Here is a 72,089-nt window from a genome sequence, read left to right on the forward strand (position 1 = left end):
TTTTGGATTAACTGAAAAAAAGTTTATGTGTGATTCCATTTTATCGTTACTATTTGCTTTCCATGTGAACTCTTTGTTTCTTTATTGATTGCTCTATGGATTACATCATACACATTTAATTTATTATGGTCTACCATTAAATATCATACTACTCCATATATATTGAAAGACTCTTAAAACAATATAGTTCCAATTACTTCCTCCCATCCTTTCTATTTTTGTCATATATTTCACATTTTTGAGCAAAAAAATCAAGTATATAATAAAGACCATGATTTAAAGTTCTTTTTTTCTTTTTAATTCATTCTCTCTTAAGACCTATAAGAGAGCAATCTATCATTGCACAATCTGTACTTCTTTATTGAAGTTTAATTATCACACAGTGTTATATTAGTGTCAGGTGTATAATGATTCAACGATTCTATACATTACTTGGTGCTCATCAAGATAAATATACTCTTGATCCTCTTTACCTATTTCATCTCTTCCCATACCCACCTCCTCCTCTGATATCCACAAGTTTGTTCTCTGTATTTAAGAGTTTGGTATTTTGTTTGTCTCCTTTTTTCTTGGTTTACTCATTTGTTTCTTAAATTTCACATGAGTGAAATCATATGGTGTTTGTCCTCTCTGTCTGATTTATTTCACTTAACAACATACCCTCTAGGTCCATCCTTGTTATTGAAAATATCAAGATCTCACCTGTGTTTTTGGGCTGAGTAAATTCCATTGTAAATACATACCACATCTTCTTTATCCATTCATCTATCAGTCGACACTCAGATAGCTTCCATATCTTGGGTACTGTAAATAATGCTTCAATAAACACAGGAGTGCATATATCTTTTTGAATAAGTGTTCTCGTTTTCTTTGGGTAAATACCCAATAGTGGAATTCGATTATGTGGTAATTCACTTGTACATGTTATAATTTTTAAATATTTTATTTATTTATTTATATAAAAATATAATTTTAAAATATTTATTTAAATATTTTATTTTTATAAAAAAATATTTATTTAAATATTATTTAAAAATTTTTTCTTTTAGTTGTCAGTAATATATCAAGGATTTTTTAAATATGTATTTCCAGTGATCTTTAGTCCTATACAAAGATATAAATTTTAACCTGCTATAATATTTTGCCTGACAAATTACCTGTAAGTTTTCTTATAGCACAGGTCTGCTGACAATGAGTTCTCTCTGGTTTGTCTGGAACAGTCTTTATTTTTCTTTAATTTTTGGAAGGTATTTTGCTGCATATAATTCTAGAATAGAAATTTTTTGTTTGTTTGTTTTTTCTTTCAGTTAAGATGTTACTCTAGTGTCTCCTCACCTGCAAAGTTCATGACAAAAATTCTGCTGTCATATTTATACTTGTTCCATGTGTGTACTGTCTTTTTTCCTCTGCCTACCTGTAAACTGTCTCTTCATTACTTCTTTATCAGATATTTGGATATGATACGATTGTGTGGTTTTCTCCATATATCTTCTTGGAGTTCACTGAGTATTTGGATCTATGGTTTTACAGTTTTCAACAAATTTGGAAGATTTTTTACCATTATTTCTTTTATTATCATTTTTATTCTGCTACCTCTTCCTCCTGAATCTTCAATAACACGTTAGAATACTTAATGTTGTCCCACAGTTCAATTTTCCACTACTTTTTTACAGATTTTTTTTCTCTTTGGACTTTGGTTTGTATGTTTTTCATTGCTGTATGTTCAAACTGAAAGAACTTTTCTGCAATGTTGAACCTGGTATTCATTAAGGCATTTGGTTGTATTTTTCATTTCAAATGTTACGTTTTTCATCTCTAGAAATTCATCTGAGTCTTTTCTATATATGTTTCTTATTAATATTCATTTTTCTTTACCTTCTTGAACATATAATAGCTGTTTTTCCATCTTTTTCTGCAAATTCTGTCATCTGTGTCATTTCTGGGTCTTTTCCTACTGATTGACTCCTAGTTCTCATGGGCCAAATTTCCCAGCTTATCTGCATGCCTAGTAATTTTTAACATGATTCCAGGCAGTATGAATTCTATTTGTTGTATTACTTTAAATATTTTTTGAGAGAGAGAGAGAGACAGAGAGAGACAGAGTGTGACCAGGGGAGGAGAAGACAGAGACAGGGAGACACAGAATCAGAAGCAGACTCTGAGCTGTCAGCACAGAGCCCAACACAGGCTCGAACCCACAAACCATGAGATCACGACCTGAGACAAAGTTGGACACTTAACCAACTGAGCCACCCAGGTGCACCAAATATTGTTTGATTTTAACTTAGGGATGCAGCTAATTTCAACGGAATCATTTTATACTTTGAGACCTGCTTTTTATCTTTTAAGAACAATTTCAGAAAAGCGTCTAATTGAGTATAATTTTGTTTTGCCACTAGGGCAATACACTTCTGAGGATTCCACCCAATGCCCTATATATTAGAAAATATTTCCACTTTGGCTGGTGGCAATGTAGATTATTTCCAGCCTCATGTGAGCTCCAGAGATTGCCTTGTCTACTCCTTCCTGTTGGTTACTTAGTTTCGTGTATTTTCCTCACATGTATGTGCACTGCAGGGCTCAGCTAAAACCTCAAAAGGATACCATGCAGATATTTGGAATTCTGTGTATGTGTTGCTCCCTCATATTGCTATTTTGCTCCACAAATTCTAGGTGACCTGGTCTCTCCAAACTCTCTCTCACCAACTTCACAAGGCTTCTAAGTATTGTTTAGATTTCTCTTAACTACACCACCTCCTGGAAACTTAAGGCCATGAGTTGAGGCAGTTATGAGATTCACATACTTTGTTCTCCTTCTCTTAAGGATCAATATTCTGTGCTACCTTTTGGCCACTTCCTGAAAATGAAATGTTCCAGTTATTTTGTTCGGATTTACAGTTGTTTAATGTGAGAGAGTAAATTTGATCCCACTATTCCATCAGAGTGAAAAAAGGAAGTCTATACTGTTTCTTTTTCTGTGTAAGTTATTGAATGTTTTAAACAAGAGAACCTTCTAATAAAAGGAATAAAAGGTACAGCATAGGGAATATAGACAATGGTACTGTAATAATTTTGTATGGTGACAGGTGGTAGCTACACTTGTGAGCATAAATAGTATAACATATAAACTTGTTGAATCACTGAGTTGCACACCTAAAATTAATGTAACATTGTGTGCCAACTATATTTCAATATTTTTAAAGTATAACATTAAATTTTAATTCTTTTATTTCTATTCTAAGTTCTTCTCAATATACAATAAATTTTCAAATAAGATATGCTAGAAAATAAGTGCATTATGAAGCTTATTGTCATTGTATATTTAAATCATGTCTGAATATGTTATCAAATTGCTACATAAGATTGGTTTTCTTGGGGCGCCTGGGTGGCGCAGTCGGTTAAGCGTCTGACTTCAGCCAGGTCACGATCTCGCGGTCCCTGAGTTCGAGCCCCGCGTCAGGCTCGACGGGCTGATGGCTCGGAGCCTGGAGCCTGTTTCCGATTCTGTGCCTCCCTCTCTCTCTGCCCCTCCCCCGTTCATGCTCTGTCTCTCTCTGTCCCAAAAATAAAAAAAATTAAAAACGTTGAAAAAAAAAATTAAAAAAAAAAAAAAAAGATTGGTTTTCTTTTAGAGTCAAAAGTGTTAAGTTCAATTGTATTTTCCATTTCCAGTAAATATTGGGTTGCTAATTTCTAAAGACATTTTCAATGATTTCCTTTTCCTAAAAAGCAATCAGAATCAGAAATAATGCCAACTTTTAAAAAAGAGCTTCTCCTTGTAGAATTACATTTCAAAAATTCTGTATTTACTGTGGACTCTTCAAAGTTTTCATCTTTGCTTTTTCATTAATTATAGGACTAAAAGTAGAAGAGCCATAGTGTTGGGTCTCTCTATTGTTGGTTCTTCATAAGTAAGGGATAAAAGAATTTTTCATTCATCTCGGGGCTTAGAAGGAAAGAAGTTAAATGTTATCAAACATCATAGCTGAAAAGGAGATGTCTTTGTGAAGATAGGTTTATTGCCAATAAAACTATGTATCTGCTTGGGCTTCTCAGTCAATCTCCACTGAAAATACGGAGACAGCAATAGAATTTCCAGTTTCTCTCAACTGAATATAAAACAGAAGCTACTTGTGGTATCCTATTCAAAAGAGGATCATCTAATCATCCTTGCTTATTTCACCATGTTTGTTTGTTTTCATTTTTGAGGCTTTTTTTAAAGCAAGAATGAAAGATTGTCTTTGTCCAGAAAACTGGAATGAATCCACTGAGTCATCCAAAAAACTGAAAAAAGGAATTGAACTGAGGTAGACCCAAAATGATTGATCCCTGGATTTTAAATCCCCACAGCTCAATCTAGGTCAGCTAAGCCTTAATCTTTCATTTACAGAGTAAGTGCTTTTGAAACACATGTACTAAGAAAAGATTGTTTGGCAAAGAGTGCCGTGTTCAGTGGTTGGGTAATATGCTATAATGACATTTTGATTGTGTACTACACAAAACTGTTATGTCGTTATGAAAACACTAGGCAACATTTGTCAAATCTAAGAGAAGGAGAAATGTCAAAGTTGCACCTAAAATTAGTGCAGTGTGAAATTTAAAATACTTTCATTTTTACTCCCAGACCAGATCTTGAAAGTGGTTAGAGTGACTCTTCCAAGATTTTGGATTAGAGGGCACAAACAATTTTTTTTCTTCCTCTTTAAATTTTTTTTCAACGTTTTTTATTTTTATTTTTGGGACAGAGAGAGACAGAGCATGAACGGGGGAGGGACAGAGAGAGAGGGAGACACAGAATCGGAAACATGCTCCAGGCTCCGAGCCATCAGCCCAGAGCCCGACGCGGGGCTCAAACTCACAGACCGCGAGATCGTGACCTGGCTGAAGTCGGACGCTTAACCGACTGCGCCACCCAGGCGCCCCTTTTTCTTCCTCTTTAAATGACAGGAAAGGGAAACAACTTCTCAATTAGGACAGACCTTAGACATTGCCTATGGAGAATGGTCACAAAATTGTTAGCTGCTACTCCCAGTTATTGTCAAGTCCTCTGATATGAGTCTTAACTAAAATTATAAGAGACCCATGGCATTTAAGCAATTGACATCTCCAATTTAAAATATTGTAAAAAAAAAAAAAAAGCAAAAGAAAATAAAAGAAAACATGAAAAATACAATTTCAAAAAATTTCAAAATGCTATGAAATTAAAGTATATTTTTCTGAGTTACAATTTGAATCAAGTGGACTTAGAGGCTGGTGTAGTAGTGAGCCTTGGTGTCCACCCAAAGTATCTATACCTCACTTCAATGTTCTGATTTCATGGTTTCATTTATCTCCCTTCCCCAATGTTTTTAATAAGTCTCATGAAATGAATAAAGCATTGTCTCTATAGAAAATCCCCCAAAACATCAAGAGCTAGCCTTGTTGATAGAAACAAAAAGAAAATGGAGTGGTCTAAAAAAGTAAGAGTTCCTTAGCCAGTAAACAGAAGTTATAGATAAATTAGAATAAACAATTCAAATGTGATGGTTGTATGAATAAGTTCACCACACACTATGTGCATTAACTACAAAAAAGAAAAAAAAAAGAAAATATAACTAAGGAAACTACTTTAGCAATTACTTCTTACAGTACAAGAAATGATCATTAAATGAGATAAAACTTTAAAAGAAAACTTGTGGTGTGAGGTTACACATAGGCCACACATAATTCTAAATGGAAATGTAATTGAGGAAAAAGCCAGAAGCCTATATAAGTACCCCATAAAGTAACAGGTGGCATAAGGCTTGTTTGTTTTAGAGATGTAAAGAATTAGAGGCTGTTCCTTAAAGTCAAGATTAGCTGATATAGAAATAAAATGTTTTTGCTCACATGAATCTCTCCAGTGCTTAACCCATGAACTATCAACACCATCCAGAGTTACTATTTTAATTATGCATATTCAGGTAAGTCCATGGTTCATGTTTCCTTAGAAATGGTGTAGTGTGGAGTGTATTTTATTGGCATTTATTGTAAAAGCATTTATAAATGACTTCAGTGGTTTATTTATACTATCATTACACATCTGGGGAGGTTCCTTATATTTTTCAGTTTTATGTTGCTGATTTTTTATGGAGGTAATTATAAGGTAGAGTGATATTTTCAGATTTTTATTTACTAAAGATGATGGGATAAATTTTGTAGAAATAGCTAGGTTTTATGGCACACTTAAGGTGTAAAAACAATTGTTAAATAAAATTGGTGATTAAGATTTGAATATTTGTAGCTATGTTACACATTATGTATTCAAGTGCTAGACTTCATATGTAGAATTTTAAAAATGTGTATCAAGATTTCATTTCTACAATTAAATTCACAGTTTTGAAGGAATATAATAACAACCAAAATAAAGACCATTCCATTCAAATATGATGTTTTACATAAAGTTGGCGGAAAAACTGCTCAGTCTCAATATCTAAGATGGATTAACACCTAGACAGCCATCCAGCGTGATGTTAAAGAATAGCTTGTTGATGAACATCAGTTGTAGAACACATGTAGCCCAGATGTCAACTGGCGTCTGCTTATGTCTTAAGATCTCAACTAGATTATTTGACTGCTCGTTCATTCCATGTCCTTTAGATGAGTAATACCTTCCCAAACCTCTGGTCTTTCTGAGCAGCTGCTTCCACTGAATGAACTCAGTTTTGGATTATCTGAATATTCAGAGTGCTCTGTACCTGCCTACAATGCTTCAACCCAGATGGAGAATCCAGAACATTCTGTAATTTCTAACAAGTCAAAACAAAAGCCACTCATTCAAAATATGGGTCTGTCCTGTAAACTTTCCTGAAGATAATGAAGCAGTTTGCCTCAAGGGAGGGAAGATTTTCTATTACAACCATGTAGATGACTTCAAAGAGAAAATTAGACACAAACTTTTTTTGAAGGCTCCATCTGCCTATTTCTCAGAAATCACCCCATTAAATGCATGTCTCTTTTCCCAACCATAGGAAATTGGGAGATTTGGGAAGAGTTCAGCAGAGTGATTCTGACTTGGGCTGTGGTTTCAAGTAGACAGTAACGAGGGCTGCAACAGGTGGGGACTGGCTACATTTCTCTCTTCATGTAGTTTCATGGTTTCCCCATGTGACCTCTCCACACAGGCCAGTTTGTACTTCCTCACAGCATGGCAGCCTCTGAGAAACTGAACTGCTTACATAGTAGCTCAGGCTTTCACAGCGAACATTCAAGACATCAAGGCAGAACCTGAACTGCCTTTTAAGACCAGTCTCAGAAGTCACAGAGGGTCACTTCCATGCAGTCACAAGTCCATCTAAGTTCAAGATCAAGTAAAAGACTCCCTTCTCAAAATCACATATAAAATCAAAGCATGGGATAGGACATACTGTGGCCATGTTTAGAAAACACAAATCTGCCACATACGTTTAATTATTTATCCTCAATTCTTACCCAGTTCTTTTTAACATACAGTACGAAAAGTAACAGTTACATATAAATGCATTAATCTAACGTTTTCTTACTATTATGAGTACTGTTCTTTCAGTCACTAATGGAATGTTTAAAGATCTGTAAAACAAACAAAAATGCATGTATTTTACAAAATTAATAGTAGCTAATTAATTAGATACTAAGACTAATTCAGCTGCTACAGCTTTAATTAAAAGCATGTCAATGCCACTAAGTGTATAGAATCTAGAATTAGATTCTATTATAAGAGGATAATGGTCTAAATCCCCCTGTAAACTCTGTGCCCTGAGGAAGGTGTTTAAACTTTCTGGCCCTTTTGGTTTGAGCCTCAATAAAATGTTTTTTTTTAAATAAATTTATAATGTTTTCTCTTTCCTTGACTGCATATAGGTATCATTATATCTTTTATAGATGATCCAATAAAGCTCTAAGACATAAAGTATCTGTCCAAAATTGAAAATCACTGTCAAAGTTAAGACCAAAACTGAGTTCTAAGTTCACTACTCTCAACCATGCAACCTACTTGATCAATACAACAAAATACCAACAGGTGAATGCATTATTATATCTAGAATAAAATTAGAGTGGCTACAAAATTGAATGCAATTTTCCATCTGCTTTATTGATAAAGTCACTAATTACTACATTTCAACCATACTGAAAATACAGTCAACTCAGGCCAATTTTTCTCATCTGAATTTGCCAAGATTTGTGTCTAAAGAATGCCAGCAGACACATCTGTCTTTGTATATGCCAAACTAGACTGACACAATCCACCCTATTGTATTTTGGGCATACTCCAATGGCTGCTCTACCAGTACATTTAATCTGTTCATACCCATAGTCTGAGAGTAAATGCACATTTGTTTACAGAGTGTACTAATTGCAGTTATTATGTTAACATATTTAGATGATGTACTAATACACAATGTAAAAATATGCTCAAATGCCAAAAAGGTAACAAGTTTGCATGCATCTGGCAACTTCTGATACATTGGCTTTCTTAAATCAAGAATGAGAAGGGAAATCCTTTGGATATGATTTAACAATTGCATTGCACACTATTTCTTTCCTTCTTATTTAAAAAAAAAAAAGTTTGTTTATTGGTTTTTTAGTGCCAGGTGTTTATTTTCCCCACACAGTGAGATTGCTCACATATACAACACACACAGGCGCTGGCACCATGGGAGAGAAGAGCACCCCTGGCCTCTGTGGGGAGAACAGGACTTTCTCTCAGCTCTTTGTCTCATGGCACAAGATGGGGGAGGAGAATGGCTTCTCTCTCCTACCCTCACTGGGGACTGAGGAGACCCATGAACAAATTCAACACCTTCCACCTCTCAGCCAAGGAGGAGCCACCTTGGTGACATGTTTAGTTCCAAACATGACAGTAGGTGGAAAAGGGACTGGCCTGGTCCCAACCATTATAGGGTAAGATGTAAATGATAAGGAAGGGGTATAGTTTGGCCACGAAGGGGACAGGTGACACCATCAGAAGCATGTGCGGGGTGGAGATGTGTGGGAGGTAGGAGCACAGTCACTGGGCTTCTGAGCTACCTACTCCCTGGCTTATCAGGAAAAGGAGGGGAGATGGATGGGCTTATTGTTTGGCATTGATGATATCCACAAACTTGGGCTTGAGGAAAGCCCCATCCACGAGGAAGCCATCCACATCAGGCTGGCTTGCTAGCTCCTTGCAGGTTGCCCCAGTCACAGAACCTCCATAGATGCTACGGGTACTCTGAGCCACGGCGTCAGAGACATTAGACGTCAGCCATCCCTGGAGCTTTTCTTGTACTTCCTGAGCTTGTTGGGGCGTTGCAGTCTTGCCAATACCAATGACACATACAGGCTCATAGGCTCCAGTCAGTCCTTCACATTATCTGTGATGATCTTGGTTTGCTCAAAAACGACCTTCTCAGTGATGCCAGCTTCCCTCTCATCTAGTTTCTCCCCCATGCACGGGTTTACTCCAAGTCCCTCTGCCAGGGCATGGGCCACTTTCTGTCCAATCAACTCCTCTGACTTCCCAAAGACACGCCTTCTTTCCCAGTGCCCCGGGACTACCCACGTGGCTCCACAGTCTTTGATCATGGCAGGGCTGATCTCCCCAGTAAAGGCTGCGTTAGGCACTTTGTAGCAGTCCTGCACAGCCACAGCAATCTTGGGATCTAGCTTCTGTCGGACAAAGTCGATTAGGCAGTTGTGGGGGCGGGGGGGGAGGGGGTGCACAAACCACTTCGATGTCATGTCAGCCAGCACCATGGTCGTGTTCAGAGTGGTGATGAGTTCCTCCAGGTTCTTCTTCCGCCCATACATCTTCCTGTCCCCCTCCACATGCCCCCCTCCCCACGAAGAACTTCCTCGAGGGGGCCGTGGCGCTGGAATTGACACATGGAAGGTGTAAAACCCTAAAAAATAACTTTTGAGATCTGTCACCTATGCACTTCACTCCAAGGGCACAGCTATGTACATTAAAGCTCTTTCTTGAAACAAAATTTGCATGGACTATTCCATGTAATTATGAAATTCTTAATTATACTGAGAATTTTCTAGGAAGAAAAAAAGTAGCTATCAACACTAACCTGGAGAAAAACAGAAAACTTGAATAGACCATCAACCATGGAGAAATTTGCAAAAAGTATTGACTAATCATTTTTACAAAAGACTTCAAAGACAGATAGTTTTACTAGTGACCTCTTCAGAAATGCAAGAAACCTTTCATGTTTTGTCATAAAATTCTCTTAGGCTTTCTCAGTATATAAGCATACCTTCAAATATTAAATTGGATTTTCCTTTTTAAAAAAGGTAGTCTAGATAATCATTAAAAATAGGGTTACTGGAGTCAGATAGACCTGTTTTTGCATGCCAGCTCTACCGTGTATAAGATGTGTAACTTTGGTCAATTTAATTGACCTCTCCAAGTCACAGTCTCTTCATCAGCAAAATTAGAATAATAGCAATAATGGATTTCTAATAGCACCTGACATATGGTAAATGTCATTAGATATCAAATAATATTATTGCTCATAACAATACTCATAAACATAATTATTGCTTTATTGGATATTCTGAACAATTCTAAAAGACACAGAATGGAAATAAAAGGTATAAGTAGAAAAGATTAAGTGACTATTATTATTAACCAGTGCACAATTTACATAACTGGAATTCCAAGAGAACTGCAAATTTCTTAGAATTATCATAGATTAGAAAAGTAGCCAGGTATAAGACAAATAAATAAAAACAATACCTTTCCTTAATAAGTCAGAATAATTATTATAAAAGTATTTCATTTGTGGGGTACCTGGGTGGCTCAGTTGGTTAAGACTCTGAATCTTGATTTCAGCTCAGGTCATGATCTCATTGTTTGTGAGTATGAGCCCCCCATGGGACTCTGCACAGAGCCTGCTTGGGATTCTCTCTCTCTCTCTCTCTCTCTCTCTCTCTCTCTCTCTCTCTCCCTCTATCTACCTCTCTCTCCCTCTCTTTTTCCCTCCCTCTCTGCCCTGCCTCTGCTCATGCACTCTCTCTCTCTCTCAAAAAATAAACAAACATTAAAAAATATATTTTACTTGTATATGCAACAAAATTTTCCTGGAAGAATAAATGGAAGAATATATATACAACAAATTTGGAAAGAAGAAGAAAGGGAAATTGATAAAGTTGTCATGAGAACTGACAGAAACCAATATGTCACAAAATCTTTGTCTTGAAATACACACACTCAAACACACTTATGAGTTTAATATATGACAAAGAAAACATTGTAAATCAATAGTGAAAGGATAGAACACCAATACTTGTTAGGAAAGCTATTTGGGAAATAATCAAGTTAGGTCTTCATCTATGTAATGACCACATGCCTACTGGTTGTGTCTGCAGCTCAAAATATTACCCCTTCCCCGGTAACTACCCTTCCCCTGATTCTTTGATAATGAATTTGATCCAGAGAATGGACTCTTAAAAGCCAGGGTTCATCCAATGTGACCTCATTTCAGGGCAACATTAAGCACCATATCCAAACTAGCAACACAGGGCCGTTTTAGTGGAATTTGGACTGGAAGTGAAGATTTAGTCTTTCTCTGTATTGTTGGATGGTTCCCACTGGGACAAGGAAGTAGAGAAAACAAATGGGAAGGATGAGGAAATGGAATGAGGGCATAGGCCAGAGATGAAAAAGAATGGAATCCCAACAGCATACCCATCCTGGTTCCCTGTCTCTCCCCAAAGTGTGACTGCATCCCAAACATGGTTCCGTGAAATATCCCTGTATTCATTAGAAGTCACCTAACCTTTGAAAGCTTCACAATTCTTGTGACTTGCATCCAAACTATTCCTAAATAAAATTACTTTATCTACCAAAATAAATCCCAAATGAAATATACACTAAATTTTAAAATGAAGCATAAGGCAACTATAAAAGTATTCATCTTTAGAAGGTAAAGAACATTCTAAACATAAAAGCTCCATAACAAAAAAACCTACATACTTAGTATTTCATACATATGTAGCATTAGTATGATTACAATCAAATAACGAAAACGTCTGCAACATATATGGCACAAATATACAAATGATTTATTAATATTTTCATGTAAAAAGCACTTTAAAATATGAAGAAATATACTAACACCCTAAATAAAAAGCAGGCAAATCAGAGAACACACAAATCACAGGAGAAATATAAAAGATCATTAAACACGTGAAAAATATTCTAGAAGTGAAAAGGAATGTTTTCACACTTAAAATGCGTATTACTTGTGTCAATATTGATACACAGAAATAAGTACTCCATGGCTCACAGTGCTGTCAGAAAGTAAATCGCAAGATGTATTAAAGACCTTCACATATGAAGCCAGTGTACTAAATCATAAATCAGCACGTCTGCTTACAAGGGCAAAAACCCAACTCAAAATGCTGTCATGAGAAAACGGATGGATTGGCTCACATAGGTAAAAATCCCAGCAGTGCTCATATGGAATCCCCCTGCTCAAACATGCATTATGAATCTCTTTCCATGTCCAGTCTGCTTTCAACTGTTATGGCTTTTCTTTTTTTTTTTTTCCTGAGGCAGGCCTTCCCTCAAGGTGAAAGATGGCAACCTGCCCTTGAGACTCCATGTTGTGCTGCCTCACTGAGCCAGCAGAAAGAGGACCTGAACTTCCCAATAGTTTACTGTAAAATCCCAAGATTACACCTCACTATATTTTACTGGCATGACTTGGGCCACATGCTCCCCCTGTGAAACAATCACTTTGATGAGGAAACAAGTTCAACTTCTTGGGACAAGGGCTGGGTATGGGATTCACCCTGTGTGAATCAGGGCTTGACTGGCAGGGATAGAGATTAGGAAAGGTAGTTTACAAAGGAAAATCCAGATGCTATTTCTAAGAGAAGCAAGATGGATGTTGTAGACACATGATAACAGATGTCAATACATACAATTTTAACTTCTACTAATCTAGTCTAAAAACATAATGAGAAAGAAAGAGAAGATTGTGTTAAGCATTTTTAAATAACAGCTGTATTTCTTATAGTAGAAAAATGAAAACTATAGTAGAAAAATGACTACATAAATTACAGTATAAGTATGTTATCATACAAAAGAGATAAAGTTACATATAGCTATCACATCCAATAGGGAGGGAAGGAAGGAACGCCGAGGGTTTTGAGACATTTGGGCTTAAGATAGATATTTTGGAGCAATTCGTATATAAACCCAAGACATGAAGACAAGACAATACAATAGATGTATTATTTAAATATATAACTCTATCTAGTTTTATAAAAAATACATTTTTTTATTTTATTTACTTTATGTACTTTATGTATTTATTTACTTTATGTATGTATTGATTTTATGTAAAGTATAATGTAGACAGTGCAACCATGGGGCAAACACAGTAGTATAAAAAAGTAGAATAAAAATCTATATACAGAATATAATACCAGTTTTGTACATATTTGTATTTTCCCAGGGGAAGAAAAACTGAAAGGAAACAGACCATAATGACAATCTAGTGTGGTAGACTTTGGGGAATTTTCTATAGACACATATACTAGCTTTTATCAGTTAAAAACTCTGTTAAACAGTTACAAAATGCCAAAACTTGTTAGCTAATTATTTAGGTGCTCAGTACCTACTGTGCCTAGGCAGCCTGAAGTCATTAAATGCCTACATGCTAGTTAACCTCTGTACTACCTAAACCTGAGCATTGCTTGAAGACTTTGAACTTTAGTATCTACATCAGCAAAAGTGGGAATAAATTACATCTGCTTCGCAAACTTCACATATTATTATGAAAAGCAAACAGCATAAGTCAAAGCACTTTTTAAATTATAAAGTGCTAAAAATACTGATAGCTACTAGTGCCTGATACATACAAGGCACTTAAATGTAAATTCTCTGCCCACTTTTCTTCTTATACCCTACCTATTCCCTCATTTGTAAAATGTGCATGGCATAACTATTCAGAGTAGAGAGGAGAGTCGAATCCCTCCTTCCTTCCAGTTTTCATTTTTCCATGAAAGCCAAATCTCTTTCATAGAGCAAGGCAGTAGATTATGCAGTACAAAGAGCCAAACCAGTAGCTTCACAGATCCAGTGCTTACTACCTGGGGCAAGCTGGGCAGGTGTGACAGCACACAGTACTGCTCCACCTGTGGCTCAGAAGGTAGTTAGGCATACATAAAGGACCAGTGGGACTTTAGAGCCTCCAACATACCTCTTTCCAACTGGCTCCCCTAAGAAAATTGGGAAACTTAAACACAATGGATTTCATATGGAGTCATAGTGAGCGTATACACTACCTGCACACATTGCCAAATATTCAAGTTTAACTCAGTAAGAAGTGGGCCAAGGAATGATAAAAGAAACTACTTGAGAAAGCCATAGGACCTTCTAAATTTAAAAACTGTGACATTCCCTCTTTTGTCCTGAAATTCAGCCTATCCCTATGACTCTGCCCCACTCCCGACCACCTAAATTCGGCCCCTCCCTTTTTCTGCAGCCTCTAGGGAAGTATATGCAGAATGCAAGTTCACCAGCGCCCACACTTCCCTTGCTCTGGCCTTGACCCTGTGGCAATTCTTCAAGACTTAAGACAAGAGCCTGTTTCTTTACCCAAATTACTACAGCCTGCTTAAAATGTTGGGCAGCTGAGAATGTAGCCTGTCCCCACAGGGTAGGAATGTATTAACCACCCTATAAAAGTTATTTTTAAAGTTTTATTTAAGGAACAGCAGCTGGAGAATAAAGAAAAGAAAGGCAAAACACAATTCCTTTATACCCAGGCTGCAATCCCTCCTACACCAATCTCCCATGGTTCTCTGTGGGAATTGCATCCATGAAAATGCTTTAAGCCTGACCTCCAAAACTGGAAATCAGAGAATCTAAAAATAAAACAAACAGGAAATGCAAAACAACCCTGTTTGATCAGACCCTTGTGGGTGCCTTGCTTAATTATATTAGGTAAGTTTGACAACAGGCTTGGAATTCTTTCATTGGATTTGGAGGGAATTACCAAAAAACTAAAAAGATATTAAAATACTATCATATATAATGAGCTCACTGCCATTTGGAAATTGTTTCTAATCAACAAGCTGTAGATGTTAACAATGAATATTTTCCAGGAGTTCATATCCTATCGATGAGAGAATAATCATTTGAGTAAAAGGGAAAAGAAATTTAGCAAACTACAAAGCCATGAAATAAATAAATACTAATGCAGTCTATATTTCATTAATCTCTAAATTGTGATAAAAATAATTCTGCCTCTCATTGCCTTTTTACTAATACTGCATTTGCAATATATGGTTGCTGTATTTGTTTGTTTAAAAAAAAATGCACTGCCAGTTTGCAATTCACCTCAATACAATAAGATTTATTGAAAGCACCTACTGTGCGTAAAAGACAGTTTCTACCTTAAGGAACTTACACAATCACAGAAGGAAAATATATATGTGCACACAGGAAAATAAATACACAAGATGGAAAGTGCTATGAGCTGAGAATGGGAAAAAAATCACATCCAATCAAGGGTTCCAGAAAAGGTCCACTGGAGATCACCATGAAGAATGGGTAGAATTCTGACAGAATAGGAGAGAATAGTATAAGCAAGGGCAACAGTAGGAAAGGAGTGTGCATGTCTAGAAAACAATAAGTAATCTCTCAGCAGCATGAGACAGTGAACAAAGATTTCAGAGGAAAATGGGCTCCCAGCCTAATTCTACACTTGCTAGCTGTTTGACCGCTGGCAAGTTGCATAACTTCTCTAAGTCTCTGTTTCCTCCTATTTAAAACTGAGCTACCAGTATGTGTGCCTTGTGAGGAAGACCATGCATGTGAAACACTTATCATTTGAACATATAGCGAATACTCAAAAAATGTTTAAAACAAATAAGGAAAGAGATGGAAGGAGGGAGAGTGGGAAGAAAGGAAGAAGAGTAGGAAAGAGATAAAAAGGAAGGAGGGAAAGAAGGAACCCAGAGGGTTTTGAGACATTTGGGCTTAAGATACAGACTTTGGAGCAATTCGTATATAAACCCAAGACATGAAGACAAATGTCACAAACTAAACAAGGCAGAGGACAGAAGTACAGGGATACTTACCTTTTGTGGGTGGAAAGACAAAATGACATATGAGGTCACCATGCAATGGAATAAGGATAGAACAAAGGTCCAGATTTTGGTTCTACCAAAGTCTGTGTAACTTTGAAAAAATTGCTAGAACTTTTTGAGTGGAAAAATATCTTCCCCACAGAATTGTCCTGAAGAATGAAAGAGACAGGATGTATATAAAAATCACATAACACCATGCCTTGTACATAGCTAACCATCTATAACTATTAGACCCCTCCTCACTTTCTTACTTGCCTCTCTTACAGAAAGGAAAAAGAACAACAAATTTAAAGAAAAAAAAAACTGAAATAAGGGCATGACAGTGGCTCTAATGGAATAGAAGAGGAGAGAGAATAAGAAATGCTGTGAGGGTTATTGCATAGGCTTACCATTTATCCGAAGATTTCAGTTTCAGTAGAGGGTTTAGGTGGGAAAAATAGATTATAAATTGAAAATATTAAATCGGTGGTAAGGTCCATTTAGTGTGTTCCTACCTCATGTCAGGGTATTAAAGCAAAGATTTAAAAATAGTTTAACATGCATGGGAGTTAAGGTTAAGTGAATCCTATTAAATTTATTTAGGTATTTATTTTTATGGAATGGATAAAATGAAACCAAAAAGAAAATAGAAAGAAGAGGTACAGGATGAAGGCAAAATAAAAGGCATGTTTCATGGTGGTAAATTGAATCTAGTACATTGTTAGTCTTCAGAAGGAGATACATCTCCTCTTGAGTCACAGGTGTTGTGTTTGGTGGAGACACAAATTTCTTTTTTTGTTGTTGTTAATGTTTGTTTATTTCAAGGAAGAGAGAATGACAGGGGATGAGCAATGGAGGGGCAGAGAGAGAGGGAGACACAGAATCCAAAGCAGGCTCCAGGCTCTGAGCTGTCAGCACAGAGCCCAATGCAGGCTTCGAATCCACGCGCTGTGAGATCATGACCTGAGCCGAAGTTGGACACTCAACCAACTGAGCCACCCAGGCACCCTGAGACACACAAATTTCTTGAGAGGGAGAGGATGACAGCCAAGAAAGGTCATACTAAAAGTGTCCACCTTCTGAGTAGGATTCCAGGAGTGACTCTTATGAATGCTTGATATCCTGGAAGTAGGATGTTATCAATAGCTAAGAGTCCCCAAGTACTAGTGAAAGGTCTGTGAAAATGACAGATTATGGGGTGTCAACAAAACACATGGAGACAGAACAAAGGTGATAGACCAAAAGGATTCTGAGTTGGTGGAATGACGTCTTAAAATATCCATGGGAAAAGATGATTTAGAGTTCAAAGACTGGATCTAAGAGTTTTCAATTTTGGTTGGGCCCTCCCTTGCTGGAGGGGTCAGAGCATTAACACAATTGGAAGATCTACAGTTGATGGTGACATTCTTCTCAGCTGAGGCCTCAGGGAGATGCTAACATCAAGTGATTGGAGAGAAGACCAACTAACAAACTGGATATAGGGTGAAAGAGATGGCCCAAACTGAGGATACCAAAAGCAAATAGTGAATGCAAAGGAATGAGCCAGCATTCAGCGAGCCAGTGAAGTAAAACCCTAATGGGTAAGAAGCATTCCTGGGGACACGCTTGGAGGAAGAGTCAGTTGCACCACAGCAGGAAGGGAGGCCTACCAAAGAGACAAAGTAGACTCAACAAAAACTTTTCCATGCTCTAAAGGGGCTGAAGTGGAATGAAGGAAAAGGGTTCAGGTAGGCAAAAAACTGTAAGATCAGAATGCTAGAAAGCTCACTGATAGACTTTATGAAGTCTCCAAAGATGGTAACTGATGCACAGTGGAGAAATTGTTTAACAGACTTAACAAAAAATATATGTAAAAGAGCTAGCTTCCTGTGCACCTGGCTGCCTCAGTCAGAGGAGCATGTGACTCTTGATTTCTAGGTCATGAGTTTGAGTCCCAAGTTGTGTGTGACGCCTACTTAGAAAACAAACAAAATTAAAATTAAAAAATAAAAGTAGTGCTTCAATAAACATTCCGATGTAAAAAAAAAAAAAAAAAAGAGCTAGCTTCCAGAATTTGAAAAAAGAAAAAAAATGATCACAGAATAAAAATTATGTACGTATCTTTAATTATAATAGCATATTATGTAATTATATACTATACAATATGAAAGGGCGGGCCTATGCCAGCCGACTCCATCTTGTTCTGTGTCCTCCACCTTGACCACGCCTCCTCCCCTTGAGTAACCTCCTGCTCACCTGTTCAAACTTCCCGATCAAAACACACACAGCGACCTGCATAACAGGACTCCGACCCTTCCCCAGCCAATCGGCTAAGGCCACAGCCATTACCTCACCAACTGCCCCTAGACCCCAATAAAACCTTTGTGCTTTTGAAACTCGCTCTCTCTCCGATATCTCACCGCTGCATCGGTGCAGGTAGAAGATTGAGCTCGAGCTAGCTTGAATAAAGGCTCTTTGCTTTTGCATCAGATTCGGCTCCCTGGTGGTCTTTGGGGGATCACGAATTCTGGGCATAACATAATATAGTTTATATAATAGTGTTTCCCTATAGTTACTACTATATATCTATAAAATAATTAAGAAATAATGTTACTCTAAATTGCATAAATGAATGTAGTCCTGTTTGAAGATGCTAATAGAAAATTAAATCTGGGACACCTGATGGCTCAGTTGGTTGAGCGTCTGACCCGACTTTGGCTCAGGTCATAATCTCATGGTTTATGAGTTCGAGCCCCGCATTAGGCTCTGTGCTGACAGCTCGGGCCAGCTAGAGCCTGGATCGGATTCTCTGTCTCCCTGTCTCTTTGCCTCTCCCCCACTCACATTCTGTCTCTCTCTCTCTCTCTCTCTCTCTCTCTCAAAAATAAATAAACATTAATTTTTTTTAAAAAAAAGAAAGAAAATTAAATGCTATAATTCCAAGGAAAACATTAATTTCAAATTTTTTTAAAACTCTGAGTGAATTATTTTGATTAAAATTTATAAAGCAATTATTTAGATTTTCTAGAAACTAAAGAATGATTGCATCTATTTATTTATTTAAAGAAAGTAATTTGTTTTCCTAAATATGTAATGTCCACATGATATAGGCTGGAATTATTTTTAAAAATTGGACAGTCTTACATTTGATAGGTTGTACCAGGCAAAATGTGGACTATATAAATTATATAGCACACATACATTCAAAAATTAAGCTAGAACAATCAAAATGTTGTAAGATAATAACACTTGGAACACTGGCACATGATAAACTCATCTTATTTCCAATGTAGTTAATATTGAAGTGCTTACATTATTTTGTACATGTTTCTCTTCATCAACAAAGCAGCCACAGAACTGCAAATGACATGTTATAGGCATGTTGCACTATCATCCAAAACTTAATAAATTCTTATAATTACTGAATCAAACACATACTTCTACATATTTACTCTTCACATCTAAGTGCTACTATTTATATACTAGAAACAACTTGCACGTTTCTATTAAGAATAGGCTCAATTTATTTTTTTAATTATTTTAAATTCTGCTGTTTAGATATTATCAATGGAAAAGAAATGTTACAAAACATCATAACAGAATATGTGCATTGGAATTAGCAGGAAAGAACTAACGAGGGTAAAAACATTTGTTCAGTTTAAAAAGTAGAGTTGGGAAATAATACACATACTGATAGGCTCCAATAATTATCAAACACCAAATCTACACAGGAGAGGTAGACTGATAATTCAATGGGTCCAGAAGGTAAGAGATTCCATAAGAATACTACTAAAAAAAAGAAAGTCAATGATTTCTAATCCAGTGACAGGAAATAATTCCTTCTTGATCTGTTTTATCTTACTCTAACAAGGTGGTGAAAGAGCCACAAAGATACCAGAATACATAAGCAAAACCTGTCTCAGCTTTGGACATATTTCCACATGATATGAAGATCTTCACTGGAACCAAAAGAATTCTAACATACAATTATTAGGAGGCCTTTTTTCATGCCTCTTTCAACTTGACATTTGATATTAGCAATCACTCCCTAATTATGCAAACACTCTTTACTTCAGGGCACCATTTTTTTCTGTATTTATTTTTTTTTAATAACTTGTTTGTTTTTTTTTTTAAACTTACACCCAAATTAGTTAGCATATAGTGCAACAGTGATTTCAGTAGATTCCTTACTGCCCCTTACCCATTTAGTCCATCCCCCCTCCCACAACCCCTCCAGTAACCCTCAGTTTGTTCTCCATATTTGTGAGTCTCCTGTTTTGTCCCCCTCCCTGTTTTTATATTATTTTTGTTTCCCTTCCCTTAGGTTCATCTTTTTTGTCTCTTACAGTCCTCATATGAGTGAAGTCATATGATTTTTGTTTTCCTCTGGCTGACTAATTTCACTTAGCATAATACCCTCCAGTTCCATCCACGTAGTTACAAATGGCAAGATTTCATTCTTTTTGATTGCCCAGTAATGCATCTCTGGAGGCAAGGGAAACAAAAGCAAAAATGAACTACTGGGACCTCATCAAAATAAAAAGCTTCTGCACAGCGAAGGAAACAATCAGCAAAACTGAAAGGCAACTGACAGAATGGGAGAAGATATTTGCTAATGACATGTCAGATAAAGGGTTAGTATCCAAAATCTATAAAGAACTTATCAAACTCAACACCCAAAAAACAAATAATCCAGTGAAGAAATGGGCAGAAGACATGAATAGACACTTGTGTATTTCTTCACACAAGTCTGACCCAATTTCCAAATTCTCTTTCCCTAGTTTTTCTTTTGACTCCAATTATATAACTCCTATATCTTGTCCAGTTTCCCCTTTTATTCATTCAACATACTGTATATTTATTCAGCTCCACTGTATGCCAGAAATTGCTCAAGGCACTAATATAAACAAAACATATTTAATCCTTGTTCTCATGGTCTTGACATTCTAATGGGAGGGGGAGTGAAAATGAGCACAAACAAATAAACTAATATTAAGTCAAGGTAGTGAGTTGATATGTAGTGAGTTGATTGGCACCACCACTGCCAATAAAAAATATGTCCAAGTCTTAATCCCCAATACGTATGAGTATGACCTTATTGGAAAAAGGACCTTTGCAGATATAATTAAAAATCTCAAGATCAGGTCATGATAGATTGCGGGGGGGGGGGGGGGGGCTCAATCATATGACAGGTGTCTTTATAGGAAGAGTTTATATAATGAATTAAGTATGCACTGACCTGTTTTAACAGTGACATGATGGAAACAGAAACTTTCTGCAACACAATAAACATAATTATAAGATAAATAAAAGAAAGTTTTTTGTTCAGCAAATAGCAGTATGCGAGGTCCATTACTGTAAGATGTGACAGAGTCTGATGATGCTCAGACTTAGCTCACTAGATTGTTTAGAGGAAAAGAAAGTTAAAACATGACATTTCATGGCATGGCTATTAAAAATGTGGATACCTGAATACTTACCACTCTTTCAGGTTATTTTAGTACTTTTGCCACAAAGATAAGATCTGTGAAGGAGACATATTAAGAAAATCTCATGCTCTCTCTTTTGAAAAGAGAAAAAAAGGATGAAATTCTCCAAATACCTTGTTTCCCCCCATATTTACTAAATGAATGGGCCACAGCCTACAAAGGCAGGGCAATCAAGATCACTACAGAATCATGTGAAAGTAATTACTGCCACCTTGAGAAAAGAATGAATGACTTACAATCTGTGCCATGGTCTAGTTGGGAACACATCTAGATGTGGAAATAATAAGTCATTATTTCCACAAGCAACAATCTTTAAAACTGCACCACAGGTTCTGGTAAATTTATGGTATAGATTTGTGGTCCCCATTTATTTGTAATTGGTCAAAAACAGCAAGAGATTTTAATTATAAAAATCATCTCAAAGTGAAATGAAAATTACATTAATGATATGGATAATTTGGCCACAACTTAGACTCTCTATTGGTGTTTTGTTTTGTTTTGTTTTGTTTTGTTTTTAGTGAATGGGAGAAAATAAATGTTTGAAAAAGAGATAGCTATCACTACACAATCTTACCATTGGCTCTAAAGCCACCAGGACAGAGACAGAAAATTTGGGACTTCATCTTTTATTTCAAGGGCTCTATCTTATATCTTAGGATTCCAGGAATTCAATTTAGTTTTACTCACAATCTCATATGTTATTTTAAAAATTGCTGAAATTAAAAATAGTGGAAAGCTGATGGAAAATCTTTGTGGATGAAACATGTATTTTTATGAAGCTACTTTATTCCTGGCAACTATTTTCGTGGTATGGTGGTGATAGCATTCTTTAAATGCCAACATTCTGCTGGTACTCAACATTGGCACTTTTCACAAATAACTGAGAACTCTGAGGGCTAATCCATGTGAATTTCCCACCTCATGCTTGGTAGACTCCATCTCAGGGTAGACTGAACAGAAAGACAGAACCTTATAATGAATATTCAGATTTAGAGGTAGATTATCACTGTATATTCCCACTCATGCCTAATAAAATTTTAGGGGGGAAATGTGTTTAAACATTCAATGGTTTCTTCCTGTCTTCTGGTTTAGTTAGCTGGCTCACTAGTTATTTAGTCTCTTTCATGTGAACATCCTAGTCTTTCTAATTTCTCTCCTTTCCTACCTTTCTTCCTGATGCAACTGGGAATCAAGGGACTGTATGTGACCCTCTAGTGTCAGCCTCCTCAATGGTTCCTTTTTTTCCCCCACAAGCAACCAGAACTTTGTGGATCTTCCACATGGCATGAACAGGCTATGACCAGGAGTATAGTTTTTGGTTCATCTGTCTAATTAACCTATTCTAACTGTGGCCAAGGCTTGCGCAGAAAGCTATGTTTCTGCTGGAGTCTCAAGCTTCTCTGGACTATGCCTAAATGAGCAGACTTCTAATGCCAATGCATAATCTCCAAACAATGTACATGTTTGCCCATGCCCTTTAAGGTTTCACCCTAGTACAAGAACTTTTGCATCTGACCGTCTCCCAACTGTTCTGTTCTATGATATTTAGCAACCTGGATGTGTTGATAAAATTTTAAGGGATTTTGAAAACTCTTCAACTCTCTTAATAGTATTTTCCACTATAGACTCAAAAAAAAAAAAAGCATCAGTACTTTCCCTCACCATCTCTTCAGTCAAGGTAACATCTGCTTTATTTCTGAACAGAAGAAAACCACTCAATGAGAAGGAAGTCAAAAGAAAACAGGATTTAATAACATTAAAATGCATCTGAAAAAATATCTAATTGCACCCCAGGAAACAAAGCAATAGTTTGTACTATCTACTTTCTCAGTACTGATAAACTTCCCAAATTCAAAGATAAGAATAGCCTTAAAAATGGTCTTCCAGAGATGATCTTTCTATCACTTCTGGGGGTACAAATGGGATAAGTGGCTCCAGAATGTCACAGCACATCTCTTAAAGCTGTTTGAAGGAAAACCCTACATATTTAATGCTAAGTGTTGACAGCATAGTTAATGATGGTACAAAGCATGAAAGAGAATGTGCACAGTCCCTACAGATCTTCTCAAGAATCACTTTCATTAGTAACATATGCGGAGCCTGTTACTAAGACTGATTCCATAGCCACAGTCCAGATCTACTGAATCAGAATATTTTAGAATGGAAGCTGATATTATCTATTTTAACAAGTTGCAGGGATAATTGTGATATACATCTTTTGGTATCCCATGAAGGGCTACAGACATTCTCCCTTCTCTAGAAAATCTGTGAAGCCTGTACTCCCTCCACTGGATCTATGCTGATCCAACCTTTGGTAGTTGGCTTAGCAGAGATTAGAGAAAAGGGATACATGTATTGGATTCTAAATAATAATACAAATAACATTACAATGCAAAACTTACTATATGATGTCCAAAAATCCCCAATTCATTATCTCCTGGCATGTAGCAAACCTCAGTCATCACTAATGATTCATCACCTATTGAATTATATTTCATTAATCATGAAGACTCTTCTTGAAGCTACTGATAATTTAAGGTTTTATGAACACACAATTTATCAAATTCATATACTGATTGGCAAACGTATCTGCTTTCATGTTAACGGGCAACAGAAGGCCTCAGCAACTTTACCTTATTTTTAAGGTATTTTAAATTATTGTTTTTTAATTATTTTTTAACGTTTATTTATTTTTGAGAGAGAAACAGAGGGAGAGAAAGAGAGAGAGAGGGACACAAAGAATCTGAAGCAGGCTCCAGGCTCTGAGCTGTCAGCAGAGCCTGACATGGGGCTCGAACTCACAAACTGTGAGAGCATGACCTGAGCCAAAGTCAGACACTTAATCGACTGAACCATCCAGGTGCCCCAGTTGTTCAAATTATTTTTTAATTGAGGTATAGTGGACAATGTTATATTACTTTTACGTATACAACATAGTGTTTGACAATTCTACACATTATGCAAAGCTCACCATGATGAATATAGTTATCATCTGTCACCTGACAACATTATCACAATATTATTGACTGTATTCTCTATGCTGTACTTTTCTAAAAGTTTCTTAATTTTTGATGCATCTGCCCACACTCCACACACAACTTACCTTATACATTTCTTGTCCTTATTTTCCATATTCCTCCAACATCATTTTTAAGTTTAATTAGCTTTAGTTATTTATTTTTGTGAATTTACTTTTTGTTTTAATTATTTTATTTATTTTACTTTTGAAAAGCCACACATCAGCATATCTCCCCAGAATTTAGTTTTAAGTTATGTACCATTAGAAAGAAATATTTATTCCTCACTATTCAAATTTCCCTAAAGTGAGATTTCTGCTGAACACTTCTAGTCTCTCCCCATCCTCTGGGAGAGAAGGACAGGATGGAGAGCTGTACCTGACTAACAAGATGTGCAACAAGAAATTGACCCTCAGTCCCCTCACTTTTCTTCCTTTTGAAAACCTTCCTGTCTACATTGAGAATCCATTCTGGTTTGCTCTTCCAAGGCATACATTTTACAAGACAAGAACGCCCATGTAGGGAAGTCTGTGGCTGGTTAAGTCTGTCTGTAACTTGGTGGGTAAACCTAATTCTGAGGATCAACATGTCATCATTGCCACATCCTGCGATGTATCACTCATCTGCGTTAAGCTCATATTTTGATAGCCATCTGTCTAAATGGTTTGTGTCTATCTCCAAATTGGTATTAAACACAGAAGGAAAACAAAAGTAACATTTATTGTATGCCTTCAAACCCCAAACCTATTATATAATTTAAGTAAATATATGTCTAATTTGTAACATACGGCCACTCTTCTTGGGATTTCCTATTCCTCTTTGTCAACCTTCCAAGTAGACTCCATATTTACATTTAAGAAAAGCTATGTGGGAGTCTGCAAATAGTAGCCAATATATTCCAGAATAAAAGTCACCCAATAAATTGGAAGGTTAAGTGAGGCAGCATTATGAGATCTTTTTTATTTTAAATCTTAGCCGAAGATGATTAGTAATATCATTAAGGGAGAATTTCCATTTCCCAGTCCTTTGGTTTCTCTGTGAAGAAGCTTCTATTAGAGTAAAATACTTGACTCTGTCTGAAGGATGAAGTTATGAGGGAAAACCTGAGAATATCTGGCCCAGCCCTTCTGAATCCTTTCTTTGGGACAAGCCTACCTCAGAGAATATCTGTACTGGGTGCTCCCGAATAAGGAGCATTGGGGGGGTGGCCTCTGCCTTTCCACAGTTTCTTGTGCCTTTGCAGGGAATTCTGCTGAAGATCAGGTACAGTGATCTGAAGCCCATTATTTCCACCAACCTGAGCTATATTCTCCAAATAGTTTTGTCAGTAATTTAGGACACAGTTTAATCTCTGGTTTTCCCAACTCCTGTGCCTACTGGTTGTTTTCAAATCAATTGGGGTAGGAGGTGGGGGGGGGTGTTATTTATTAGGTGTCCCTAGACATCAACAATAATATACTTCCCATTTGAGCAGGCATTTTATTTTTTTCATTCCCATAGTGTCAGCACCTAGAATTGTGCTTATTGTACATTGGGCACTCAATAAATATTTGCTATATTTGTTGAAATAACTGGAATTTTATCATTTTCATACTTTACCTGAGGCAGTAACAATGAAATATGCCTTCAGTTTTTCGAGGAAAGACTCAAAAAATATGAGGAACTGAAGTTCTACTTTAGATATTTATATATCCTTTGGGATTAAAAGCTTTTTAAGGTTCATTTTATCTTCATAAGCCTAGAGATCTTAGACTCTTAGAATAAAGAATACTCAAAGCAACATCTTAAAACACAATGAACAGCTATCAAAATTCCTATAAAATAACAAGCACATCAAACGCTGATGAAGATGCAAAGGAAGTAGATTGTTCATACATTGCTGGTAAGAATGTAAACTGGTGCAACCTATCTGGAAAACGGTCTGGCAGTTTTCTTTAAAAAAACTCAATATGCAACTAACATACAACCTAGCAATTGCACTCCTAGGCATTTATCACAGAGAAGTGAAGATACGTATTTATACAAAAACTCGTACATGAAAGTTTATAGCCACTTTACTCATAATAGGCAAAAACTGGAAACAACCCACATGTCCTTCAGTGGGTGAATGGTTAAACACACTGGCATACCCATACCACAGAATATGACTCATCAATAAAAGGGGGGGGGGAACTATTGATATAATCTATAACTTGGATGAATCTCAAGGGAATAATGCTGAATAAAAAAAGATCAATTCCAAAAGGTTGCTTAATGTATTATTCCATTTATATAATATTCTTGAAATGACAAAACCAGAGAAATAAAGAAGAGAGTAGTTGTTGCCATGGGTTAGGGATGGGGTGGAGGAGGAAGACAGATACAGATATAAAAAAATCATAATAAGGATCTTCACGGTGTTGGAACTGTTCTATGTCTTGATTGCAGGAGTGGATACACGAACCTACATAAATGATAACACTGTGTAGAATTAAATACACCCACACACATATGAGTACACATAAAGGTGGGAAATTTAAATAAGACCTGTGATCTTAGTACCTTGGTGCGATACTGTATTACAGTTTTTCTAGTATGTTATCAAGGGAGGAAATTGGGTAAAGACTTCACAGGATCTCTGAATAATTTCTATAACTTCAGGTGAATCTGCATTTACCTCAAAATAAAAATTCAATTAAAAAATCTAATTATTGGTGGTAGGGGTAGTTAACAGCAACAATCAGAAAGAAAGCATTTGTTTTTTCCTAAATTACATGAGTTATGTTAACTCATTTATTTCCTTCTTTCTTTTTTATTTCTTTAAATATGTTTCAAAGTTTTTTTTTTCTAATTACAAGAACAATCATACACACAGAAAACAAGTCAATAAAGAAATGTGTAAAGCAATGTTCATAATCTTTTCCTCCCTCTCTCCCAACCCACTGTCCCCAAATAATAAACAGGTGTTCATACTTTTTAAAAACACTTTTAGATATATCCTTCTTATACCTTCTCCATGAAGCATAGACATATGTACTTATATGTAGCTTTTTTTTTTTAGAGAGAGAGAGAGAGTGTGCACGAGCAGGGGAGAGGGAAAGAGGAAGAGAAGGAGAGAGGGAGAGGGAGATAGAGAGAAAAACAGAGAGAGAGAGAGAGAGAGAGAGAGAGAGAGAGAGAGAGAGAGAGAGAGAATCTTAAGTAGGCTGTATGCTCAGCGTGGAGTCCCATGGGGGGTTCAATCCCACCAACCCAGGATCATGACCTGAGCTGAAATCCAGTCGGACGCTCAACCAACTGAGCCACCCAGGCACCCCTATATGTAGTTTTTATATAGCAACATCATATTCCATATGGAGATATATCATAATTGAATCAATCAGTAATAGAAATTCATATATTACCCATTTTCATGAGGATACTTGGTACCAAAATTAAGTTTCAATAAATATTCTTCTAGGTTTATCCTTATATTCTAGTGTCTTTATTTTTAGAAAACAGATTTTTCTAAATAAGTTATTCAGCCACTATTCACATTTTAACAAATAATGTCTAGATTTTAAAAAGCCCAACACTGAACATTACTTAAAATCTTCCATTTGAGGTCTTTATGAGTATCTAAGGAAATATGGGATAACCAATGACAGTCTGGTAATTATAAGTGTAATTTTTCTCCACTCAGAGGAAAAAGTCCAGAATTTCAGCATTTTAATGCAATATTTCATAGAAAAAATTCTTCCCCTTTTTATACTTTGCAAGATTGTAATTTTTTTTTAAATTATTGGTTGTCTAGCTTGCATCTTATATTTGGGGCTTTAACTTAAAAAAGCTTATATTTAATATTTTAATAAAATTTAATTTTAATCTATAAATACTCTAAAAAGCTAAGAAATTTGTGTATGGTGCACTATTTGCACTATTATTATGCTTTCCAGTATATGTATCATTAACTTGCACCCAATTTTGTAATTTAGGTAGTTGACAGAGGACATTGATAGAAAACAGTAAAGAACGAAATCTATCATGATCCAAGCAACATTCCAACACATACAGTCTTTACAGCCAACTTCCTAGTAAACAGTCCCCTATTGGGTTTTAATTCAATTGGGTACCGGTTTTGGCTGGTTCCCAGCGGAGGTCACACAGCCAGAAGCAGCTAGACCAGGGATGTGGAAGGCATCACGTTAGACCAATGAGGAGGAAACCTCACACAGGAGTCTTAAGGTTGGCAGCTGTGCTGGTCACTTAGGTGGCTGTCCCTTGCCCAAGAAAGACAACTTTGTATAAGAACAGGAATAAAGAGAGGGCATCAAGTTTCTGGGTCTTATTACCATTCTAGCCAGGGTACAAACTTCCAGCCAAAAGGCAGGCTTTCTCCTCCCGTAGAGTAGTCACGGGCTAGAGGACTGCAACCTAAGCGATGGACGTGAAAGTGTTCCAATAAGACTGTACTCCTTGAAAAGCCCCTGAAATAAAAGTAATGGAAGAAAAGAGAGAGTATTTGGGGTGCCTGGGTGGCTTAGTCGGTTGTGCATCCAACTTCAGCTCAGGTCATGATCTCGCAGTTCATGAGTTCAAGCCCCGCATTGGGCTCTATGCTGACAGCTCAGAGCCTGGAGCCTGCTTCAGATTCTGTCTCTCCCTCTCTCTCTGCCCCTTCCCCACTCATGCTCTGTCTCTCTCTGTCTCTCAAAAATGAATAAACGTTAAAAAAGAAAAAAGAAAAAGAAAAGAGAGAGTATTCACCAAGTTTGTACCAGCTCAGAGTCCAGATGAAAAGCACTCGAAGCCCTGTAGTATATCTACTCTTATCGGGATACCCAAATCTCGATTATGAATTGCCTGTGTGGCACAACCCTCTTGATTTCTGAAGTCCACACAGCATGCTGAGCAGGGGGACGTATGATTTTTGTTAATGCCTTCCAATCCCAATGGGTCATTTCATATCCATTTCCTATTGCTTCAATTATCTCCTTAGTAAAGGAGCTTTGGACACTGTTCTCAGCAACACTTCATTTCAATTCCCTACAGACAGTAAAAGGGAGGGAATCATTCCTAGGTTGATGTCCAGCAGTAGTAATGACGGGGAATGTATGAAACTCCCCAGTAGCATATCCCTCTGGTAAACATTGCTGCATAACCCATGGTTTATGTCCCTCCCATACAGGTATTGGTTTTAAGCAATCGGGAGGAATAGGGACAGGAGGAGACGGTGGAGGAAGGTCATCCGTTGTAGGAGGTGCCAGAGGAAAGGCAGATGTTAGGTTTTCTTTCTTAATTTGTTCCTTCTCTAGAGATACATGTAACATACAATATGCCGTAGGGACTAAACTCCAGGTCACCAAAATGGGAGCAGGAACCTTTTCTCCCTTTTTATGTTTTCTTTTTAAATTTCTTCCTTCTTGTTCTTGTAGATCTAAATCAATTGTACCATCATTGGGAAACTAGGGGTAGATGTCTCATATTGTTGCTAACAATTTAATTAATTGATCTTCTGTAACAATACAATGAACCACCTTTAAAAGCTGCTGTAAAGTTTTTAAATACAATAGCTGTTTTGTTATCATTTGTTGACCCGTAGTAAAGAAGGAGAAAAGAAATACTCTCACTGAATACTAGACACGTTGGCAGCTATCCCAAGCAGGCACTGCTGTCCCTTACCGAGATGAGGTCTGTTTGAAGTCTAGATGGTTTCACTTTCGTCTCCTGAACATGTTGATTCTGCTGCCTGAAAATCTTCCTCTCAAAGCTATCACTATCACATTGGGGTCACCAAGTGTCTGTTCTGCTCTTGGCTTTGTCCAGCAAAGCCAAGGGTGGCAGAAAGTATTACTCAAGACTCTATGCAAGTCAAAAGAGGTGAAAGGGATACTAAGGGAAGTTCTCCAAGCTGCTGTCAAGCTTGCCTATTTATTAAGTGTCCATTTAGAAAAAGAGTACGCAATGCATCAGTGGGCTACGTGCCAGTAAGAAGGTATTGAAAGCCTGCAGAAAAACAAGTTAAGACATTCCCAAGACTACAAAAGTGGAGATGTAGAAAACAGGGTGGAAAACAAGATAAGATATTCTATATGATAACATGGTCTAAGGAATTTATGAGCACAGGCAGGACCCAACCCCTAGATATACATTAGATAACAGGCAAGGCATGCCCCTTAGGTATACATTAACTAGACAAGTGAAAGCTGTTTTCAGCAAGGCCAGAAAGCGGAGTTCTGCTTTGCAATGTGTTCCCTATGATCTGCTAACCCAGGACATGGCTATTTGATTTCCCACAAAGTTGAAAATGTCAATTTAAAATATTTGTTACTAATAATACCCAGTACGGGTAAAAGTACAAGAGAATTCACTGATTCATAGCTCCTTCTAGGAATTAGTAAATACTGACAAACAGCTGTGTATATATGCATACTCTTTAATGGAATACCTACACTTCTGGGAGTTTGGACAAGCAAATAATCACAAAGTAAAAATAAATTTTTAGAAAAAATATTCAATAAGATTGGGAAATGTCCACAATATGTTGCTAAACAAAATAGTTTATAGAAACATTGTGTTAGTTAAGGTTATTCTGCTATTAAAATAAATAAAACCCACGCCAGCTCAGTTAAGGAAAAAAGAAACGTATCAAAAAAAAAAAAAAAAAAAGACAGGAATTTATTGGAGCCTTGGAAACATTAACCATGGCCTTCATGGTATTTAGAACCCCTTCCCTGTTTCTGAATTCTGTTCTTTTCCACTGGTTTGCCTTACCTCCGTCCCCTGCTGCAACCTGACTTTCTCTGACTTCCGGTCTACATGTCAGAAAATGTTTGGTTTCCTTGTGTCCAACAGACTAAGGAGGGTTAGCCTGGAATCTATTAATTCCAGTTCCAAATCCCCTAGATAAAGGTTTCATTGGCCCTGGTTAGGCCACTTACCCCCCTAATCAGCTGTGTGAGTATGGAGCTGGGGGAAAGGAGAGAAAGAGAGAAAAGCCATGTAATATGGCTATAGACACAGGGAGTCTTGCCTCACATGAGTAGGAAAGATACATGTATATATTTGTGGTTAGCCACCCAGCAATTTCATTTCCATAATATATTTAGGTGAATAGACATATAAAGCCATGGATATTAATAAAGATTATACTATTTAGGAATACATGTAAAACACATCTAAATGCTAACCAAATATTATCTGGTTATTCCAGTGATAAGTTGTCATTTTTTATTCTTCTATATATTTTTTTAAATTTTCTCAATAAGTATGAATTACTTTTATAATAAACACAAATATATTAAAATAATATGTCAAATAAAGTTGAATAATAAATTATCAAAGACTTGCATTAATTTTCATTTATTGTTTCATCAATAGATGTTCCGAAGATGTACATGCAAGTTTTAAACTAAATCAGCCTAAAATATAGAAGGACATTTGAAAAGTAAGTACACACTCAGTACAATATTAAATTTAGTACACACAAATTACTGATATAGATTATAGACTTAGAATGTTAATCTATAGTGGCACCTGGGTGGCTCAGTCGGTTAAGCGTCTGACTTCAGCTCAGGTCATGATCTTATGGTTTGTGGGTTCGAGCCCTACATTGGGCTCTGTGTTGACAGCTTGCTCAGAACCTGGAGCCTGCTTCAGATTCTGTGTCTCCTTCTCTCTCTGCCCCTCCCCTGCTCATGCTCTACCCCTCTCGTTCTCTCAAAAATAAATAAATTATTGTCAATGTTATTGAGAATAATTACTAAAGCATGCCAAAAGAGAAATTTGGTTAATGAAGCATTTTACAGATGTAAGTACTGAATGTATTTCTAGGATTATAATAATTACTATGCCTAAAAAATTAATGCGATAATTATTTAAGTTATTTTTATCTATATTTTTTAAACAAATCATAATATTCCTTTGAATATCATTGAAAGGGTCTTAAAAGCCAGTAAACAGACAGTAAATATAAACTATTATCTGGAAAATTTTTGCATGCCACTGTAGCTAGGTTTGTGCATTTTTAATGAATTTCCATTAAAGCTTGAATTAATTGTTCTGTAACTAAATATCAGTACACAGATTGAAGCCAGAAGTCAGCTAAAATAAGAAGACTGATTCAGGGAATAGGAAACTAGTCGGGATCTCTAGCTCCAGATCATTTCAGTGGTTTAACATTATTTTTATAATCTTTGTTCATTGATTTCAAAAATATAAAACATTATTCCATATATTCATACCAACAAATTGCAAGAAATATGAATGTAAACTCAATTTCTTGATCAAGAGAATCATAACTGAACTGTATTCAGTGAATCTGCCATTTTGATACTCTTATAATTATTGTGGTTTCCCTCTTGATACAATGCTGCTTCTTAACATCCATGTAACTCTGACATTAAGTTGTCCCTAGAGCCTGCGATTGCATCCAGAATGCCTGCGCCACTCAGATTTGATAAGTCTGCCATTATAAAGGGGCACATTAAATTCTGCCAGGTGTAACTTGCATCCACAAGTAAAGAACGGCACAATTAGGTCTTGGAGTTAGCAGGGATCATACAAATGTTTGAACAGTTTTTAGATTATCTAAAGGCTGTGACTGTCTTAGAAAAACACTTCAGTTGTTTTGGCTGAAGTCAACCTAATAAAACCTCTCCCTAGGACAGTTGGAGTTAGTAATAGGAGGAAAGAAAGCAGGCTCTGAAAACACAATTCCCCTGATGATGTAGAATGTAGAAAACACAGGGAAATTGCCCACTCAGTCTTTGGTCCTCATCACAGGGTGTACCTACCCTAGTGTTCAAATATAGCATCCCCAATAAATGGGATAGGGCCTGGAGCTGGATGAAATCATCTGTGTACCTTCCGAAATATGTCAGGGTTCTATCCGTTATGCCCGTGCTATGCTGCTAGTTTTCCTTCAAATTAGAAGCCAAAGTACAATTATGAACTCATCTAATGGAAAGACATATTCAGTTGTGTTTTTCAAACTCAGCTGCAACTATTGTTTTCATGCTATATTCTGCATTTTCCCCCAGAAAATTCCCTTTTTGCTGATGCTGGAGAGCAGGAGCCAGGAGTGTGGTGGTCCTTACACCTTTACACCCCATTAGTTGAGGGACCGCTACCTAGAAGTGCCAAAACCTGTCACTTTGATATCTAGATGACAAGAAAAACTAAAAAGTTACATAGGGACACATGAAGCTAGAGGAAGGGATTACATAGATGTTGAATTCAGATTTCTATTCCCTACTCTAAAAGACAGAATGATGGCAGAGGCCCAGGAATCACTGGCCTTAAGCCCAGAGCTAGGCTTGTTAAAGGGTCCAACAGTGACCTTGAACACAGATCTAAAATCATGTGGGTTTGGGAATGGGAAAACACCAAGGCCTTATTTTCGTTCACAAACTCCTAGCAGCAGTTTGAGCTTCTCTCTCCCTGTGAGCTGCAAGATCTTAGGCAGATGTGATCCTAGACCATTTCTTTCAAGGAGTCTATCAGAGAGATAGCATATTTGACATGTCAATTTTGAAAAAAAAAACAGAGCAAAAATATGCTACTGCCTGAACATCAGTTGTAAAGATTAAAAAATAATAAGTTGGAAATGCTAGAAATATAAAACCCTTCTATAAAGTTTTATGCCCGCCATGCTTAAAATTACACATTAATCCAATTTGCAGAGTTGGTAATCTGATAAAAATAAACAAAGCTCATATTTAGATATGAACTAAATTCCTCCATCTGTCAGAAAGCAACTACCATTTAAGCTGCTTTTTCACTAAAATGTGTCTATTTTGGGTCTTGCAACCACTAATGTGCTTGAATCATAAAATGAAAAAGCCTAAAATTTCATGTAAGATAACCTTTCCTCAGCATTCAAAATACTTTGCAATGTGATCCTCTTCTTAGTTTAAAAATCAAACTTTGGTTTACATCAAAAGCACTATGAATAATGAAATTGCTGTATGGTAAGCTTGGAAATAGATCAGAGCAGAAGTGGGGGAGGTGGATGGAAGGGTGCCCTAACTAGAAGACTTCAGTCTTGTTTCCCCAGTCAGGCTGTATTAGTTCAGGTCACCAAGAGCACAGAAGGCCTCCTTCCCTCCCCTAAGCCTAATCTTTATTTCTCTCTTTTTCACCCAGAGGCAACGTAAATAACTAAAGTTCATTAGGTAATTATTTCACACAAATCATTATGTTAAATTCTCACAAAACCCCCCAGGAGGTAGGCCTTATTGTTATCTTCACTTTAAAGATAAGCAAATGGTTCACCCAGGGTTCCAGCAGCCTTATTCACAACAGCTCAAAGGTAGAAGCAACCACGGTGCCTTGACAGATGAGGGGATAAACAAAATGTAGTGTATGTGTGTGTGTGTGTGTGTGTGTACAGGAATATCTATATCTATCTGTATCTGTATAGATAGATGGATGGATAGAGATAGATAGATAGAGATATAATCCAGCTTAAAAATGAAGACAATTCTGACATGTGCTACAATGTGCATGAAACTTACAATATTATGCTATGGGAAATAAGCCAACTACAAAATAATAATAATAATAATAATAATAATAATAATAATAATGCATGATTCCACTTACATAAGGTACCTAGAACAGTCGAATTCATAGAAACAGAAAGTAGAGCAAGTGTTGCCAGAGGCTGGGGGGGAGGAGAGAGGGAGCTGCTGTTTAAGGAGTATAGAGGTTTAGTTTTACAAGATGAAAAGAGTTTTGGAGACTGGTTGAAAAGCAACTTGAAGGTAATTAGCAAAAACTGTACATTTAAAAATAGTTAAGATGGCAAATTTTATGCAATGTATATTTTACCACAATTTTAAAAACATTTTTAAAAAGATAAGCAAAGTGAGATACAAAGTCACAACACATTAACTTCACTTATACTAAATTACATATTAACTTCACTTAGAAGTTTTGTGTTACTACCATGGAACACCTGAGTGGTTCAGGAGCCTCCTACTTTGGCTCAGGGCGTGATCTCACCGACCATGAGTTCGAGCCCCATCTCTGGCTCTGTGCCGACAGCTCAGGGCCTGGAGCCTGCCTCAGATTCTGTATCTCCTTTTCTCTCTGCCCCTACCCCGCTTGTGCTCTCTCTCAAAATATATTAAGAACATAAAAAAAAAAAAAAAAAGAAAAAACTATTTTAAAAAACGTTTTGTCTTACTGCAATGCTATATTGAAATGGCTTTAATATATTTAAAAATAACTTCAAAATTTTTAAAGGAAATAAATTCATGACCAACATCCAGTCAATCACTAATTCTTATTGATTAAACCAATAAAATATCCTTTCTTTTTTTAAAAAAAATTTTTATTTTTGAGGCGGGGAGGGACAGAGAGAGACAGAGGATGTGAAGCCAGGTCTGTGCTGACAGCAGAGAGCCCTATGTGGGGCTCAAACTCATGAACCGTGAGATATGACCCGAGCCAAAGTCAGACATGTAACCAAATGAGCCACCCAGGCACCCAAATACCCTTTATTTCTATCTGTTCCTCCTTACCACACTTCTCCTGCTTTATCCCAGGCTGTCATCACAGGAACCTCTGTATTCACTTCCTGTCTTATCTCCCTGTGTCCAACAAGATTCTTCATCCTGTGATCATGAGTCCCTAGACTGAAATCCGTCAAAATCAAACCCTGTCAAATGAAGCTTAATGTCCTTCAAGTGACAAACAAGGTCCTTCCTGCCAAAGAACTGTTTCATCCCCTATCTCATCTCATACCACTATCTCTGTTCCATAAGCTCCAGACAAAACCTGCACTCTGGAGGACCCAACTATGTCATGTCACTATTCAACTCTGCTGCCTCTGAATATGCTGTTCCCTCCATCTGCAAATCCTCCTTTCCCTTCTCACTAAAAAATATTTCCACTTATCCTTAAAGACTTATTTCACAGGTATCTAGTCTGGGAAGCCATTCTTAGTACCCAAGGCTGCAAAGGACTCCCTCACAATGACATAATAGTTTTATCGACTATAGAAAGTAGATGAGTTAAAAATGCTTCTATATTCTCCATTTCATTATGGAGACTGAAGATTTGCTAGAGAGCACAGAAGAATTATTCAGACAGAGGCGCCTGAGTGGCTCAGTCAGTTAAGCGTCCGACTTTGGCTCAGGTCATGATCTCGCGGTCCGTGAGTTCGAGCCCCGCGTCGGGCTCTGTGCTGACAGCTCAGAGCCTGGAGCCTGTTTCAGATTCTGTGTCCCCTCTCTCTCTGACCCTCCCCCGTTCATGTTCTGTCTTTCCCTGGCTCAAAAATAAATAAACGTTAAAGAATTTTTTTTAATTAAAAAATAAAAATTAAAAAAAAAAGAATTATTCAGACAAAAGAAACAGTTTCCAGAAAGAAGATAATTCAAAGCTAGTCTCAAGGGGTGGTCAACAGAAAAAAGTAATACTTTGACATAGACTAGGAAAAGAGAAGAAATTCTATTCCATACTATCGCAACACTCGATCAATACATTTGAGGCTTTCCACAGAGGCCACAGCTAGAATTTTTGCAAGAGAACAGATGACATCTTTTTCTTCAAGAAATGGTTAAAAAAAAAGCTGAGTCCTTGAAAAACCTGAAGACAATTATTAAATCCCAAAATGAAAAGATGTACATTAGCAGTTGACAGCTTCCTGATAAAAAAAAAAAAAAAAAAATACAAAGACCAGCATAATGAAGAAGTGCTGTGTCTCATTAAGAGGGGAGCTTATACTTCTGGAGCAAGTATATGAGATGGGAATACAAGTTAATCATTAGTTAATCAAACCCACCAACTGCTATCAGTTGATGACTGACTCACCTGGGAGGACACCTCCCTCACTCACACAGGAGAATTTAATACAAAAGAAATGGAGGGTGCATTTCTAATGACTTTAAAATCCTTATTGAAAAAAAACTGGAGGACTTGAGGGCTTAAGTATTATTTTCTTCCCCAGTTGAAGGTCTTGAATTTAAAAGGAAAATGGGGCGCCTGGGTGGCGCAGTCGGTTAAGCGTCCGACTTCAGCCAGGTCACGATCTCGCGGTCCGTGAGTTCGAGCCCCGCGTCAGGCTCTGGGCTGATGGCTCGGAGCCTGGAGCCTGTTTCCGATTCTGTGTCTCCCTCTCTCTCTGCCCCTCCCCCGTTCATGCTCTGTCTCTCTCTGTCCCAAAAATAAAATAAAAAATGTTGAAAAAAAAAAAATTAAAAAAAAAAAAAAAAAAAAAAAGGAAAGTAATAATGAGGTTGAGAAGTAGCTTAAGTCAGATCATGGAGCAAAGAATTTGGAGTTTACCCAACAAGTAATTAGGAGCCATTGAAGTTCTTTGCAGAGGGAAGTAAATTTGCATTCTACCTTATAAATTAGACTCGCATAAATTGAATTTATGGAATCAATTAAGTGTGACATAAATGTCTCTAGAATCTATTAAAACTAAATAATTTCACGAGACTTGAAAGACAAAGTATTAAATCCTGAGTGGCAATAACTCTACTAAGCTTTATTGGACCCTGAAATCATTGGCCAAATATTCTTCAGTCCTCTATACATCACTTCTTATTTTTTTAATCGGAAATGTGTAAGGGTACTTACGAATACTACATGTACATCAACTCATATGTGTCTTGCAGGAATGTGAAAACAGTGCCCACCCCGAGTCCATTCTTCCTACTAACAAGGGTAATAAAACAGCAGCAATAATAGTATAATGACACATATACATGCACATCTATCTTTCCTGAATTACATCCCCGAAAATGGATAGGTATGATCTCTCATTCTTAGAGGGTTTATTGGGGGAATGTCCATTAAAATACAGATTTATACCAGACATAAATTTTCTTATGGAACCTCAAGTACCAAGGTACAGCAAGGTGTTTATGTGTCTGCCAACTGGAAAGGATATGCCATATTTTAAAAGGTACATTGGACATAAATAAATATGAATTCATATTTAAAACTGAAAAAGTCTCGGCAGTATACTCTTAGTTGCAAACATGGTATTTAATTAAACTGTTTGTGATTTGTACAACTCTACATAGTTTGCCCAGGATTGTGAGAACAGTATTATTTTTAACTATGTTCAATGATTCTCCAAAGCAACCCAAATGAGATTAGAATGTATATGTATTCAACACACTGTTGCTAAAAGGATGTTCATTATGGGACCCATGGAGTCTTATACAGTTCCAATGAAGCCAAGAAAGCAGAAGGCCCAGCACTTCGTGTTAACTAAACTGTTTGACAGTACAAGTATTACTGGCCCAAATTTTATCACAACGATAGCTCATGTATGTATGTATGTATGTATGTATGTATGTATGTATGTGTATACACACACACACACACATATATATATATACATGGCACTTGCTATATGCCAGGTACTATTCTAATACAGAAGATGATAGATTGATAGATATATTCATTTCATCTCCATCTATAATAAATGCAATCTTCATAACATCCTATAAACTAGGTATTTACTATTCACATTTACATAAGAGGAAACAGAGACACATAGACCCTAAATAACATAACCAACATCACAAAGGGAGGAAATGGCAAAGCTGAGATTTAAATCTAGGTAGCTGGGCTCCAGAGTCCATTCTCAATCACCAAGTTTCAATGGTGCTTCTATAAGTGTTGACTCCATTTCACCCTTGTCTGTGCTTGTACAGCACCCTATAAATGCCTCCACGGTGGTGCTTTTCAAACTATGGTAAAATAACAGTATATGTGTGTGTATACAGTAATATTTTATTTATATATATACACTATATGTTTATAGAAATATAGTAATATAACATATTAACAAATGATGATATATTGTTAGGGATATATAAATAATAATATATTATTATTAACATGTAACAATATATTATATTAATATTATATTATATAACTATGTAATTTTTAGTAATATAGTCCAAAATCCACTGTGAGCCCATTTGGGGCAGAAAGGATAATTGTTCCACATCTCTTTGTGCCCATATTCCTAACATAGTGATCAATATACCATAAACACCTAATGAATATCTGCTAATGAAAACCCATGTAAACATCACAGCTGCTTGCTACTATGGGGTTTTCTTACCTGCTCAGCTGGCATTTGCACTGTCTTTATGACACCTGACTTTCACTTTCAACTTCTGAACCCTGATCCCCTTTCAAATTCCCGCCCCTAGAACTAAAGCAGCAACAATATAACACCTATTATTAATGAAAATAATACCCACAATAAGGATAGGAGTTAATATTTATTGAGCATCAACTATGATTTCAGTCTTTGTTACCCATCACTGTCACAGTGACTGGGCTCTATGTGATACAAAAAGGAGTCTTCTCGAAGGCTGGTCTGCATGGGCCATGCAACTGTCATCCCAAGGGTACTCTAGAATAGAATACTTATTCTAAAAAAAAAAAAAATACTTATTCTAAAAAAAAAATAATCAAGAAACAACAGAGAGAACACTGTACTTCCCTGCTCTGTGAGAGAATCTATACCTTTTCTTTTTAAAATCAAACAATAGTTTTTTTCTTGTGGGTCACAGAGTATCACCTCTAGCCAGGGAGTGCACTTAATTGAATGCAAAACCCTACTGCTTAGAATATTAGCTAATGTTTCAACCTACCTCTGGAATGCAATTAGAGGCAGTAACACTAAGTCACAATTTATCTCACTGTAACGATTTCTGGCTTATATATATAAGCATATATATATATATATATATATATATATATATATATACACACACACACACACACACACACACACATATGCATACACACACATACACACACACATGCTATTAAAGAATGAGACCAAGAGCTTTCTTCTTCACAATTAATATTTACTAAGTCTCCAGGGCTGAAATTACCTCAGTCTTTTTCTTCAAGTCTACAATCACAGCTGTAGTTTTTTTTTTTTTCCATTACTATAGCAACCACAGGAATGCAAGCATTGTGTTTCCTTCTCTATCCAAAACATATAAAAGGGGCCAAAGTAGCAACAACCACCAAGAGACAGATAAATACCCTAAAAAATGGTCATAATTAAGAATTTACATTTATGGGGGTATTTTGAAAGCACATCTGACTTCAGAGTACTTAGATCATTCAACTATGACAAAATACATATTCATTCAAGTTTATTGAATCAAGATTCATTAGTTTCATTTACAGAGACTTCCCACAGAAGAATCCTAAATTTACCAGTTTTGTCTTTTTGTATAAACAAATGATAGGAAAAAATCTCCTCCATTAAAGTTATAGAGAACTTTCCAAATTACATAAAACAATGTCTTATTTATACCCAAAAGGGAGCTAGAAAAAGACCAAAGTGTAAGAAGTTAATAGGTTGATCCCCGATTTTGTTGTTTATACTTCAAAATCATAGTAATAGTAAGGACATTCCTTCATGCCTACAGTTGTATCTTTAGTCTAAATTCATTATAAAGTAACACAAGCACAGTATTTTAAAAAGAACTCAATGGAACTTTCAAACATCTGACTTCCATTCTGTGTATCTATGGTTGTGACTTTAGAAGTCCTCTGCCCCATTCTGCTGTAATAAAACAAATTTTAAGGTGAAAGACCCATGGCATAAATAACATTATTCTTCAATGTAAATCAGTAATTTGAGGTTTTGGACACGGGCACATCTGGAGATTTGGTTCATATATATATTTGGGGAGAAACACAGGGATCATCTATTCTGATCTCTTTTTTCAGAAAAAAGAACTGATGAAGAGATAAAATGATAGATAGGTAGACAGATATCCCAGTTCTCACAAAGAAGGTTTCCATCATGGAGTAATTGTTGTTGTTGTTGTTGTTGTTGTTGTTGTTGTTGTTGTTGTTGAATTTCCAAGGAAGATGGCTACCCTAATTATTTTCTAAGGACAATATGTGCACTAGCTCCGCCAGACTATGTAGGGCTCTTCCTTGGGAGATAGACCCCGACTTCAATATGTATAATTTACTGAGGTAAGTGCTATAATAGATACATTTACAAAGCACAATGGAATCACATAGGATGGGCCCAACTCTTCCTGGAGCAGCTTCAAAGAGGGAGGATTGCTTTCTGTTGGGTATTAAACACCGTGTTCACCAGAGGAAGGCATGAATTTTGCCACAGGGAGCCATGGGGAGGAAGTGTGCCAGAAGCAGAAGATGAAGCAGAAAGTGAGCAGGAAACGGGAGAACTAGCAAATAGGTGATAATTTTAAAAGGATAACTGGGGAGATGGATTGCAGTGAGGAGAGACTGTAGAACAGTAAACCAAGGAAGAAGTTAAAGAAGTTATGGTAAAATAGAAGAGATTAATTAGAAAGATATTTAGGAGGGAGACTTTACAGGAGTTAATTGCCTTGGATATATCTAAGAGTCAGTGAAATAAACTAGTTGCAAATAACCATGATAACTTCTTTTTGTTGGTATATAATTGACATATAATATTATATTGGTTTCAGGTGTACAACATGATGATTCGATATTTGGATATATTGAGTAATGATCACCACAGTAAGTATAATTAACATCCATCACCTCACACAGTTACAACTTTCTTTTCTTTAAGATCTACTCTCAGTAACTTTCAAATATACGACAAGAGTATTATTAACTATAGTCACCATGCTGTATATAACATCCCCATGGCTTATATATTTTATAACTGGAAGTTTGTACCTTTTGACCATCTTTACCTGTGATAACTTCTAATTGGAAAAACATAAAAAGCCTAAACAGTGAGTCATATATAAAATTCTAGATTTGTCCTCAAAATTATGTGTCAACTTCTCTATTTTGTAGTATTCTCCACTCTATGCACTCTATCTTTGCTCTCCAGTTTACCATTATAGTTAAAATTAGTTAGTTTAACACCTTCTCTGACATTTAACTGAAAATGGAAAACACGTACCAAAATAGCCTATGCAAAAAAATACCACAAAAAAAATAAACAAGTGATCTCTTCAGTTCTCAAATAAACCAAGAGATTTAAATATGTTATAATTATTTTTCCTTCATCCTTTGACTGCCATTCCTTTTGAGAAAGAAGAAAAACTCTTTAAAAATGTAACAATCTGGACTGCCTGGGTGGGCCAGTTGGTTGAGCATCTGACTCTTGATTTCAGCTCAGGCCATGATCCAGGGTCGTGGGATTGAGCCCTGCGTCAGGCACCGGGCTAAGCATGGAGGCTACTTGGGATTCTCTCTCTCTCCCTCTGCCCCTCTCCCCTGCTTGTGCTCTCTCTTGCAAATAAAAAAGAAAATGTAGCAATCCAACAAATATAGTTTTAAATATGAAGGAAAGAATAGCAACTCACAATCATATTATCGGGAAAAAAGTCTACCTTAGTTTTTTTCTAATAAATTCATCTTATTAGGTAGTGTGTTAAGAAATAACTATAGCTTGGGTCACCTGGGTGACTCAGTCGGTTGAGCGTCCAACTTCGTTTGGCTCAGGTCATGACCTCACAGTCATGAGTTTGAGCCCCATGTCAGGCTCTATGCTGACAGAATCCTACTTCAGATTCTGTGTCTCCCTCTCTCTCTGCCTCTCTCCCACTCATGCTCTATCCCTCTCTCTCAAAAATAAATAAATATTAAAAAACAAAAAATTTAGAAATAACTATAGCTTTGGAACATGTTACATAACTATGTAACATTACTATAAAAGCTGCTGCCTTGCTAATAGGACAACATAAGACAAAACTATAATCATATTACTTCATTACTATTAAAGCATAAGAAAGAAAACAGCATATTAGAAAGTGTAAGTATCACATTCTCTATATTTCCTTCTTTATTCAATATTACATTGTTATGATTTATATTGTATGTCATTCAGTTCCTTCATTTCTAACTGCTGCATTGTAATAGGTCAAATCTATTTCATTTCTTGTGCAATCTGCTTGCATTAGATATCTAGGCTTCCTTCACCTCCCTGCTACCACAAATAATACTGTAAGAAATAGACTTAATTTTGCTATGTACTGTAAGATTGCTTTCCAGAATGACCACTTAGGTCTGCACTTTCATTAGCAGTGCAAAAAAAAAATTATGTCTTCCCACACCTTTGCCTGCATTTGCTAATTACCCCCTTTCTTAATTTCTGCCATTCTGAGTGAATTGAATGATGATTGATATATGAATTTTCACCTCTTGCATTACTAGTAAGTTTGAGCATCTCTTCATATACTTGAAAGCCATTCATAGCTCCCCTTCTATGAATTGCCTAGTCATGCTAGTCACCCATTTTGCAACTTTGTTTCCTGTTTTATATACTCATTATATAAATTAAAGTCACAGGTGCACATAAACTCCTCACATTTTACATAGATAACTGAGTATTTTAAGTATGTGACTAAATATACAAAGCACCTGCCTGTGAGTAGGTTTGCAAAGTACTTTTCTTTCCTTTCTAATTTAACCTAACAATTGTAAGGCATTATTTATCAGAAACTTTATTCTTCAATATTCATATCACCTGAGAATTTACACTAAGTGAAAAATTCAATTGAAATGAGAATCTATAGGCAGAGCATCAGGAATCTCTAAAACTTCCACAGTAGCAGAAATGTGAAGTAAATTCTACTAGAACAGTATGGTAGAACATACTGTTACCAATAAAATTACAGTTACAAAGGTTGTATAATAATTCACTTCAGAAATACCTATTGAGTGCTTATGGAGAACCAAGTGCCACATTAGATGCAAGGAATACAGACATTACATTTTGGCTCCACACAAAGAGCTCATCATCTAGTTAAGAGAAAATACATGCAAACAATTATTAAAGATTCCTTGCATCCTGTATAGACATGCTTACGCATAATGTGCTATAAGATATAAGAGCTCAGATGACAAGAAACCTGCGCCAGGTGAAAGGGAAGTGCTTTGAAGGGAAGTCTAAAGGTAGGCTGAGTTGTAAGGGACATATGTTTGTCAAGTGTTCCAGCAGAGGAGAGAGACTGCCCTCTGGGAAGAAAAAGAAAACATATGCAAAGGCACTGAGGTGTGAAGGGAACATCTTGGGAATTCCCCACTGTTCCTTACTACTACAATCCTAGATATGTAACCAAGTCTTGCTGGAGTGAGATTCGAGGCTAGGAAGATATGCAGGAGGCATGTGATGAAAGATTTTTATGTCCTTCTGTGGAGGCCTCCAGATGCTGGACACATAAGTAACAGAGGCTTATAAACTCAGATATCAGGCATTGGCCTGGGGGTTGGGGATGTGGTGGTGTACAGGACAGACAAGCCTCTGTCGAAGGGTGTAAAGTGAAGAACTGACAATCCTATCTTATATTTTCAATGGTTGGTCTAGGTGCAGTGTGGAATTAAGAGCAGGAACTGAAGCATAGAGGCTAGTTACATTACTACTACAATACACCAGACCAAAACTAAAGCAAAAAAAGTATTTATGATATAATTATGGGAAGTAAAATATGCAGATACAAAGTTGTGGTAATTAGCACAACCACCTTTTGAAGAGTATTTCCCAGTATAAAAACTTTCAAGTGAATGGTCTAACTAATTCTTCCAGTAGTCTCTGAGAATAATATTATGATTGCCTCCATTTTTTAGGCGGATACTGAGCACCGTATCCAAGGCAAACAGCCAGGGGATGGAAGGAAAGGGATGCTATCATAATTCACTTGGTTTGATATCCATCAAACGTTTAATGAATAACCTGTGCTACGTGTCCAACACTAAGAGAAGGGGCAGAGTGGGGGATTCCACCAAAGTAAACCCTTCTTCCCACAAGAGTCTGCAGTCTAGAGAAAGAAACCAGTAAGTGAATAGCCAGATACAATGCAGTACAATTGGTGTGCTGATCAGGGCTAAGCCAGAACTGCCTGTCCACTCAGAAATGTGTGAAGTATAATAAAGACATAAAGCCAAATAAGGAAGGAAAATCCATTGCACAAAGGGTGGCAGTGCTGGAATTTGTGTGTTTTCTTAAAAGTCACTTAATGTTGTTACGATGACCCTCTACAAGGCTAAGGTCAGACAAAGGAAAGAGAATAATCATCAAACCCAGAGCAAAGATGACTTCATGGCAGTCATTTCTTTCCTTTCTATTAACAGAGCTCACAGAAACTGTGTGGTAACTCACAGGTAAATATTTGAAACAAAGGAGATAGCTATGTAGAATTTCCCTCAGCTTAAAGCTAAGTGTTTAATAATCAATACCAGGAAACAGACTGAAGAGGTGAAACACAGTAAAATATCAAGAACTAAAGAAACTGGATCAGATGACACTGTTTACAGTAAAGGATAAACATGTCAAACTGGACTTAATTACCAATGATGCCTACAGTTTTGCCAGCTGCATCATAACTCAAATCACTCCTCCACTTCTTCACCAAAATATGTTTGAGAATTTGTTTTGTGATACATGAGAACCTCATGTAACAAGTGCCAACTCTAGACTGAGTTTAAAAAAAAAAACACACAAATTCATTTTTCATATTGCATGAAGACATATTATCCGCAATATGCTCAAGTAAATTAAGAATTAGGGTATTTGCCTGTTACATATAAATTGTTAGTTTGGGTGTGGGGGGAACTATGGGTAAGGGTGGGTGGGGCGACGGCCTGGAAGATCAAACCATTATTTTATCATTACATTACTATGTAGGTTTTGTCTTAGTACATACTACAAATCAATCAGAATGTTCATCAGGTACAAGTCTGAGGGACAATATCTTTTTTGTCTTTGATGAGGCCGTGGTGGATTTTGGACAGAACGCTGGATTTGAATCTGGAAAGTCTATGTTTTGGTCTACTTCTTGCCAGCTGTGTATCCTTGGGCAAGCCACTTAATAGCTCTGAAATCCAAATTCCTCGGGCAATTTCACATAAAGTTGTTGTGATGTTTAAGTGAGATAACATGTGCCAGCATTTGCAAAACAATAAAATGCCACATAAATATCAGTTATTTATTACCCTATGTGTAATTGTAAATGGCATTACTAAACTCTAATCAAAACCAAAACAGAGTTAAGTTTAAAAAAAAATTCTTGACTAGAAGCAGGCTTTATCTGCTTTCATTACCTTGTCACCTCATAATATTCGTGTTGAAGCTTTTTTTTGGTTGTTGTTGTTGAAGATGTAGGGTCATAATTGATGGGCTCCAACAGAACACAATCCAGAACTTTGGAGAACAAGGAAAAGATTAACATTTTTCAAGTGCTGCAGGGAAACTCTAGTAATTAAAGAGTGTACTTTCTGAGAATTTTGATACTCAAAATCCCTACATAATTAACTATTCCTCTGTCCATTTTTGGTTCAGGTTAGTAATTTTATCCTCTTCTTAAGGGAGAGAAACAAAGGTTAAGTGACTTATACAAAGTTCACGCTAGAAACAATCTTTAGATCTTCAGACTCTGAATCCAGGCCTTTATTAGCTATGTCACAATAAACCTTTCAAGTTGCCACTGACTCAGATAAAACCTTCACATCAGCCCATTTGTGCCATTGTTCCTTTATCTGTTGTGCCTACTTGAAATATTACCTTGTTTCATAACAAATCAAGATAGTGACCTAAAGCAGGCACATATTCCTTCCACTAACACTTCTGTTACCTTGAGAGATTCAAGCCACATCTAAAAAGCCTCAATGAGAAAACTTTCTGTGAAGCAAAATGGCAAATAAAGCATTTCTAAGCATTACATAGAGGAAAAAATTTAGGTAAAGGTTCTTTTCTCATTAGCCTTATAATTAGCAAGTTGAAGTTCTGACAGGGGTAACACTAATTGTTTCCTTGAGTTCTATGATACGCCTATTTAGGGTAAAATACATTTTCTCTGGTTACTACATAAGTATTTCCATTATAGTCTGAGATAAAAACAGCAACAACAGTAATAATACCTGTAATTACACAGCATATACTGTGTGTCATACACTGTCCTATGTATTATATTACCTCATTGTCCCTACATATCACCAACACTATCTGTAAAAGTAGCCCACTGTTACCCTTCAGGTAACAACAATAATCTTTAGGAAACTCTGAAGCAGCTCCTAAAAGAGATACAAGTTCCACCCTCCTAGCAAAACCACCTTCTAGAAAACAAGCAGAACAATTTTAATCCCCTCTAGTGTCGTCAGGGGATTTAGTACCAAGAGGGAGGAGACATTCTGAGAAACAAAATTTTGTGAGCAACATAAGAAAGAAATTTCCTTCCAGATAATATACAAATGAAAACCGAACTTTTCCTGCCCAAATTGAGGGAAGTCAATGAAATCCTGCTTACCCCAAGCACAAAAGGCCTTTTGCAGCAGATAGATTTTTGCTAAGTGTTAGCAGAATCATTCACATTGAAAAAACATCTGCTTCCCAAAAATTGCACTTATTTGTGCCATAGAAAATAGGAAGAGAAATAACCAGGGCCAGTAGAAATACAGGCACAATAGCTCGATGCTTCACAGATGGCATCTGAGCAAATGCAGACATAAACAAAGCACTCTGCAATGAGGATATGGGCTCAGGTTCAAGGAAGTGATCAGTATGTGGGTCTGGAAGATGTGCAGGGCAGTACAGATCATGGGAGTGAAGACCCAAAGCCAGGGAAACGGCGGGAGGGGGTCTTGTATGATCATGTTCTCCAACACTATTCCAGCATGAGCAGGTCAACGGCAGGCTGTTTGCTGTTTTGTTTTGATTTGTTTTAACTTAAAAGCTAAATTTGGTTGTTTAAAAAATAGTCTACTATGAATTCAATTCATCTTTAAGCAGTCTTTTGTTGAACTCATGAATCTGCTGTCAGAGGCTGCCTCTCTCTTTGTCTTGTCAGGAAGAATTCCCCAGCCTGTTGTGAGCAACCAAAGTTGTGGCCACCATTTTGAGAGGTCCATACGGGGACAGAGCAGGCAGCAGCTCTTTTGACAAAAGTACTTTTCTTGAATCCGCACACCCTTCTTGTGTATATCCTGAGCACAGAGCATGAAGAGGCAGCAAGAGGGATTACTTGTACTAACCCCATAACACTTCACAGAGCAAAAGGCAGCAATTACGGCACAAAAGCAAATGCACAAGAGCCTGACCTAATTCCGAAGCAGTTTTAATTAACTTATAAACTAAACTTGAAATCACACCCAATCTCAACAGAATTATAACAATACTTTTCTTAATTCCAGACCACGGTGTTGAATCTAGAAATTAAGGGAAAGGGCACAGTTTGTCTTTTGAACCGGCCAAATACTGCTGATATGAAAGTAAAATAATTCCAAAATAGGAATCACAAAACTTTTTCTATAATTATTAAAGGCTGTATCAGAGCATAAAGCTCCAGTTACTTAATTCCATTAAGTATCTACTTGACAAGGCTAAATGCAGGCGAAGTACATTATTGTTGCTATTTAAAATAAGATGAAATGTTAAGCTCTTTAGACATTACAAAGCAGTGGAGCCTGATTTTCATACTTATAACTCGATATGACTATTTCCACAGAATAAGAACCCGGCTTAAGTTGTGTAATCATTTCAAAGGTCCCAATGTCTACTTCCTGGCTCTCTTCTCACCTCTCAAATGTCAAAAACACATTTCCTGACACAGCTGAGATGCATGCCAGCTCCCTGTCAATGAAAAGTAAGAATGAGAACTTTGACACGATGGCCATCAACAGCCCTCTGTGGACGCCACTGTTTGGAACCTGTCTCTCTCTCTCTGGTGATGAAACATCTTGGTCTGGTGCCTCTACTCTCAGTTCTACATCCTTTTCAAGCAATCGTGTCTTTGTGGGACTTTTCAAGATTCCACACAAGCCATGTAATTTGTCTCTACTCTCAGCCACTACTTGGTTTTGGAACACAAAACCATTTCTTAAGATGATCAGGCACCAAAATAATCAAACCCTTAATTGTCTAGCATTCCTGTAATTCTGCAGTGACTGGAAACCCAAAAGAAAATACATACCCGGGGAAATAATACAATATGTAAATTTTAAGCTTACTGGAAGTTTAGGAATCAAATGATAAATAATGGAAAATTGAATTAGGACAAAAGTAATGTCAGGGATAAGTAGGGTTGTACCATTTTGCCTTGTCATTTTATTTAGTGAACTCAGTGTTTATTCACAATAACTAGCATATAAGTATTCAATAAATATTTGCTGTTAGCATTTATAGTAGTGATTGAGGATCCAGGTATCTCTAAACAGGAATGAAAACAAAAGCAGAAAGAGAAATATATACTACTGCATATAATATGAATTTAAAAATATTTAGGCAGAGAGTTCTTCTGAGGAGATATTCCTTGGAAAAAATACTGTGCACATGGTGAAAGGCAGCAGCTACACTTGTGGTCAGCACAGCATAAGATATAAAGATACTGGGTCACTATGTTATACAACTGAAACTAATGTAACAGTGTATATCAACTCCACTCAAACTCAAAAATGTTTTAAATAATAATAATGAAAAAAATACTGTTATCAGTGGAAAACTCCATGGAGAAGAGATCCTGTCTTCTTGTTCTCTGTTTAAGTCTGAATAAATGGGAATAACGTCTGCCACATTTAAGACACTAAAAATATACTGAATGAATGGAAGAATGAATGAATGCAATCACTCATACTAAAACTTCCCTGTGAGATTCACAACACACACGTGCTAATCAAAGGCCCTAAGAAGTCCTGCTGTAAAAGAAGTCTATTTACTTTCTTTTTTAACCTACAATTTTTTAAATTTATTTGGCACAGAACACTTTTTCTTTTTTGGATGGGGGACTACTCATATTTCAGGGAGCTGATATATAAAGAAATGTATCTAAGGACTAGAAATTAAGGGACTACCCAGTAAGTGCAGCATACTGACCCCAAACATAAAGATACAATTTGTATCCTCAAAGAGCTCAGAGTCACACAGTAAAGACTGATATATTATCTATGATATACATATATATATATATATATATATATATATATGTCATTATAAAAGACCAAGATGAAACATGCTATATTTATTATAAATATTTAAATATATTTTATATACACATTTTGTATACTACTATAAATGTTATATTAGTATAAACATGTTAGTATAATATGTTAATAACTACTGTACTTTACTGTTACAATCTATCATAAAATATTAATATTGTGATCATATAATAGTATTAGACTAATATAATGTAAATGTTATTGAAGGTTAGAGGCTCTTGTGGTAAAACCAACTCACAGAGAGAAACAGGAGCAAACAATTTTTTTTAATGTTCATTTATTTTTGAGCACGCACGCACACATGAGAGAGAGAGAGAGAAAGAGCAGGGGGTGAGGAGCAGAGAGAGAAGGGGACAGAGGATCCGAAGGGGGCTCTGTACCGACAGCAGACAGCCCGATGCAGGGTTCGAACTCACAAACTGTGAGATCATGACCTGAGCCAAAGTTGGATGCTTAACCAACTGAGCCACCCAGGTGCCCCAGAGCAAACAATTTTTTTTTTTAATGAACTCTCAGTTTAATGTAAGATTTTAGTAAATTGAATATGTAAAAATTAAAATGAATTCTCATTTCCCTTCTAAATCTTCCCACTTTTCCATTATGTACAAAATCACCTTGACATCAGAGCATTCCAATGAATCTTTTATCATGTATGAGTCATGGCATCTTATCTCAGTAGGGTTAGCTAGCCATCAGCTAGTATAAATTCTCACTCACAAGATGACAAAAGAAACACCTAGTAAATTATTCTTTTCTTCTTTGCTCATATTATACATAATATTGTTCCAAAAAATTTCAAAAAAGCTTACACAAACATATTTTCCAACATTACTCAGGTAAAGCTGAAACTAAAAGTTGGAGACATTCCAAAAGTGTCAAGCACTTTTCTGATGCTCAAAAAAGATAGCGTGCCTCAATCATATGCTATCTCTAAAAGTGTTACTCTGTTATTTTGTTTTTAGTCACTGTTGAAAATCCTAATGTAACAACACCTTTATAAAAAGGAATTAGGGCTTGGACGTAACCAAAAGTGAAAAGCAGAATTCTGGTCCTGGTAGAAGTAGACACATGTACAGGTAATAATAACAAATACCAATAATAAAGTCCACACAGCTTACAACACATGTCCTGAGAAAGCCCCCACGAGATAGAAGAAAACAAATCTTTGTTCATCCAATGAGCAATTATATTCTAGATGGAGTATTTGAACGTTTACATCCATGACACCATGTAGTCCAGCAATATTTACAAGTTGACATGATACCTCGATTAAAAGTACGAACACTGGGGTTTTAGAGAACAAGACTGACCATTTCCAAATATTCTCCTCACCCTCTCCAAAACAACCAAATCGACAAGCATGAAGAATTAATCCACACTAGAACTATGGCTTCAGCATTAGATAGACCACACTCCAAGTTCAAATCATACCTAAGTTAGAAGAAAGATAAAACACATTCCAGCAGGGTTTGCACCACCTGTCCACCCCTGAAACCAGCCTGTGGATACAGAAAACAGTGACGGGGAAACTGAAAAGGATCTGTGAAAGGGCAGAGGATATACTTAGAGGAAACACAGGCAAAATATCCACAGAAAAAGGAAGTGAAACAATAAATGCAAAAATGATGTCAACAGGTACAGACTTGGTAGTTCATGAGCCTGGCAAAAGGGAAGGAGGTTGGAAAGTCAGGGGATCAGAAGTGGTGAAACCCTTGTGTAGAAACTTCTGAAATTCCAGAGGTGGGGGATGACAATGTGGGAGGATACAGAGTTTGGGCTTGTTTCACTGAATTACATAGTTTGTGTCATGAGGCCACCCACAGTAGGATGCATTTTCAACTATGGCCCCAATCAGGAATCGGGAGAAGTAAAACATTCCCATTCCTCACTCTTTCCAATCACAGCAGAGGTATATGATCACAGAACAGACTTTCCAGTTAGAAGTTGACCTGCAGTATTGAACAAATGAGGGAAGTCAATGCTTGAGTAATAATAATTCATAAGATATTCTGCAGGGCTTATGAAGGGGAAAAATAAAAACTTCCATAGTAATGGTATTGATCCATATTGAGAGATCTTAGACCAGTTGCAGTAGCAGAGATAAAGTATCTTCTGCAAGTAGAAACAGGGTCACTGAAACAAAGGAAAAAGGCACACAAGCACATGAGGTAAGCAAAATTGGGAACACACAGAAGAAGATCATAACTACCTGTGTAAGACCAGAAGTGAACAATTCTCTTATCCATACTCTCTTACCCATATCCATTTTCACCAAGTCCCTGAATAAAATGACTTGAGGTTTACAGTATTTCTCCTGTAAGTTGTTATATAATAATATTTAGATTAACTGAATAGAAATCTGTATTGTTCTTACTATAATTCAGTCATCCTCAAAGATTATGCATATCACCTTCATGAAGTTCTTGATTAAAGAATGTTTCTAAGTACTTATATTCAGATGTGTGGGGCTGTGTGAATTCTACCTCATTACTACAATCATATTTTGGGGCCCAAGGTCAGGAAAACCAGTTAAGTTACACCCTTTAAAAAATATACCTTAGCCACATTTGTTTGTTTCCATGTGTTACATGTGACACCTTGACTCATTAAGAATTTTAACTGAAATGGAGGGCAGCTAGTTTTGCAGAAAACAGGTAATGATGTGAAACAAATTTATTTCCATGTATTTGTTATGTATCCAATTACAGACACCTATTTTAAGTTCGTAAGATAAAGATATTTCTTTGTTTTCGTGCAGTAACATTTCATGCAAGGGATTGAATGAAGGGTCTATTTCCAGGAGACTGTTTTTGCCATTGAAAACTCTGTCTTCTTCAGGCATCTGCTGAATGATGCATTAGCAGGAGCTACAAGGATCACATTGTTTCACACCAAATAGCCTCTACACTTTGATTCATATATCACACATGTTCTGTTTCTTACATTTCTGTTTTCACACCCACTACCTAAGTGCAAAGGGATTTGAAGACAAGTACCACAGTTTTCTAACTTTCAGCTGCTTTGGTTGTATTGATGGAGGAAGTTATGGAACATGTAGAAAACAGAATCAAGATTAAGGAGATCATATTTCTGTTTTATGCCCTGTGATACAGTGAAGTTCACCAAGTAACAATTACTCAAAACATTCATTTTAGATCATTTAGCTTCACTGAAAACCCCTTAAGTTGGCAAACACAACTTTTAAAAAAGATATTTATTTTAGAGAAGAGAGAGCCAGAGGTGTGACTTCATGGAATGTGAAGAAGGCTATCAATAACAATAAATGATTGTCATGTAAGAGAAATTGATACATAAGTCTCCATATCTTTTAAGAAAGTCAAAATATGGAAGTAAGCTTAACTCACTCCAGGAAAGTTCATTTCTTATAGATACTGAGATATAATAATGAGGATGGTTACACACTTTTCTTAATGGTGTTCAAAAATACATGTGCGTTCTACTAATGAGTCCTGAAATCTTCAGTAGTTATACTGCCCAGTGATTCCCAGATTGTAAAAAAATTAATTAAACAGATAACCTTAGGGAGTCTTGTCTAATACTATTAATTCACCTTTTATAAATTACTTTAGGTAAGTTCCTGATCCACCAAGTGAATAGGTAACCCATGTTCAACTCCCTAATAGAACAGAAATAATAGAACTAATTTTATAATGGAAGGGACCCAAGTAACCAAATAACTAAACCCTTTCATTCTACAGAGGATGGAAATAAGGCTAGAAAATATTACAGACCTTTTCAATACCACATAGTGGTAGTAATGAATTCTGTATAGCCCAGGAACCTGGTTTCCAAGTCGATGGCTTTTGCTACTATATCTCATTTGCCACTTTATCTGAAACTACAAATTTGTTATTTTTGTTATTTTGTTATTTGTTGTTATTTGTTGTTTTTGAAGGCAAGCTTCCTAACCTCCAAAGTGCCTGTAAAGAGACTTGAGTATCTGTTCTCACGCCACTGCACAAAGTTTTCTGCATAATTTTTTAATGACCACCGTGGAGCACGTAGAGTGAAACTATAAAAGCAGTACTGTATTAATGTTAACAAAGTGAGGATGAGAAAAATCAAATTCTCAATCAAAGGCAAGGAGTGACTTAGGCACAAATTAAATCAAGTTTATGAAGGAACAAGTGAGACAGTGACCAGAGAACAGAGAGAACAATGCCTAAAACATAGAAAGCACTAAATCAATATTTGTAAATCAATCAGGAGAGGGATAGAGAGTAAATAGTATCTACAAAGGATAAACATGTGGAGTCTTGTCCACCTCCTTTTATCTTTCTATCCTAATTCACAATTCCTACTTTTAGCAACAGTTTGCCATCCACTGAACACCTACCTACCACGTTACTCCGCTCTACCAGATTCTACTTTTCATTTGTCCTTAGCAAAAGTACTCCTGGAACACAGCTTAGCACTCTTACCTTTATTCAACTACATTCTAGTTTTCAACTTAATCAGAAACCTGAACAACCTATCAGAAGCATTGTCTAGTGGACCCAAAGACATTTAGAGTGTTCAATGAAAAAAAAAATGCTTTGAAAACATATTTTTGACTAAGTAGGAAAAGATTCCATATGTATATTTGTTATATATATACACACATGCATATACAAATCTGGCCACACCAAGTAGATGGAGAATAAAATCCTAAATATCATTTAGCATTCAATGGCACTTACCCACGTTATCACCATTCCAAATGATTCTAAACAAAGATTGACATAAAACAAAAACAAAAATCTAATGTTTCCAAGCAAGGGCTTAATTAAAATAAAAAGCTGGTCTTCAAAAATCATTGACAGTAAGCACTAGGGCTTTTGATGGATAGAACATTTGACTTTAAAGAAATATAAATTCTACATAGAAACTCTTCAGTATGTCAAAGAATAAAGTCAAAATTCCACTGTTCTGATTCATGAAATCCTTAGAGCATTTTCGAGGCATTACACGTGCAGATACCCATGATGCTTTCCTCAAGTAATCACTGACCACTAAGCCACCTGGAAAAGAAGGAAGACAATAACTCTTAAAAAGGAGAAGATCTTATCGCAAAGGGAGGCCAGATGAAAGTTCAAAAAGAAGGGAAAAGACTATCAACATCAGCAAAGCTGTGCTTAAAGGCAACTCCATCAGTATTGACTTGTCTAAGATCATCTAAGAAGCTACGCTGTTAGCATCTTTCTTAGACCCCTTGTATTATTAAAACAAAATTTGAAGTTGATTTTTAATGTTTCTTTTTGTTTTTAATAAAGTTTTCTGGTGATTCAGAAAAAAAGAGTACAGTGCAGTGTCCCTTGCCTTCTCCCCCAAAACAAGCACAGGATCCAGACCTGTCTCTGCCATTTCCCAACACAAGACAAGAACCCAGACATCAGTAACTAACTACAAAGGAAAGGTCTTCGATGTTAGGTCATCTTGGATAGCACATGTCTGTGGAGGGAACTGATATACCAATACCTGTATTTTCTTTCGTGAACAGTGACTGGGGAGTCTAAGCATACCTAAAGTTATCTAGCCTCTTTAGATTTGTTTATTTTATTTAAAGAGAGATTTCCTAGCTTCCGAGTCATTTGTATTAAGCCATATATATATCTCCATATTTATGTTTAACCAAAAAAGTACATAGGTACAAAGAAATTTCATTCCTGCCACTTGAAAAACCTAAAACCATCTGGTTAGAGCTATACATTTACTTTATAATTAGTATTTGATGAAGAATTACAGAGACCTATCTAGTCTGAAAGGTAATTCTTTGCTATGGTCTTTCCACATTTCACATGTCACCATAGTTTTTCCTAATGCATAAAATACTTTTATTTATTTGAAAAATAGCACAATTCTCAATCATAAAAAGTAGCCTTACACGTAATTCATAGGGTCCAACAAATACACATACCAACTGAATACCTGAAAAACAGCTGACATTACCTAGGTCCTTTATCAAAAGCCTCCTGATTGATTTTTAAAAGGTATGCCCCAAAGCATCTTGCAAGTAATAAGGCTACAGCAATCTCCTGCATAATAGACACAGCAAATCCTGCTAAATCCTACCTTTAAATCAAATATTTGCATTTAGCACACATGTTCTTGTCAGTGAATGTTCAGTTCTCAGAAACATAATCTAAATGGAATTCAGGCAACTGATGACATATGCCTATGGGGAACCTGGATAAGTGCAGAGGACTTATAGCAGTGCCTTCAAAACCACTTTAATGTAATCATTGGAATTATTTTTTTCTATTTTTTTTTTTTTTGCTTTAACAACATATATGAGATGTTTTTAAAAAATAGACAGTGGAAGACAGAATGGTTCATATACAACCTGTGCTCTAATGTCCCTCAGTTTTGCATGAGAGCCATTCTTAAGGAGAAAAAACTGACAAAGCGAGAACTGACAGAATAAAGAAAATACAAAGCCTTGATTCTTCCCCTCTGGATATCTAGGATCTCATATGATACCACATCCTCCTCAGTTCTTGATTTTCAAAGAAAGGAATGTGTATCTTATCATGTGGTCTCTATATCCAGGCACAAAATTATGTTACTATGTGATTTAATTTAATTCCCTTGTTTGAAGATACCTAAAATGAATTACTTATTAAAATTTTATATTTGCTTTTGACTATTTCTACTATTTAGAAATATTTAGTCTAAATATTTAGACTATTTCTACTGCAATTTTTTTAGTAGTAGGAAAACAGAATTTTTGTTTTCTTATTAACCTGGTGAGGAGTTAGCTACACCTAGAGAGACCTCACAGCAGTGAGTGGATAGCAATGAGGTACCAATTGAACCTTTTAAAAAGGAAGAGCCTTTCCAAATCCAAGAATTCTAAAATCTTGTTTAAAAATATATAATCCCATGGGGCACCTGGGTGGCTTAGTTGGTTGAGCGTCCAACTTCAGCTCATGATCTCACAGTTCGTGAGTTCGAGCCCCGCGTCAGGCTCTGTGCTGGCAGCTTGGAGCCTGGAACCTGATTCAGATTCTGTGTCTCCCTCTCTCTGCCCCTTCCCCACTTATGCTCTGTCTCTCAAAAATGAATAAATGTTAAATATATATACATATATATACATATATATATACATACATAGACTATGGTTTCAATACATTAAATATATATATATATAAATATATAATAATAATATATATTATTATTATATATTATATAATATTATATATATAATATATTATATATATTTATTATTATATATAATATATTGTATTATATTATATATATAATATATATAAATATATATATTTAATATATAAATATATTATATATATATTATATATATATTATATATATTATATATATAATTCCAATATATATATTATATATATAATATTATATATATTATATAATATATAAATATATATATTTATATATATATAAAATCCCAAATAGGACACATTTACCTCTTTCTCTACCTGCTTGGTCCCCATTGACCACTAGTGTGTGACCTCAGCAGAGAGGAAAATGGATTTTTTAAATAATACTAAATAATCCAGATCCTGGCAGATACATTAAAAATGACGGCAGGATTGTCAATCTAAAGGCAAAAGGATACCACTGTATCATTCACGAACTCCCTGAAATCACATGCAGTTTAAATGCACTCTTCTTTTCTATCCACCATTATTTATTACCCCAATTTTAATGTTTTTAGGCAAAGCATAGCACATAGCTCCAAGCATAGCTCAGTAGCCATCTCTCCCGCACCGAGTCTTTTAACCCTATTTTGATATTTTGTGTGTCTCTACACTGCTTTGTAATCATATTTGTGCTTTTATCCTTTACCTACTCCCTCTTTATCAACTTTCATTTATCTTTAAAATGAAGATAGACAGGGGTCCCTGGGTGGCTCCGACGGTAAAGTGTCCGACTTCGGCACAGGTCATGATCTCACAGTCATGGGTTCACGCCCCGCATCGGGCTCTGTGCTGACAGCTCGGAGCCTGGAGCCTGGAGCCTGCTTCGGATTCTATGTCTCCCTCCCTCTCTGCCCCTCCCCTGCTCACACTCTGTCTCTCCCTCTCTCTCTCTCAAAAATAAATAAACAGTTAAAAAAAATTTTAAATGCAGACAAACAAATATTATCCAATGAATGTGTAAAGTGATACTGACTACGTAATGGTCATGGCTATTGAAATTTTGAATGTGCTGCTATGGTTTCCTTTATTTTAGACATATTACACACAAAGAAATCCTAAGTAACTACCTAGCAGAATCCAAGAAAGAAAATGGCTGCAAAAATATGACATCAAGGAATTTGTGCAAGACTTTACGCTTAAGAAAATAGAGAGTTTTGTTCTTCACAATGGAGTAACCACATTCTGATAGAATACATTATTAAATTTAGAATGTGAAGAGCAAATAAAATACACTGGGAAGATCAACACATGTTAGGAACAGTATAAAATGCAGCTTGAACTAATAAGGGTTTGGATCTACTTAGTTATGCTAAATTGAAATATATCTACAAAGTGAACTCTGGTTTCCTAAGACTATGGTTTCAATACATTAAATGCTTAAGCAGATCTCGCACTTAAATCATACTCTTGTGGCTTAAGGGTACTGATGATCTTGTGCACATGGACAAAACAGTGAAGTTAGGAATCACAGGTACACATTTATATTTTGAAGACCAACTTAAGATTGTGAAAAGTAATTTTTCTGTAAATATTGTTCTCTAATTTCTATCTTTTCTGTTGTTGCTTCCCTCTCTCAATTATGAAAACTTCAGTTCGTTTTGTTTGTACAATTTGTTGCCAAGGCATAGGAACAAACCTACTATCAGGCCAACAGGGTAGTCCAAGGTGCCAAAATCTTGTTTAAAAATACATTATCCTGAAAGTGATTGAGCTTGCTTTTATGCACATCACAGTGTACCACACGCTCATCTTTCTGGCAGCATGTGTGTGTTTGGGATGGAAAAGTTCTTTGTAACAGGTCATTTCCTGTAACAATCACTTATATTTTGGTTTAGTCAGAGAACTAACATTTGTTTCACAGACCTTCTCCTCTACCAGCTCAACTTCAAGCTGAATGCGGTTCTTTTGGAACATGCTAAATTTCCTCAGAGAGACCTAGTGGTTACGTACAGGATTGTTCCTACAGCCGGAATGATGTGTGGTGTGATTCTGGCCTGCCTCATCGTGGCACTACACAAGCAACCGGCAGTCACTGCTGTCCCTAGAAAACCACAGTGACTGGAAACACTGTCTTTGTGGCTGTGCCAGAATGAATTCCTATTATCAGTTCCTGCCTCAGATATCCATTCATGATTCATAATTTCACTCCTTGAACCCAAGCTCCATTGCAATGTGACAACTCAACAAAGAAGAAAGTAAGTGTCGCCACATGAATGTCATCCCAAGCTTCCACACAAACACGTCTTTGGTTATTAGAGCTTCATATTCACACTGGGGTAACTTCTCATACCTCTAACATTTCACAAGCACTCACTGAAAGGTTGATAAATTGAAAAGATGGCATCTCCTTCTTTGTACAGTCTTTTGCCAGCCTCCCCAAAATTGCCATGCAGTATTATATAATACTTCCTTAGCTAGATTCCAAGAATTCTATAAGCTGTAATTTAATCCTAGGGAAACCAGAGGATATTAAATGATCTAAACTGTCTTAGCCAGAAATCTCTGATTTGGCTGCCCTTTGAAGTTTCTATCTGAAACTTTTTGATGTCTTAATATTGTTTTAGAAATTAGGGGGGAAGAGTTGACTTTGTAAATCATTTTAGGATTGCAAAAATGACATTATGATGATGAATGGCATAAAGCTTTAAAAAAAAGTTTCTCTGAATATTAAATTAATCACAAACCAAGGCTGTCTAACATTAGCTCCTGATAACGTAGAGATCTTGTGGCATTCCAGATGCTCTATGAAACAGAAATATTCTGTCTCTATTATGAGCACCTTTCCACATCTGCAATTCTGTTATACAATAAAGTCTTGTTCTTTTGTTGCAAGATTGCCCTGGTTCATTTTTTTATTATTAATTTAAACCATGTGGGTAAAGGGTAATCCAGTAAGCCATAGGATTTCAGATCAGAGCTTTCATACAATCACATGTAACACCAAACATCTGGATATTTAGATGGATAGGATAGGAAAAAAAAATTAAAAGAACGAAAGCATTGTCTGAATGAATAGATATTAATTGTATTTAATTTTATACACTTTGAATACAACATATTCTTAGCATACCTTCTATGAACAATGGCCAGGGTTACAGAAATTAAAAACCATAACCCAATTGCATCAGCCACATATAAATATATAATAACCAAATTGCTTTCAGTAAAAAGACCTTAAAATTATTATAAATTGCTTAAGTAACCTAGAATCACTTTTACTATATCTAAAAGCAAGTTTTAACAATCCACTTAAAGAGAACATAATATACAAGTTTTCTTGGAGCACTAAGTCACATGGCTGTCTATTTAACATAAAACCTGTCCCAGAAACATTTCCCCTCTAAGGCATATTACTCAATTATACACAATAATTAATGTCTGCCTTCCTCTATTTTTTGCCAATCCCTACACATTTCCTATCCCTGCTTCCATAAAAGTTTTGATAAAAAGGAAGTCATGATGATGTACAATTGGAAAAAAATCTTGTTTGAAATTTTTACATTCTTCCAAGCTACCTAAAACTTAAAGACAATAAATAATATAAAGGAAATTTCTAAGAATCTTGCCAGTGAATGATTCTCTCCTGCATTTCAGAAGTCTGTCTAAAGCAAAGCAAAAAGGTACACTTAAGAAGCAAAACTTGTCCTTCTTAGTAAAATACTAGATTAATATCATTTGTATTAAAATGAGATTGAGAATAGTAAAAAGACCTATTCAGTACCAAAGAGGGAGGCATAATAGGTCTATCCCCCCAAAAAAGTTAAAGTTGAAAATCATATAAAATTATATAAAGTTCCTACTGCAGTCCAAATCAATTTATTTCCAAAGCATGATGCAGATACCAAGGCAGCTATTCTTAAAGGTTTGCCTGAATGGATGTTATTTGCATTCTGTAATCCAGATGCTGTGTATTTTACTGCATTTGCCAGGTGTGGACATTCAAAAGTAAAAACCTAAAGATCAAAGAAACAAAGGCTGATCCTGTTGAAATGTTTAGCCACAAGTCATTCATATGACTAGAGATTTTTTGTTTCATGAGGTGTTTACATCCTTTGTTGTTAAAGCTATTTATTACCTTTGAAAACAGTTCACCTCCCTTTTTGGAATACTATAGAGTGTGATAAGGTCTTAATGTGTGTTAAGGGAACATCCACATTTGCAAAGGTGATCCAAATGCCACCACTATTACTGCAAAAATAAATTCAATCTTTGGGGTTAGAAAATAAAAACAGGTCAATGTTTTAACAAAGAGGGGGCTCAGGCCCATAAGTAAAATATGATATAAACTAGATATATATGGAAACACAAAAGCAAAGTAAATGGGAAGAAGAATTTTTGAAAACTCAACTAGCCTCCAAAAGGTGGTTAAACAAGACAGGGCTGAAGCCACAAGTTATAATTTCTGTGGCACCATGCTCTTTTTCTCCTGATCAGCCTCAAGAGTTGACCCTCTGACTTTAGCATCTTCTTATTCCTTAACTCAACAAATATTTACTGAGTACTTTCTTTCTTTATGCCACACAATGTACACACCAGCGAAAACAAGCTCCCTTAAGGAGCTTACCATCTACTGGAAGAGACAAAGGCGTTGCATTTTTCAGTAGAGTAGGACAGGGGTTAGATTGAGCAAAATTCATGCAGTCACACAAACATTAAGAAAGGAGACATCTAACTTTTTAGTGCATCTGAGCAGACTTTCCAAAGTGATTTCTATTCTCAGATTAGAAAAATACATGTTGCTCATTAGTCAGAGAAAGGGTTAGGGGTGAGGGACCCTGGCAGGAGGAAGGCACGTGCAGCTTCCCAGAGATGAGGCAGCCCAACAAATATACATAACCACACACAGAAAATGAGGACTCTAAGGCAAGCAATGGGGAGACTTAATGAATAAGAGGTAAAAAAAAAAATCTCCAGATCATGACGAATTTTATATCTTATTTCATCTTTTTTTTCCCCAGGAAGGGAGTCATCTCAACTCAGCTTGTACTGTTCCATACTCAGTTCAACCTTAGGCAATAAATTCTTTAAGTATCATCTGAGGACTTACAGTCTTTCACTACCTGGCCCAAACTGCAAGGCATACATTCTTCCAAAATACAAAAGTATTCTATTTAAAATGAAAGAAATACACAGAGAACATTTCACACTGGCATCCAAATATTTACTACTTACTCAAGAAAATATTTTTTTAATCATCTGCAAATAGCAGTGGGAAGGACTGGGAAGGACTGGGATTCTACTGGACCCTTTGCTCAAAAATAGAGAAAATATAGACTTAATCTGTTTGTAAACAATCTTTCTTGCTGCTACCTTTTATTTCCATTCTTATGATTTATATGGTGATAATTAAATTAATATTAATAAATTGGGCATCAGGCATCTAATATCTTCCAGACATTCCCATGGGTTTTTCATGAGTTCTCTATTTGTTCTTCACAATACAGACTTATAAACTCATTACAGTCATTATCTTCATTTTACAGAGTAAGATACTGAGTGTCAGCTATCTTGGTAGATCACAGGTCTGTTCAATACAGATTCAGGACACAAAGGTAGGACATATGAAAGTACACAAATATGCATGGTAAGTTTTCATACATTCTGATAATATATACACAGTCCCAGATGGAGAAATGAATAAAGATTCATCTCACAAAACAAAAATTTCCCAGGTCTATATGGTCCCACAGAGAAATGCTAACTGTTTTCTGGGGAATGATGAAAGAATTCCTAAAAGATACACTCTCCAGCATTATAACAACAGAATCATTTTCAGGTTCATCAGATTCATCCACAGTTGCAAATACATTTGTCTCTATGTCTTTCTGGAATTCTTTGGCCAATAGGTCCCTGCAATGATTAGTTTCAAACTCAGTCCAATCCCTAAACATTTAGCAACTACTTATTATTTCCTGCTTTTTGCCCCTGTTATCATAGATAGAAATAAACTATTTTAGTAAGAAGAGAGTCCACATGGTCCCATTGACACATTTTGTTTTAATATAATTACCCATAACATCCCATAAGCCTGAGCAACTATTTGGAGATCAAGTGTTCCTATTATCCAGTACTGAATATGAGTCATCTCCAAAACTTAATGGCTTCAAACAATTATTTCTCTCACATTGTTCTGTGAGTTGACTGAGTTCAATTAAAGTGGCTCTTCTTTGGGGTCTCTCATTTGATTATAGGGAAAGAGGAGCTGAGGTTATCTCAAGGTTTCTTCACTCACATGTCTGACACCTGTACTGAAATGGCTAGGATAGCCAGAGGCTAACCAGACATCCATACGGGTCTCCAGGTGGCCCAATGAGTTTCTTCATAGCATGACTCTCCAGCAAAGTCTTCTTACATGGAAGCTTTTTGCACTCACAATGAGCATTCCACGACATTATCATTGGAAACTACCAGTTTCTTAAAAGCTAGGCTTGGAAAGAGACACAAGGTCACATTGTCATACTGTACCGATCAGAAAAGTCACCAAGCTCACTTAGATTCCAGAAGTGGGGATAAGACCCTAAACCTCAATGAAAAAAAAAGCTCAAGTAATTTGTGACGACTTTTAATCTATGATACTAAACTCTTGGCTTGAAATAAGGCCTTAACTTTATTATTATTATTGTTATTATTATTATTTCAAAATTAATCTTAAAAATCTTAAGATTGATTTCAAAGAATTTTAAGTTCCTAAATGTCTAAAAGGAGAAAAAGAAAAAGTATTGAAATTCAATATGTTTAATCATTGTTCATAGGAAGAAAGTGACTTATATTGTATTAGATATTTAAGTGTGAATTAGCCTAAAACTAGTACAAAACGTTGACCAGTAGTTCAAGTGTACATATTCATGTTAGCCACTAGTCTGAAAATTTGATGGATGGTGTTATTTGGGGATTATAACCTCGATTCAGTTCAGAAGAATTGGCAAAGATGCCAAGATTCAAGATTAGAGGGAAGAAAATGGCAATTCTTTCATAGTACTTAAAATTATTTGGAAAAGTCAGAATTTATGATAGACTGCATAGCAAATAATATGCTCCTTTTGAATGACTTTATAATGATAGCAACAATTTTCATACACTTCCATGGGAGACTTTTTCTTTCCATAAGTATTTTTTAATGACTATTTAAACAATACTTGATATTCACACAGAATTTAAACCACACTATAATGGCTTGATTCACTTCATTAGTAAGTCTGTGGGAAAATCAGTGGCCCCTTAATTTGGGACTAAAAGGTTTCTTCCTCTGGCCTTTAATTTAAATTCCCAGGGAGAAGCATAGGATGTGAGTCTTTAAAGTTACATATATGAAGTTAGATTATCTCAAATCCAGTTTTAACAGCACTGTTTTATGCTAAATAAAATTTATGATCCAATCCACAAGAGAAGGTATGCAAAGACTGTTCGCAACGATAAGGAATAGGAGATCTGTGAGTCCACCACTGGGAAGAGGACAGATAAAGTGTACATATGCCTATTATAAACCACTGTCTGGCAACAGGGGAAATATTGAATAGGCATTTAAAAAGTAACATATATCTTAAAATGTAATGCTAAATAGAAGAAAATAAGAAAATTAGACATATATAATGATACAATTTATGTAAGCTAAAAATCCCCACAACAATACACATAATTTTTAAAAGAACAAATACCAACAGTAGGATGTTCTCAAACAGGGTGAGAACATAGGATGGAAATTGAAGATAAAATGGGGTAAATGATTTTTTTAAACAGAGGAAATTTGCCCTGACCAATGACATGATTTGCTACAAAGTGAGAAGTTATGCTTGATTTAGACCTTGTCACCAAATAAGCAAATTATGAACCAATTACTATCATCTATTTTCAGGTTTAAATGACTAGATATTATAGATTCTATTCTGCAGATTGATAAATACAACTACTTATTGGTTAAATGTCATATCGGACAAAGGAAACTATTATAACATCATTACACATAAAAGTCAGTCATATCAAAATAATTTTTAATATCGAACCAAAAGGGAACTTGCTAAAATCTCCCAAGATCTATTCACACTTTTCTAGCCCATGTTAACAGTCTCTGTTAACATGCATATTTTAAGGTTGGCCTATGTCCAAACAACTGCTTTAGGAGATTGATCATAAAGGCATATTAATTCCAAGAGGATTCTGGGAGTATAGTGGAATAGGAAGCACCAGGAACCTGTGTCCCCACCTAGACTACAATAGCACTAGCAAAATATGTCTGATGCAACTATTTTGGGACCCTAGAGACCAGGAGGGTTTGCAATCTACAAAAAGGCTTAGAAGGTCAACTGTGGCTAATTTTGGTCAATTTCAGCTCTTGGCACAATAACAGGAACCTGGTGCCTATTCCCCAGCCACATAACAGGCAGCCATGCAGGCATTCCAGGAACAGCTAATACACAGTTTCCAAAAACCACAGTGGGTAAAAAGGACCCTGTCTTCCAAATATCAGGGATCTGTGCTCTGATTGCTGACTGCGGCTTCTAATCACAAAGATGTAGACAAAGAGGCAGGTGGCCATTTTTGCTGTACCACCCCCCTGTTGCAAGCCCTTGCCCTATAAAACTCTTAGAAGAAAACACAGGGGAAAAACTTCACGGCATTGGATTTGGCAATGATTTCTTGAATATGACACCAAAGGTACAGGCAACAAAATAAAAAACAGAAAATTAGACTTCATGAAAATTTAAAAATTATGTACATTTAAAGACACTATCAGCAGATTACAAAAGAAGCCCACAGAATGGGATATAATATTTGCAAACCATATATCTGATAATTTATGAATAACCAGAATATATAGATAACTCCCAAAACTCAACAACAACAAAAACCCAATTTGGAAACAGGCAAAGAACTTGAATAGACATTTCTCTAAAGAAAATACACAAAGAACTATAAGACATGAAAAGATGATTAACATCGCTAATCATTAGGGAAATACAAATGAAAATTACAATGAGATACTACCACCTCATACACTTTAGGATCGCTACTATTAAAAACAAACAAAAAAAACTCAAAAAAATAACAAGTGTTGACAAGGATGTAGAGAAACTGGCCTTGTGCACTGTTGGTGAAAATGTATAGCTGCTGTGGAAAACAGTATGATGGTTCCTCAAAAAGTTTAAAATAGAATTACTATATGATCTAGTAATTCCACTTCCAAGTATATACCAAAAAGAATACAAAGCAAGGTCTTTAAGAGATATGTGTACATCCATGTTCATAGCAGCATTAGTTACAGTAGCTTAAACATGAAAGCAACTCAAGTACTCATCAATGGATGAATAGAGAAAATATAATATATAAATACAATGGAATATTATTTAGACTCAAACAGGAAGGAGATTCTGACATGCTACAACATGGATGAACCTTGAGAACACTGTACTAAGTGAAATATGCCAGTTACAAAAGACAAATATTTTATTCTTCCAATTATGTAAAGTACTCAGAATAGTCAAAAATCATAGAGACACAAAGTAGAATGGAGGCTGCCATGCGCTAAGGGAAGGGAGATTAAAGAGTTATTGTTTAATGGGTATAGTGTTTCAGTTTTACAAGACGAGACAAGTTCTAAAGCTGGATGGTGGTGATAGTTGCACAATATGAATGTATTTAATACCGTTAAACTGTACAGTTAAAATGGGTGAGATGGTAAATTTTATGTGAGGTATATTTTACTTCTAAAAAAAGGGAGAAAAGGGGAGGAAGGGGTAAGGAAGGCTCATAGCAATCGAGGATCTATTACAACTCAGATATACAGCTAAACACTCATCAATTCCTTGATTAAAGCCAGATCAGTTGCCTGAGAGTGATTTACCATGGCTATTGGCTTTGCCTTCTGGCCTGTGTTTAGAGCTGAATAACTTTCTCTGTCTGCTTCAAGTCTATGAAAGATAGAAGACCCAGAGATCTCTTATCATCATAAGATGACTCTCTGCTTGTTATGTTCAAGTTAGTATATTTTCTTTAAAAGCCAGGTGGGTTTCTTGCTTATCAAATTATAATCCATACCACCCTGCATATGAATGAAGTAAAGCTGACTCAACAAGGAAAGGAAAAACTTATTTATGACGTTAGACAGTTGTGAGAATTTATGTTAAAATTCAAACTTCATAATATAGTCAACAATAATGCTTTTATGTATTTTTCTAGCATGGATTTATACGCAGAACATTTTAATTGTTTTTGATAGCATTATGTAAATTGGCTGTAAATGTCTAAGAAATTTTGAATAACATTTGTTGATATTGATAAATTCAGAGTTAATTTAAATTTTATAATTCTTGAATTCAATATTATCACAAGAGTTAGAGAATTTAATTAACTTAAACACAAGTTTAAATCTGATGTTCTTGGGGCGCCTGGGTGGCGCAGTCGGTTAAGCGGCCGACTTCAGCCAGGTCACGATCTCGCGGTCCGTGAGTTCAAGCCCCGGGTCGGGCTCTGTGCTGACAGCTCGGAGCCTGGAGCCTGTTTCCGATTCTGTGTCTCCCTCTCTCTCTGCCCCTCCCCCGTTCATGCTCTGTCTCTCTCTGTCCCAAAAATAAATAAAAAACGTTGAAAAAAAAATTTTTTTAAATAAATAAATAAAAATAAATCTGATGTTCTTCCAGGGCGTCTTGGTAGCTCAGTCAGTTAAGCATTCAATTCTTGATTTCAGCTCAGGTTATGATCTCATGGTTCATGGATCAAGCCCTGACAGTGCAGAGCCTGCTTGGGATTCTCTCTCTCCCTCTCTCTCTCTCTCTCTGCCCCTTCCCCAGTCATGTTCTTTCCCTTTCAGAATAAACATTTTTTTAAAACTGATGTTTTTCCCTTAAGTTCATATCAATTCCTCTAAAAAATATGAATCAGTTTTGTCAAAATGAATGTAAATGCTAAAGGAAAATGATTTGTGGTTCTTAATTACATTTTTTGAAAACTTTTAAGTATATTTCAAACAATTTAGGTATATAAATCTTCTTTTTCAACTGTAAGTTTTATGAAATTTAAATATAGATCAAGTATACCCAATGAAAATTTAGTGTCCAATTTGAGATGTGCTGTAAGTACAAAATATACTTTGGATTTTAAATAGTACTAAAAGATTGGAACATATCTCATTAATAATGCTTATTTTAATTAACTGTTAAAATGATATTATTTTGACATACTGCATTAAATACAATATATTATTAAAATTAATTCACCCATTTTATATATGGTTATGTGTCAATTATCAATTTATTGCCTCTGAGCTCAAAATTCACTCTCCAGTACTTGTTCTTAACAATGGATGGGATTCTTTTTTTTTTTTTAACGTTTTATTTTATTTTTTAAAAGATAGACAGGGACAGAGCATGAGCAAGGGAGGGGCAGAGAGGGAGTCACAAAATCCAAAGCAGGCTCCAACGCTCTGAGCTGTCAGCAAAGAGCCTGATGCAGGGCTCGAACCCACAAAAGCGAGATCATGACCTGAGTCAAAGTTGGATACTCAACCAACTGAGCCACCCAGGCACCCTGCAAGGGACTGAATTCTTAAAGCATTTGGCCTTTACAGTCCACATACTTTCAAACTTTGTCTGAGGGTGTTAGATGCTGCGGGATGAAGAGGACTCCTCTACTTGATTCTGAATGCTGAGCTCTTGGTTTTTATCTTGCTCTTGCTGCACAGTCATCAGTAGTATGGATATTTAGGATATCTGGTGGTACTCTGCCCTAGCCAAATTTCTAGAGAACACAATCCCTCAGCAACCTCAACTTTGGAGTAGTGCCCCCTTTCCAAGATTATCCTTCCTTGAGTACTCTTCCTCAGGTCTAGGGTATCTTCTACAGTTTTCCTTATATCTTCATAGTTACTCTTCTTTCTCAATAATTCTTCATATTAAACTATATGTGATTTATGTCTCTTGATTAGACTCAAATTGTTATAGGGTACAGGTACAGAAAATTTGTAATAACCTATGTGGCTTGCATTGTGTTTATTTCAGGTAGTGTTGCTGTCAAGCATTTAATTAGAGAAGGCAGAGAGATGGGAAGAAGCAGAAAGTGTTGAAAACAGTAATTTAAAATTTTTAATTATAGGAGTGCCTGGGTGGCTCAGTCAGTTAAGCATCCAACTTCAGCTCAGGTCATGATCTTACAGTTCATGGGTTCAAGATCCATGTGTGGGCTGACAGCTCAGAGCCTGGAACCTGCTTTGGATTCTGTGTCTCCCTCTCTCTATGCCTCTTCCTCTATCATGCTCTATTTCTCTGTCTCTGTCTCTGTGTCTCTCTCTCTCAAAAATAAACATTTTTTAATTAAAAATTTTAATTATATTTAAATAAAATTAAGAACTGAAAAGTCATTTCAGACTTCAAGAGACAAATGAATTGTTTCAACTGAAACTTCAAAATGATATGGAAATAAGACTCTATTAAAATTCAAAGATTTTGATGGAGAAAGTCTGGAAGTCTTACCTGAGAGGTCACAGTATTTATTCCACTGAAAGGTAGTTTAAGCCACACCTCAACTGAAGAAAATAGAGAAGAAGATGCAGAAATGATTTTTTTTTAAAAAAAGGTAAGTCTTTATACAAAATAGCTATGTTTGGAAAAGGTCAATGCAATATCAAAAATGACAGTTTGTACAATTAAGCCATGATCAAAATATGAATATCTGAAAAAAAATAGTCTGTTTACTCCTTACAAACTACTAGTCCAAGCCTCAATTAGCGTAAGTGAGCACAAATTAAACCATAAAATAAAACCACATCTTAACCTTATAATGTGAATTGAGATGAGCAACAAACATTCAGATATAAACAATCCACTTAGAAATGTATGATACTCCTTAGAAAAAGGACTAATCGTTATTGTCTATTCAGAAGGCCCCACCAAATCATTTAAAGTTAGGCGAATCTCATTGATTAAGAAGACAATAACTAATACTGTCTATATGAGCAATGTTATAACCATATTGATTTCATGTTTGATGGGAGACATATCTAAAACTACTCCTTGGTCCAAAAATTCTAATTAATTTTTCTCTATGTGGTCTAAAAATGCATTTGGATATTTTAACATAATAACTAAATGTCTTCCTAACATGAGATATAGACCATCATATTAATCAATAACAACAGTCAGCAAAAGAAGGGAGGGGAATTTTACAGCAATGTAAATTCCAGTGCACTCTAACTATAATTTCAGTCATGCAAGGGCCAGAATATTAAGCCATCAAAAAAATAATCCAAGAGAAAACTGCTGATTCCATGTTTTCTTGTACTGAGTATAGCCCTAAAAATATGTTTCAGAAAGTTTGTTTAGTATTATATAACTACTGGGGTTATGTGGTTTTCATATTTTGTAGTCTATTTACCAAAACCATTGGTCCTACATTTAATTGCTCATCACACAGAAAGGCTTTCTAAGCTTCCAATAATAGAATCGCACTAAATTTCATCAAAGTTTAAGATGAGAATTGCATCAGGTTACATAGAGATGATAAATATAATCAAGACATTTTTACAAGCATGCTCAGTACATGCGATCCATTAAAAAATACTAATTTAAAATTATGATATGAAGGCCTTGTCCAGAGTTACCAAAATCAATTAAAGCAATTACAAATTCGACTTCACAATACTCTACCCACCTTAAATGTTATATACATAATCTGAACAACAGGGTACAGAGCAATCTCACTGAATTGCTGGCGGCACAAAACCAGGAGACTGATTTCAAGAAATGCGTAACTGGACACCATGGGCCAGAATCCTAAGCCGATAAAACAACTTTTAAGGTTTTGGGAATTCCCAGTTTACACCTCAAGAACCCAGATCTATTCCCAAGCCACTGGCACCCACATTCTTCACACCCACTGGTTTTTGACTCTCACTTTTTTTGGTGTGTACCACTCAGTCTGCTGAGTAATCGCACCTCTCATCAACTCTGGAAAGCTAAAAAGGAGCTCAAGGGAAGTTCTATTAGGGATACTCTATTTTGTGTATATGTGTGGGTTTTCTTTTGGGGTTTTTGTTTGTTTGGTTTTGGGGTGTTTTTGGTAAAAGCAACCTTATTAAAGTGTAACTGATATATAGTAAATGTCACCTATTTAAACACAAGTTGGTAAGTTTTCACATGGGTATACGTCTGTAAAATTACCACTGCAATCAAAATAATAAGCATATCCATCACCACCAAGTTTCATGTCCTTTTCTAAGTCCTCCCTCCCAACCATATACCCTCATTCACTGGCCAACACTGATTTGCTTGCAGTTATTATAGGTCAGTTCACATTTTCTAAAAATTTACATAAGTGGAATCATAACATGTACTCTCTTCTGTCTTCACTAACTCAGCATAATTATTTTAAGATCCATCTGTGTTGTAGTATGTATCAATAATCCATCCCTTTTTATTACTGAGTAGTATTCCAATTGTTTAGATATACCATTGTTTGTTTAC

The 72,089-nt window shown here is 36.1% G+C and overlaps 1 pseudogene; it reads right to left on the minus strand.

Annotated features, from left to right (window-relative positions):
• Nucleotides 1–8,069: 8,069 nt before the first annotated feature.
• Nucleotides 8,070–36,131, minus strand: LOC131508550 (triosephosphate isomerase-like; annotated as a pseudogene).
• Nucleotides 36,132–72,089: the final 35,958 nt, after the last annotated feature.

This window comes from Neofelis nebulosa, chromosome 4 (assembly GCF_028018385.1).
Source record: "Neofelis nebulosa isolate mNeoNeb1 chromosome 4, mNeoNeb1.pri, whole genome shotgun sequence".
NCBI lineage: Eukaryota > Metazoa > Chordata > Mammalia > Carnivora > Felidae > Neofelis > Neofelis nebulosa.